Source organism: Coregonus lavaretus, assembly GCF_964263955.1.
Source record: "Coregonus lavaretus genome assembly, chromosome: 8".
Taxonomy (NCBI): Eukaryota; Metazoa; Chordata; class Actinopteri; order Salmoniformes; family Salmonidae; genus Coregonus; species Coregonus lavaretus.
Genome location: NC_139995.1, coordinates 37,249,937 through 37,322,025, shown reverse-complemented (window position 1 = coordinate 37,322,025; position 72,089 = coordinate 37,249,937). Strand labels below are relative to the sequence as shown.

Here is a 72,089-nt window from a genome sequence, read left to right as displayed (position 1 = left end):
GCAACTGGGTCCTAGACTTCCCTACGGGTCGCCCCCAGGTGGTGAAGGTAGGCAACAACACCTCCCCCAGGAGTGTGTGCTCAGTCCCCTCCTGTACTCGCTATTCACCCATGACTGCGTGGCTACGTACGACTCCAACTCTATCATCGTCAAGTTTGCTGACACAACAGTGGTAGGCCTGGTACTTTTCCCTGCAGCTTAGAGACTGCTGCCCCATGTACAGTGCCTTCGGAAAGTATTCAGACCCCTTGACTTTTTCAACATTTTGTTACGTTACAGCCTTATTCTAAAATGTATTAAATAAATAAAAATCCTCATCAATCTACACACAATACCCCATAATGACAAAGCGAAAACTGGTTTTTAGAAATACCTTATTTACATAAGTATTCAGACCCTTTGCTATGAGACTTGAAATTGAGTTCAGGTGCATCCTGTTTCCATTGATCATCATTGAGATGTTTCTACAACTTCATTGGAGTCCACCTGTGGTAAATTCAATTGATTGGACATGATTTGGAAAGGCACACAACAGTTGACAGTGCATGTCAGAGCAAAAACCAAGCCATGAAGTCGAAGGAATTGTCCGTTGAGCTCCGAGACAGGATTGTGTCGAGGCACAGATCTGGGAAATGGTACCAAAATATTTCTGCAGCATTGAAGGTCTCCAAGAACACAGTGGCCTCCATCAATCGGGGGATAAAGGTCTTGGTCAGGGAGGTGACCATGAACCCGATGGTCAATCTGAGAGAGCTCTAGAGTTCCTCTGTGGAGATGGGAGAACCTTCCAGAAGGACAACCATCTCTGCAGCACTCCACCAATCAGGCCTTTATGGTAGACTGGCCAGACGGAAGCCACTCCTCAGTAAAAGGCACATGACAGCCGGCTTGGAGTTTGCCAAAAGGCATCTAAAGACTCTCACACTATGAGAAACAAGATTCTCTGGTCTGATGAAACCAAGATTGAACTCTTTGGCCTGAATGCCAAGTGTCACGTCTGGAGGAAACCGGGCACCATCCCTACGGTGAAGCATGGTGGTGGCAGCATCATGCTGTGGGGATGATTTTCAGTGGCAGGGACTGGGAGACTAGTCAAGATCGAGGCAAAGATGAACGGAGCAAAGTACAGAGAGATCCTTAATGGAAACCTGCTCCAGAGCACTCAGGACCTCAGACTGGGGCAAAGTTTCACCTTCCAACAGGACAACGACCCTAAGCACACAGCCAAGACAACGCAGGAGTGGCTTCGGGACAAGTCTCTGAATGTCCTTGAGTGGCCCAGACAGAGCCCGGACTTGAACCCGATTGAACATTCCTGGAGAGACCTGAAAATAGCTGTGCAGCGACACTCCCCATCCAACCTGACAGAGCTTGAGAGGATCTGCAGAGAAGAATGGGAGAAACTCCCCAAATACAGGTGTGCCAAGCTTGTAGCGTCATACCCAAGAAGACTTAAGGCTGTAATCGCTGCCTAAGGTGCTTCAACAAAGTACTGAGTAAAGGGTCTGAACACTTACAAAAATGTGATATTTCTGTGTTCTATTTTGAATACATTTGCAAAAATTTCTAAAAACCTGTTTTTGCTTTGTCATTATGGGGTATTGTAAAATCAAGTCAAATCAAATCAAAATGTATTGGTCACATACACGTGTTTAGCAGATGTTATTGCGGGTGTATCGAAATGCTTGTGTTTCTAACTCCGACAGTGCAGTATATCTAACAAGTAATATCTAACAATTTCAAAACATATGCCCAATACACACAAATCTAAGTAAAGCAATGGAATTAAGAACATATAAATAAATAAATGGACGAGCAATGTCAGAGCGGCATAGACTAAGATACAGTAGAATAGTATAGAATACAGTATATACAGTTGAAGTCGTAAGTTTACATACACCTTAGCCAAATACATTTAAACTCAGTTTTTCACAATTCCTGACATTTAATCCTAGTAAAAATTCCCTGTCTTAGATCAGCTAGGATCACCACTTTATTTTAAGAATGTGAAATGTCAGAATAATAGTAGAGAGAATGATTTATTTCAGCTTTTATTTCTTTCATCACATTCCCAGTGGGTCAGAAGTTTACATACACTCAATTAGTATTTGGTAGCCTTCCACAAGCTTCCCACAATAAGTTGGGTGAATTTTGGCCCATTCCTTCTGACAGAGCTGGTGTAACTGAATCTGGTTTGTAGGCCTCCTTGCTCGCACACGCTTTTTCAGTTCTTCCCACAGATTTTCTATAGGATTGAGGTCAGGGCTTTGTGATGGCCACTCCAATACCTTGACTTTGTTGTCCTTAAGCCATTTTGCCACAACTTTGGAAGTATGCTTGGGGTCATTGTCCATTTGGAAGACCCATTTGCGACGAAGCTTTAATTTCCTGACTGATGTCTTGAGATGTTGCTTCAATATATCCACATAATTTCCTTCCTCATGATGCCATCTATTTTGTGAAGTGCACCAGTCCCTCCTGAAGCAAAGCACCCCCACAGCATGATGCTGCCACCCCCGTGCTTCATGGTTGTGATGGTGTTCTTCGGCTTGCAAGGTACCCCCTTTTTCCTCCAAACATAACGATGGTCATTATGGCCAAACTGTTCTATTTTTGTTTCATCACACCAGAGGACATTTCTCCAAAAAGTACGATCTTTGGCCCCATGTGCAGTTGCAAACCATAGTCTGGCTTTTTTATGGCGGTTTTGGAGCAGTGGCTTCTTCCTTGCTGAGCGGCCTTTCAGGTTATGTCGATATCGGACTCGTTTTACTGTGGATATAGATACTTTTGTACCTGTTTCCTCCAGCATCTTTACAAGGTCCTTTGCTGTTGTTCTGGGATTGATTTGCACTTTTCGCACCAAAGTACGTGCATCTCTAGGAGACAGAACGCGTCTCCTTCCTGAGGCTGCGTGGTCCCATGGTGTTTATACTTGCGTACTATTGTTTGTACAGATGAACGTGGTACCTTCAGGCGTTTGGAAATTGCTCCCAAGGATGAACTAGACTTGTGGAGGTCTACAAATTTTTTTCTGAGGTCTTGGCTGATTTCTTTTGATTTTCCCATGATGTCAAGCAAAGAGGCACTGAGTTTGAAGGTAGGCCTTGAAATACATCCACAGATAGACCTCCAATTGACTCAAAAAATGTCAATTAGCCTATCAGAAGCTTCTAAAGCCATTACATCATTTTCTGGAATTTTCCAAGCTGTTTAAAGGCACAGTCAACTTAGTGTATGTAAACTTCTGACCCACTGGAATTGTGATACAGTTAATTATAAGTGAAATATTCTGTCTGTAAACAATTGTTGGAAAAATTCCTTGTGTCATGCACAAAGTAGATGTCCTAACCGACTTGCCAAAACTATAGTTTGTTAACAAGACATTTGTGGAGTGGTTAAAAAACGAGTTTTAATGACTCCAACCTAAGTGTATGTAAACTTCCGACTTCAACTGTACATGTTAAATGAGTAATGCAAGATATGTAAACATTATTGACACTAAGTGACTAGTGTTCCATTTATTAAAATGGCAAGTGATTTCTAATCTATGTATATAAGTAGCAGCCTGTGCTGGAGAAGGCTATTTAACAGTCTGATGGCCTTGAGCAGAAGCTGTTTTTCAGTCTCTCGGTCCCAGCTTTGATGCACCTGAACTGACCTCGCCTTCTGGATGATAGTGGGGTGAACAGGCAGTGGCTCGGGTGGTTGTTGTCCTTGATGATCTTTTTGGCCTTCCTGTGACATCGGGTGCTGTAGGTGTCCTGGAGGGCTGGTAGTTTGCCCCCGGTGATGCGTTGGGCAGACCGCATCACCCTCTGGAGAGCCCTGTGGTTGCTGGCGGTGCAGTTGCCGTACCAGGCGGCGATATAGCCCGACAGGATGCTCTCAATTGTGCTTCTGTAAAGGTTTGTGAGGATTTTAGCTGCCAAGCCAAATTTCTTCAGCCTCCTGAGGTTGAAGAGGCTCTGTTGTGCCTTCTTCACCACACTGTATGTGTGGGTGGACCATTTCAGTTTGTCAGTGATGTGTACGCCGAGGAACTTTAAGCTTTCCAAACTTCTCCACAACTGTCTCGTCGATGTGTTAGGGGGGGTGCTCTCTCTGCTGTTTCCTAAGGTCCACGATCATCTCCTTTGTTTTGTTGACGTTGAGTGAGAGGTTATTTTCCTGGCACCACACTCCCAGAGCCCTCACCTCCTCCCTGTAGGCTGTCTCGTCACTGTTGGTAATCAAGCCTACTACTGTTGTGTCATCTGCAAACTTGATTATTGAGTTGGAGGTGTGCTTGGCCATGCAGTCATTGGTGAACAGGGAGTATAGGAGGGAGCTGAGCACGCTCCCTTGTGGGGCCCCAGTGTTGAGGATCAGCAAAGTGGAGGTGTTGTTTCCTACCTTCACCACCTGGGGGCGGCCCGTCAGGAAGTCCAGTACCCAGTTGCACAGGGCGGGGTTCAGACCCAGGATCTCAAGCTTAATGATGAGCTTGGAGGGTACTATGGTGTTGAATGCTGAGCTATAGTCAATGAACAGCATTCTTACGTAGGTATTCCTCCTGTCCAGATGGGATAGGGCAGCCTGCAGTGTGATGGCGATTGCATCGTCTGTGGATCTATTGGAGCGGAAAGCAAATTGAAGTGGGTTTAGGGTGGCAGGTAAGGTAGAGTTGATATGATCCTTTACTAGTCTCTCAAAGCACTTCATGATGACATAAGTGAGTGCTACGGGGCGATAGTCATATAGTTCAGTTACCTTTGCTTTCTTGGGTACAGGGACAATGGTGGCCATCTTGAAGCATGTGGGGACAGCAGACTGGGATAGGGAGAGATTCAAGATGTCCGTAAACACACCAGCCAGCATGTCTGTGCATGCTCTGAGGACGCGGCTAGGGAAGCCATCTGGGCCGGCAGCCTTGCGAGGGTTACCACACTTAAATGTCTTACTCACATCGGCCACGGAGAAGGAGAGCCCACAGTCTTTGGTAGCGGGCCGCGTCGGTGGCACTGTATTATCCTCAAAGCGGGCAAAGAAGGTGTTTAGCTAGTCCGGAAGCAAGATGTCGGTGTCCGCGACGTGGCTGGTTTTCCTTGTGTAGTCTGTGATTGTCTGTAGACCCTGCCACATACATCTTGTGTCTGAGCCGTTGAATTGCAACTCCACTTTGTCCCTATACTGACGTTTTGCCTGTTTGATTGCCTTGCGGAGGGAATAACTACACTGTTTGTATTCTGCCATATTCCCAGTCACCTTGCCATGGTTAAATGCGGTGGTTCGCACTTTCAGTTTTGCGCAAATGCTGCCATCTATCCATGGTTTCTGGTTAGGGTAGGTTTTAATAGTCACAGTGGGTACAACATCTCCTATACACTTCCTGATAAACTCAGTCACCGTATCAGTATATACATCGATATTATTCTATGAAGCTACCGGAACATATCCCAGTCCATGTGATCAAAACAAGCGTGAAGCGTGGATTCCGATTGGTCAGACCAGCGTTGAATAGTCCTTAGCACGGGTACTTCCTGTTTGAGTTTCTGCTTATAGGAAGGGAGGAGCAAAATGTTTTGATCACCATTAGGCTTGAGCTCATCATTAAGCTTGAGGCCCTGGATCTCAACCCCGCCCTGCGCAATTGGGTCCTGGGCTTCCTGACAGACCGCCCCCAGGTTGTGAAAGTAGAAAAAAACATCTCCACTTCGCTGATCCTCAACACTGGGGCCCCACAAGGGTGTGTGCTCAGCCCCCTCCTGAACTCTCTGTTCACCCATGACTGTGTAGCCATGCACGCCTCCAACTCAATCATCAAGTTTGCAGACGACACAACAGTAGTAGGCTTGATTACCAACAACGATGAGACAGCCTACAGGGAGGAGGTGAGGGCTCTCGGAGTGTGGTGTCAGGAAAATAACCTCTCACTCAACGTCAACAAAACAAAGGAGATGATCGTGGACTTCAAGAAACAGCAGAGGGAGTACCCCCCTATCCACATCGACGGGACAGCAGTGGAGAAGATGGAAAGTTTTAAGTTGGAGGTGTACATATCACTGGCAAACTGAAGTGGTCCGCCCACACAGACAGTGTGGTGAAGAAGGCGCAACAGTGCCTCTTCAACCTCAGGAGGCTGAAGAAATTTGGCCTGTCACCTAAAACCCTCACAAACTTTTACAGATGCACAATTGAGAGCATCCTGTCGGGCTGAATCACCGCCTGGTACGGCAACTGAACCACCCACAACCGCAGGGCTCTCCAGAGGGTGGTGTGGTCTGCACAACGCATCACCGGGGGCAAACTACCAGCCCTCCAGGACACCTACAGCACCCGATGTCACAGGAAGGCCAAAAAAATAATCAAGGACAACTACTGTCCGAGCCACTGCCTGTTCACCCCGCTATCATCCAGAAGGCGAGGTCAGTACAGGTGCATCAAAGCTGGGACCGAGAGACTGAAAAACAGCTTATATCTCAAGGCCATCAGACTATGAAACAGCCATTACTAGCACAGAGAGGCTGCTGCCTACATACAGACTTGAAAATCACTGGCCACTTTAATAAATGGAACACTAGTCACTTTAATAATACCACTTTAATAATGTTTACATATCTTGCATTACCCATCTCATATGTATATACTGTATTCTATACTATCTTAATAATGTTTACATATCTTGCATTACCCATCTCATATGTATATACTGTATTCTATACTATCTATTGCATCTTAGTCTATGCCGCTCTGACAATGACATTCCTCATCCATATATTTATATTATATTTATATTACATATTTACATTCTTATTCCATTCCTTTACTTAGATTTGTGTGTATTAGGTATTTGTTGTGGAACTGTTAGATATTACTTGCTAGATATTGCTGCACTGTCGGAACTAGAAGCACAAGCATTTTGCTACACTCGCAATAACATCTGCTAACCATGTGTATGTGACCAATACATTTTATTTTATTTTATTTTAAATGGAGTCGTGGTCAGATTTGCCGAAAGGAGGGCGGGGGAGGGCCTGGCATGCATCCCGGAAGTTGGAGTAGCAGTGGTTGAGTGTTTTAGCTGCCCGAGCACTACAGTCGATGTGTTGATAGAACTTCGGTAGCCTTTTCCTCAAATTTGCTTTGTTATAATCCCCAGTTACAACAAATGCAGCCTCAGAATATGTGGTTTCCAGTTTGCATAAAGTCCAGGGAAGTTCTTTGAGGGCCGTCGTGGTATTGGCTTGAGGGGGGATAAACACGGCCGTGACTATAACCAAATAAAATTATCTTGGGAGATAATACGGTCGGCATTTGATTGTGAGGTATTCTAGGTCGGGTGAACAAAAGGACTTGAGATCCTGTATGTTATCACAATTACACAATGAGTCGTTAATAATAAATGCACTGTTGGTTAAGGGCTGTAAGTAAGCATTTCACTGTAATGTCTGCACCTGTTGTATTCGGCGCATGTGACCAATAAGATTTGATTTGATTTGATTTGATTTAATCATGAAACATACACCTCCACCCTTCTGCTTCCCGGAGAGATATTTATTCCTGTCTGCGCGATGAACTGAGAACCCAACTGGCTGGACCGACTCCGACAGTATATCCCGAGAGAGCCATGTTTCCGTGAAACAGAGTATGTTACAATCCCTGATGTCTCTCTGGAAAGAAACCCTCGCCCTGAGCTCATCAACTTTATTATCCAGAGACTGAACATTAGCGAGTAGAATACTCGGAAGCGGTAGGTGGTGTGCACGCCTCCTAAGTCGGACTAGAAGACCGCTCCGAGTACCTCTCCTCCGGCGTTGTTTTGGGTCGGCCTCTGGAATCAGTTCAATTGCCCTGGTGGGTGCGAACAAAGGATCCGCATCGGGAAAGTCGTATTCCTGGTCATAATGATGGTAGTGCTGGTGAGTTACTGACCTTCTGATATCCAATAGTTCTTCCCGGCTGTATGTAATCACACAAACAAGTTTTGGGGCTAATAACGTAAGAAATAATACATAAAAAAATAAAATACTGCAACATTTCCTTAGAGCTAGATGCAAGGCAGCCCTCTCTTAATCAATTTTCGAATAAGGCTGTAACTTAACAAAATGTGGAAAAAGTCAAGGGGTCTGAATACTTTCCGAATGCACTGTATATATATACACTACATGACCAAAAGTATGTGGATACCTGCTCGTCGAACATCTCATTCCAAAATCATGGAGTTGTTCCCCCCTTTGCTGCTATAACATCCTCCACTCTTCTGGGAAAGCTTTCCACTAGATGTTGGAACATTGCTGCGGGGACTTGCTTCCATTCAGCCACAAGAGCATTAGTGAGGTTAGCATTAGCACTGATGTTGGCCGATTAGGCCTGGCTCGCAGTCGGCGTTCCAATTCATTCCAAAGGTATTTGATGGGATTGCAGTCAGGGCTCTGTGCAGGCCAGTCAAGTTCTTCCACACCGATCTCGACAAACCATTTCTGTATGGACCTCGCTTTGTGCATGGGGGCATTGTCATGCTGAAACAGGAAAGGACCTTCCCAAAACTATTGCCACAAAGTTGGAAGCACAGAATCGTCTAGAATACCATTGTATGCTGTAGCATTAAGATTTCCCTTCACTGGAACTAAGGAGCCTAGCCTGAACCATGAAAAACAGCCCCAGACCATTATTCCTCCTCCACCAAACGTAACAGTTGGCACTATGCATTTGGGCAAGCAGCGTTCTCCTGGCATCTGCCAAACCCAGATTCGTCCGTCGGACTGCCAGATGGTGAAGCTTGATTTATCACTCCAGAGAATGCATTCTCCACTGCTCCAGAGTCCAATGGCGGCGAGCTTTACACCACTCCAGCCGACACTTGGCATTGTGCATGGTGATCTTAGGCTTGTGTGCGGCTGCTCGGCCATGGAAACCCATTTCATGAAGCTCCCGACGAACAGTTCTTGTGCTGACATTGCTTCCAGAGGCAGTTTGGAACTCGGTAGTGAGTGTTGCAACCGGCCTACCACTTCGCGGCTGAGCCGTTGTTGCTCCTAGACGTTTCCACTTCACAATAACAGCACTTACAGTTGACCGGGGCAGCTCTAGCAGGGCAGAAATCTGATGAACTGTCTTGTTTGAAAGGTGGCATCCTATGACGGAGGCCATTCTTCTGCCAATATTTGTCTATGGAGATTGCATGGCTGTGTGCTCGATTTTATACACGTGTCAGTAACGGGTGTGGCTGATATAGCCGAATCCGCTAATTTGAAGGGGTGTCCACATACTTTTGAGAGAATGCCAAGAGCGTGCAAAGCTGTCATCAAGGCAAAGGGTGGCTATTTGAAGAATCTCAAATCTAAAATATATTTTGATTTGTTTAACACTTTTTTGATTACTACATGATTCCATATGTGTTATTTCATAGTTTTGATGTCTTCACTATTATTCTACAATGTAGAAAATAGTAAATATAAAGAAAAACCCTTGAATGAGTAGGTGTTCTAAAACTTTTGACTGGTAGTGTATATAAATACATATATATATGGATATATCTATGCTCGTTCTCATATTGCTCATTCTCATATTTATGATTGTAAAAAATATTTTTGGGATTTTTGTGTGTAATGTTTTGTATTGCTAGGTATTACGTCACTGTTGGAGCAGCCGCCACAACTTCTCTATCACAGTATCTCTCCACACAATCAGTTCCTCATTCTATTCTACAGAGTCGTTCAACACCGCAGCACTGTACAGATCTGTTCTCCACCGTTGCACATCCCTCTGTGCCAGCAGCAGTGAAGGTGAGGACGTTTTAAAGCTATAGTCCCAGGTCATACCAAATGGAGCTGGCCCACAGGGTGCTGGCGAACTCGCCCCACACACATCCTACAAGACAAGCAGCGCAATTAAGGCAGACAGGAGCGGGTGCCAAAGTGTTCCCCTTGAAATACCCCTCCACTCCATCAAGCAGGGTCTTTGGTATGTTAGTCCACAGAGTCAGGCCAGCTACTGTGTGATGACAGGTAATGAATTACAACAAGATCCCCCTTCAGAAAGGGGCCCTAACCCCACCACATGAGTGGCCATCTTGATCCATGAACTTGTTATGGAGGCACCTGTGGGCAAAGGGCTAAAATGGCCGCCTCAAGTTACATTGAGGGGAGTCGCTGAGTCTGAGTGGGTTTTATGGCACGTTACTACATTTCCGCAGTAACACAGCCACATTGGCCCACATTTGACAATCTGTCACGCCCTGGCCTTGAGAGCCCGGTTTTCTTTAGTTGGTTTGGTCAGGGTGTGAATTTCTACAGTGGGGAAAAAAAGTATTTAGTCAGCCACCAATTGTGCAATTTCTCCCACATAAAAAGATGAGAGAGGCCTGTAATTTTCATCATAGGTACACGTCAACTATGACAGACAAAATGAGGAAAAAAAATCCAGAAAATCACATTGAAGGATTTTTAATGAATTTATTTGCAAATTATGGTGGAAAATAAGTATTTGGTCAATAACAAAAGTTTCTCAATACTTTGTTATATACCCTTTGTTGGCAATGACACAGGTCAAACGTTTTCTTTAAGTCTTCACAAGGTTTTCACACACTGTTGCTGGTATTTTGGCCCATTCCTCCATGCAGATCTCCTCTAGAGCAGTGATGTTTTGGGGCTGTCGCTGGGCAACACAGACTTTCAACTCCCTCCAAAGATTTTCTATGGGGTTGAGATCTGGAGACTGGCTAGGCCACTCCAGGACCTTGAAATGCTTCTTACGAAGCCACTCCTTCGTTGCCCGGGCGGTGTGTTTGGGATCATTGTCATGCTGAAAGACCCAGCCACGTTTCATCTTCAATGCCCTTGCTGATGGAAGGAGGTTTTCACTCAAAATCTCACGATACATGGCCCCATTCATTCTTTCCTTTACACGGATCAGTCGTCCTGGTCCCTTTGCAGAAAAACAGCCCCAAAGCATGATGTTTCCACCCCCATGCTTCACATTAGGTATGGTGTTCTTTGGATGCAACTCAGCATTCTTTGTCCTCCAAACACGACGAGTTGAGTTTTTACCAAAAAGTTATATTTTGGTTTCATCTGACCATATGACATTCTCCCAATCCTCTTCTGGATCATCCAAATGCACTCTAGCAAACTTCAGACGGGCCTGGACATGTACTGGCTTAAGCAGGGGGACACGTCTGGCACTGCAGGATTTGAGTCCCTGGCGGCGTAGTGTGTTACTGATGGTAGGCTTTGTTACTTTGGTCCCAGCTCTCTGCAGGTCATTCACTAGGTCTCCCCGTGTGGTTCTGGGATTTTTGCTCACCGTTCTTGTGATCATTTTGACCCCACGGGGTGAGATCTTGCGTGGAGCCCCAGATCGAGGGAGATTATCAGTGGTCTTGTATGTCTTCCATTTCCTAATAATTGCTCCCACAGTTGATTTCTTCAAACCAAGCTGCTTACCTATTGCAGATTCAGTCTTCCCAGCCTGGTGCAGGTCTACAATTTTGTTTCTGGTGTCCTTTGACAGCTCTTTGGTCTTGGCCATAGTGGATCTTGGAGTGTGACTGTTTGAGGTTGTGGACAGGTGTCTTTAATACTGATAACAAGTTCAAACAGGTGCCATTAATACAGGTAACGAGTGGAGGACAGAGGAGCCTCTTAAAGAAGAAGTTACAGGTCTGTGAGAGCCAGAAATCTTGCTTTTTTGTAGGTGACCAAATACTTATTTTCCACCATAATTTGCAAATAAATTCATTAAAAATCCTACAATGTGATTTTCTGGAGAAAAAAATTCTCATTTTGTGTACCTATGATGAAAATGACCGGCCTGTCTCATCTTTTTAAGTGGGAGAACTTGCACAATTGGTGGCTGACTAAATACTTTTTTTCCCCACTGTATGTGTATGATCTTGTTCGTGTTTGGCTTGTTTGATGTTAGCCTTTAGATCTTCACGTTACTTTTGTTGTTTTGTTCGGTGTTTATTCAATAAACGAACATGTACGCATACCACACTGCACCTTGGTCCAATCCTGTACTCAACGAGCGTGACAGAAGTTCCCACCACCAATGAACCAAGCAGCGTGCCCAGTAGGACCAAACACCCTGGACACAGGTGGGGAAGATGTGGTCTTGGGAGGAGATATTTGCTGGTAAAGGACCCTGGGCGAAGGTAGAAGCCCAGGTAGGAGAGGATCAACTGCGACGCCAACGGTGCCGGCCGCTAAGGAAGCCTGAGAGGCAACCCCGAGAAAATGTTTTGGGGGGGGCACACGGGGTGGTTGGCTAAGCAGCAGGAGGCTCGGAGAGACCTGCAGATTAGCACTCTGATAGAAGAGGCAACCACATTGCGGGGGCTGTTAGCTCAGAGGGAGCAGGAGTTCTCCCTTCAGAGGGAGGCGCTACAGGAGGCTCACAGGGAGAAGGAGTCAATGGTTGCACGGAGAGAGGAGCTGGCCAGGCAACAAGAGAAGCTGAGAGAGGAATTAACCCTCCAGCAGCAGAGAGCTCAGTCGTTAGAGCAGAGGTTAGCAGAGCCAGCTACCCGCACTCGCTGTAAGGAGCGTGTGTTCATTGTGGAACCAAGTTATGCGGAGATATGCACTGTGTCGCCAGTGCGCATTCACAGCCCAGTGCGTCCTGTGCCAGCGCCCCGCACGTGCCTTGCGAAAGTGGGCATCCAGCCAGGACAGGTTGTGCCGGCTCAACGCTCCTGGTCTCCAGTACGCCTCCTCGGTCCAGTATATCCTGCGCCAGTCCTACGCACTGTGTCGCCAGTGCGCGTTCACAGCCCAGTGTGTCCTGTGCCAGCGCCCCGCACATGCCGTGCGAAAGTGGGCATCCAGCCATGATGGGTTGTGCCAGCTTTACGCTCCAGACCTCCAGTGCGCCTGGCGGTCCAGTATATCCTGCTGGATGTGTGTATAACCAGTGGTGCGTGTATCCAATCCAGTACGGCCCGTACCTGCTCCCCGCACCAAACCAGTGGTGCGTGTCGCCAGCCCGGTACGCCCCGTACCTGCTCCTCGTACCAAACCAGTGGTGCGTGTTCCCAGCCCGGCGCGGCCCGTGCCTGCTCATTGCACCAGACCAGTGGTGCGTGTTCCCAGCCCGGTGCGGCCCGTGCCTGTTCCTCGCACCAGACCAGTGGTGCGTGTCCCCAGCCCGGAACGGCTGGTGCCAGAGCAGTCCGCTCCACCGGTGCCGAGTCCAGCTCCGGTCAGCTGCCCCACTCCAGTGCCAGAGCAGTCCGCTCCACCGGTGCCCAGTCCAGCTCCGGTCAGCTGCTCCACTCCAGTGCCAGAGCAGTCCGCTCCACCGGTGCCCAGTCCAGCTCCGGTCAGCTGCTCCACTCCAGTGCCAGAGCAGTCCGCTCCACCGGTGCCCGGTCCAGCTCCGGTCAGCTGCTCCACTCCAGTGCTAGAGCAGTCCGCTCTACCGGTGCCTAGTCCAGCTCCAGTCAGCTGCTCCAGTCCAGAGCCAGAGCAGACCACTCCACCGAGGTCCAGTTCAGCTCCGGTCAGCGGCTCCACTCCTGTGCCAGAGCAGTCCGCTCCACCGGTGCCCAGTCCAGCTCTGGTCAGCTGCTCCAGTCTAGAGCCAGAGCAGTCCGCTCCACCGGGGTCCAGTTCAGCTCCGGTCAGCGGCTCCACTCCAGAACCAGACGTCAGCCCCTCTCCAGGGTCGGGGCCTCCCACACCAGGGTCCAGACAGGGCTTGGTGCATCACGGGAGGATTGCCGGTCCAGGCCCAGACGTCAGCCCCTCTCCAGGGTCGGGGCCTCCCACACCAGGGTCCAGACAGGGCTTGGTGCATCGTGGGAGGACAGAGAGGGGAAGCATCGCGCCGAGGTCCAGAGCGGACCAGGGGTGCAACGGGGAGGCAGAAAGGGAGAGGACGTCACGCCCGGACCTGGAGCCACCACCGAGGCTGAATGCCCACCCGGACCCTCCCCTAATGAGTCAGGTTGGTGTGGCCGGAGTACGCACCTTTGGGGAGGGTGGAGCGGGGGGGGGGTACTGTCACGCCCTGGCCTTGAGAGCCCGGTTTTCTTTAGTTGGTTTGGTCAGGGTGTGAATTTCTATGTGTATGATCTAGATATTGTAGATCTATGTTGGCCGGGTGTGGTTCCCAATCAGAGGCAGCTGTCGATCGTTGTCTCTGATTGGGGATCATACTTAGGCAGCCATGTTGCCTACCAATGTTGTGGGATCTTGATTCTGTGTGTTTGGCTTGTTTGATGTTAGCCTTTAGAACTTCACGTTACGTTGCTTTTGTTGTTTTGTTCAGTGTTTATTCAATAAACGAACATGTACGCATACCACGCTGCACCTTGGTCCAATCTTGTACTCAACGAGCGTGACACAATCGATCTACTGTTATCAATGGTCTTTTTAATGTTGTTTGTCAGTAAAAAAGAATTGTAAAAACAGATGAGCCCATCGACGAGAAATATAATCTGGGGCCTAAATGAGGATGAGAAACACAGGTAGACAGAGTCAAGTTAGAGCCCAAATCTATGCCAACATTAAGTCATTGCATTCATGCTGCATGACAATGCTGGATTCGGAGAAGATAAATTCAGATTTGCCAATTAGTTTTAATTAGTCCTGTTCAATCCTCTTTTTCAAACAGAAAGGCTATTCAATAATACATCCTGGAGGAAGATCCCCCTGAGAGAAAGAAATTGGGCATATTCTCCTCCTCTTCTCCTCCTCCTCCTCTTCTCCTCCTCCTCCTCCAGCCAGCCAGGCACTGAACTACTGGCTGAATTGAAGTGTGAATGACACTTAAGGTGGGGAGGAGACAATATTGGAAGGAAAGGGAAATTGGATCAATTCATGCGGTGATGAATTTGGTTGTGCTTGTGAGCTACTTAATGTGTGCCTCAAATCAGTAAATTAATTCATTTTCACAGTCATACATCAGTGTGTCAGGCACGAAACTAGCTCGCTGTAGCTGGATATTTATGCACTCACTCAACCCCCTCACTCTCTCTCTCCCCTGTAATCGTTATCACTGGGACTCACTGTGTGTGTGTGTGTGTGTGTGTGTGTGTGTGTGTGTGTGTGTGTGTGTGTGTGTGTGTGTGTGTGTGTGTGTGTGTGTGTGTGTGTGTGTGTGTGCGCGCGCGCGCGCGAGAGAGATAGACAGAGAGAGAGAGAAAGAGGGAACAGAATGAGAGGGAGAGAGGAAATATCAGAGGGTGAGAGCATAAAATGAACCAGTCACCCATGTTTCAAGTACAGTGAAATGCCTTTCTTGCAAACTCAAAACCCAACAATGCAATAGTCAATAACAATGCATTACTAGAAAAAACCCATGAGAAATAAGAAGAAATATGAAGAACACAATAAGTAAGTAAGTAAGCATACTTTTTACAGGGTCAGTTACAATACCATATTTATCTGATATTATTCACACTAGTGAATATGATTTCACCACTGCATTTAGAGTGAATAAAAAGAGAGGGAGAGGAGAGAGGAGAAAAGAGAGGGAAGTGTGTAGAGGGAGAGGCTGTCACATCCATACATCCCCTCTCATCGTTCTGCCAATTGCAACATCATCCGCTAAAGGTCAGAACATATACTTCAAACCAATAGGAGAGGAAGAGAGCATGTCTCAGAGATATTCAAACAAACATGTCATCACACTACACTACAGTAATCTGTCAACTCAAAACGTATTTACCGGTTTATATTTCTAATTATTTGTGATTTGATTAAACATTGCCATAATTATAAAGCTTAACAAATGATTAATGAACAAAATATTCACAGTTGACTATAAACCTTCATAGAGGTACCTCAAAGTGTGATATACTCATTATGACTGGTGTGTATGGAGAACATATTCCCTCTAAAACCCTGAGTAGGTTTATAATCACAGCATACAGTAGATCCAAGCACAGAAGGGAGATGGGAGGAAGAAAATGAGAGGAAAAAATGAAAGGAAGCCTGCAAACAGGGGTTTGACTCTATCTTATCAGACACCTGGGCTGGCTTCATCACAGACTGGAACTGATAGCAGCTAGATGGTGATTAAAGACAGGAAGTAATATTATACATGGCATGGCATAGTGAATCTCAGGGGCTATGTCACAAATGCCACCCTATTCCCTATATAGTGCACTTTGACCATGGGCCCAAAAGTCGTGCACTATGTAGGGAATAGGTTGCCATTTGGGATGGAAGGAGAGTATTCTAAGACCCTTAAACACTACAGTAAGCTGAATATAATCTCATTTTGGTAATAAAGGCTTTTGAAAATGTTTATACTTTGGCACTTTTTTTGGATGCAAATAGGAATATGAGTATACAATACACCCTACTGATAGGTATCTCTAGAATGTTAGCATCATAATAATGTTAGCATTACTTCATTTGAATAACTCAATAACTTGAAGACAATTTTTGATAGAAACTATGCAAAAAAGCTACAACGAAAAGCTAAAACTAACTAAGAAATGGATAATCAGAGCTGTATATACAATGGCTCTGTAACTAAAACTTGAAAACAAATATTGTTGAATAAAAGCCTAAACCCAATTCCCCATCGTGTGTGTGATATTTCATCATGCCATAATAATATTTGCTGACCCCCTGGTGGGGGGGGGTGGGGGGGGGGGGGGGTGAACCCTCATCAGTATTTACACAGGTCGGTCAAAGGTTAATGTGAAATGGCATGACTAATTAACTTCCAGCTTGACTCCCATCACCTTCTCCCTTTGTTCAAGCTTTAGGAGCTCTTCCATCCGCTATCACTATACCTCTCAGTTCAGTGCCATGGCAATTTCCTCCCCGCACCTCCAGTGAGCCCCCTAATAGGTTCTCTTATGTGGAACAGATTGCTCAGTTCTGGTAACGTTGGCACTGCATCTGCTGCCATAATGGACATGGATCTGGAGTGCTTTCCACCTCCTTTTTGATGGTTTTATAATTGCCGGACAGGGCCCAATGAGATGTATGACACCACAGAGTCTTGGAGGCATTGTTTAAGGTCACGCTGATTAATGGCTATGTCACCTACTGCTAGCACAGAGATGGCTTTGGCGTCCCGTGGTGTGTATAAATGACGTTCTATGCTATGTGTGTTTGTCCTATGTGTAGGTGAGGCTAATCCGTCATCTGCTGTGTTGGATAGGCTTTATCTGCTGCTATTGGAACACTGAAACAATGTACTGAATCTACTGATGAATGAGCCAGAATATAGCATTTTCTGTTTGGACTCCTGTATGGCTAGCTGCTGATCTAATCCTGGAGTATTTCTATTCAAATAACAGATTATAGCCACAGATATGAATGGATGGATGTATGAACTAACAAACAAATAGTGACCTAGAAGAGGACATGATTGTAACGTCGACGCAGGGAGTCAGGAAGCAGGTGCAGTTAGTGAGTTTAATAAAAAACGAACATAGAACGATACAAAACAAGAGAAACATCTGAGACGCAGGTGTGTGTAAAGATGGGTTGCCAGGACCGGTGGTTAGTAGACCGGCGACATCGAGCGCCAGAGAGGGGGAGCGGGAGTAGACGTGACAGTACCCCCCTGATTTACGGCTCCAGCTGCAGGATGACACCGGCCAGGAGGACGGCCCCGAGGGCAAGGAGCGGACCGGTCCGGACGGCAAAGGTGGAACTCTCGGATGATGTTGGGATCTAGAATGTCGTCCACCGGAACCCAGCACCGCTCCTCTGAACCGTACCCCTCCCAGTCCACCAGATACTGGAGCCGACCCCCACAACGTTGGGAGTCCAGGAGTGATCTGACGGCATAGGCGGGGTTCCCCTCGATGTCCATGGGAGGCGGAGGGGTGTCGTGGGGGACGGCAACAGCCAGGGGACCAGGAACCACCAGCCTGAGGAGGGAAACATGGAAAGATGGTGAGATCATGTAGTTAGGAGGGAGTTGTAATCTGTAAATTACCTCGTTGACCCTCCGGAGGACCTTGAACGGCCCCACAAACCGGGGACTCAGATTCTTACAGGGTAGGTGGAGCAGGAGGTTCATGGTGGAGAGCCATACACAATCACCAGAATGGAACACGGGAGACTCACTGTGATGGCGATCCGCCTGCTCTTTCTGACGGCGGACGGCGCGCTGGAGTCTCACATGGGCATCGTTCCATACCTCTTCTGTGCACCTGAACCACTCGTCCACCGCAGGAGCTTCGGTCTGGCTCGGAGTCCATAGAACCAGGGCCGGCTGATAACCCAGAACACACTGGAAGGTAGTCAGCTCGGTGGAGGAGTGTCGCAAAGTATTCTGGGTGTATTCAGCCCAAGGAAGGAACCAGTCCTGGCAGTGACTCCTCAGGAACCTCCCCTGCTCCTGGTTAATCCTCTCCACCTGCCCGTTAGATTGAGGCTGGTACCCGGAAGTGAGGCTGACTGTGACCGCCAGCTTCTCCATGAAAGCCTTCCATACACGTGATGTGAATTGGGGGCCACATTTGGAGACAATATCCTCCGGAAGGCCATAGTGCCGGAAGACCTGCTGGAACAGTGCCTCAGCAACCTGAAGAGCGGTAGGGAGACCAGAGAGAGGGATGAAACTCCATGATTTTGAGAATCTGTCCACAACCACCAAAATGGTGGTGAAACCATCAGAGGAGGGGAGATCAGTGACGAAATCAATGGACAGATGGGACCAGAGACATTGAGGCACGGGAAGGGGAAGGAGTTTTCCTGCAGGAGTGTGCCAGGGAGATTTAGATTGAACATGAGTTGACAGTGTGCAACGTCCTGCGCCAAAGTGGACCACCAGTATTTCTCAGAAAGGGATTGAGTGGTGCAGGTGATACCTGGGTGTCCAGCGTCGAGGGATGTGTGTGTCCAGGTCAGCAACCGATCTCTGACGCCCGTGGGGACGTAGATGCGCTCCGATTGGCAGGTGGCAGGAGCGGGTTCCCTCTCCAGAGCCTGCGTTTTTCTGGATTTTTTTGTTGTTATTCTGTCTCTCACTGTTCAAATAAACCTACCATTAAAATTATAGACTGATCATTTCTTTGTCAGTGGGCAAACGTACAAAATCAGCAGGGGATCAAATACTTTTTTCCCTCACTGTACGTCTGTCCCTCATTTTAAGGTTAACGTGTTACGTGAACTGAACTCTCATTTTAATACGATGAAACTATTCCTTTTAAAAAATTTATTTCATAAAATACATTGAATATCTAATAGTCAAATCATTCTTTTGGGACATTTTCTGGTATTTTGTGGTGGAAAACTGAGCGAATCGAACATAACTCGTCAACCCTGTTACCCATAGATACAGTTGAAGGCAGAAGTTTACATACACCTTAGCCAAATACATTTAAACTCAGTTTTTCACAATTCCTGACATTTAATCCTAGTAAGAATTCCCTGTCTTAGATCAGTTAGGATCACCACTTTATTTTAAGAATGTGAAATGTCAGAATAATAGTAGAGATAATTATTTATTTCAGTTTTTATTTCTTTCATCACATTCCCGGTGGGTCAGACGTTTACATACACTCAATTAGTATTTGGTAGCATTGCCTTTAAATTGTTTAACTTGGGTCAAACGTTTCGGGTAGCCTTCCACAAGCTTCCCACAATAAGTCGGGTGAATTTTGGCCCATTCCTTCTGACAGAGCTGGTGTAACTGAGTCAGGTTTGTAGGCCTCCTTGCTCGCACACACTTTTTCAGTTCTTCCCACACATTTTCTATAGGATTGAGGTCAGGGCTTTGTGATGGCCACTCCAATACCTTGACTTTGTTGTCCTTAAGCCATTTTGCCACAACTTTGGAAGTATGCTTGGGATCATTGTCCATTTGGAAGACCCATTTGCGACCAAGCTTTAACTTCCTGTCTTGAGATGTTGCTTCAATATATCCACATAATTTTCCTTCCTCATGATGCTATTTATTTTGTGAAGTGCACCAGTCCCTCCTGCATCAAAGCACCCCTATAGCATGATGCTGCCACCCCCGTGCTTCACGTTTGTGATGGTGTTCTTCGGCTAGGAAGGACCCCCCTTTTTCCTCCAAACATAACGATGGTCATTATGGCCAAACAGTTCTATTTTTGTTTCATCAGACCAGAGGACATTTCTCCAAAAAGTACGATCTTTGTCCCCATGTGCAGTTGCAAACTGTAGTCTGGCTTTTATATGGCAGTTTTGGAGCAGTGGCTTCTTCCTTGCTGAGCGGCCTTTCAGGTTATGTCGATATAGGCCTCGTTTTACTGTGGATATAGATACTTTTGTACCTGTTTCCTCCAGCATCTTCACAAGGTCCTTTGCTGTTGTTCTGGGATTGATTTGCACTTTTCACACCAAAGTATGTTAATCTCTAGGAGACAGAATGGGTCTCCTTCCTGAGCGGTATGACGGCTGCGTGGTCCCATGGTGTTTATACTTGCGTACTATTGTTTGTACAGATGAACGTGGTACCTTCAGGCGTTTGGAAATTGCTCCCAATGATGAAAATTACTTGTGTCATGCACAAAGTAGATGTCCTAACCGACTTGCCAAAACTATAGTTTGTTAACAAGAAATTTGTGTAGTGGTTGAAAAATGAATTTGAATTACTCCAACCTAAGTGTATGTAAACTTCCGACTTCAAATGTAGATAGGCTAGAAATGTCTTAACAATTACATTTTTTGGGTGAAGCTTGCATTAAATTCAAATCAAATCAATATAATTGTATTTGTCACATGCTTTGTAAACAACAGGTGTAGACTAACAGTGAAATGCTTACTTACGAGCCCTTCCCAACAATGCAAAGAGAAAAAAATTGAAATAATAGAAATAGTGTGTCTGGACCATGATAATTCCTTAGTGATGTGGACACTGAGGAACTTGAAGCTCTCGACCCGCTCCACTACAGCCCGTCGATTTGGATGAGGGCGTGCCCGGCCCTCCGTTTACTGTAGTCCAAAATCAGCTCCTTTGTCTTGTTTACAGTAAGGGAGAGGTTGTTGTCCTGGCACCACACTGCCAGGTCACTGACCTCCTCCCTACAGACTGTATCATCATCGTCAATGATCAGGCCTACCACCATTGTCTCATCAGCAAACTTAACGATGGTGTTGGAGTCGTGCACGGCCACGCAGTCGTGGGGGAACAGGGAGTACAAGAGGGACTAAGCACGCACCCCTGAGCGGCCCCCGTGTTGATGGTCAGCGTGGCGGATGTGTTGTTGCCTACCCTCACCACCTGGGGGGCGGCCAGTCAGTGCTATGGGGCGATATTCATTTAGACAGGTAACCTTTGCGATCTTGGGCACAGGGACTATGGTGGTCTGCTTCAAACATGTAGGTATTACAGACTGGGTCAGGGAGAGGTTGAAAATGTCAGTGAAGACACTTGCCAGCTGGTCAGCGCATGCTCTGAGTACGTGTCCTGGTAATCCGTCTGACCCTGCGGCCTTGTGAATAATAACCTGTTTAAAGGTCTTACTCACATTGGCTCTGGAGAGCCAGATCACAGAGTCGTCTGGAAAAGCTGGTGCTCTCATGATTGGTTCAGTGTTGCTTGCCTCGAAGCGAGCATAGAAGGAATTTAGCTCGTCTGGTAGGCTCGGGTCACTGGGCAGCTCACGGCTGGATTTCCCTTTATAATCCGTGATAGTTTGCAAGCCCTGACAAATCCGACAAGCTTCAGAGCTGATGTAGTATGATTTGATCTTAGTCTTGTATTGGCATTTTGACTTTGATGGCTCATCAGAGGTCATAGCGGGATTTCTTATAAGCGTCCAGATTAGTGTCCCACTCCTTGAAAGCGGCCGCTCTAGCTTTTAGCTCAGTGCGGATGTTGCCTGTAATCCATGGCTTCTGATTGGGATAGGTATGTACGTACGGTCACTGTGGGGACGACGACGTCGATGCACTTATTATTGAAGCCGGTGACTGATGTGGTAAACTCCTCAATGTTATCGGATGAATCCTGTAGCTTAGCATCCGCTTCATCGGACCACTTCCGTATTGAATGCATCACTGGTACTTCCTGTTTGAGTTTTTGCTTGTAAGCAGGAATCAGCAGGATAGACATATGGTCAGATTTGCCAAATGCAGGGTGAGGGAGAGCTTTGTATGCATCTCTGTGTGTGGAGTAAACGTGGTCTATAGTTTTTTCACCTCTAGTTGCACAGGTGACATGCTGGTAAAAATGAGGTAAGACGGATTTCCTTAAGTGCAGTCTTAGTGCCAGTATCGGTTTGTGGTGGTAAATAGACAGCTATGAAAAATATATAGTGCCTTCAGAAAGTATTCATACCCCTTGACTTATTCCAAATTTTGTTGTGTTACAGTCAAATGGATAAATTGATGTATTTTCTCACCCATCTACACACGATACCCCATAATCACAAAGTGAAAACATGTTTTTAAACATTTTAGCAAATGTATCGAAAATTAAATACAGATATATTTAATTTACATAAGAATTCATACCCCTGAGTCAATACTTTGTAGATGCACCTTTCGTGGCGATTACAGCTTTGAGTCATCTTGGGTATGTGTGTGTCAGCTTTGCTGATCTGGATTTGGGGATTTTCTCAAGCTCTGTTAAGTTAGATGGGGAGTGGCGGTGAACAGCAATCTTCAAGTCTTTTCACAGATTTTCAATGGGATTTAAGTCTGGGCTTTGGCTGGGCTAATCAAGGACTTTCACATGTTACCATTCCAGTGTTGGTTTGGCTGTATGCTTGGGGTCATTGTCCTTTTTGAACGTAAATCTTCACCCCAAGTCTAAGGTTGTTTGCACTCTGAAACAGGTTCTGATCAAGGATTTGCCTGTATTTGGCTCCATTCATTGTTCCCTCTATCCTTACCAGTCTTTTCAATACATTAGCAAACATTTCTAAAAACAAGTTTTCACTTCGTCATTATGGGATATTGTGTGTAGATGGGTGAGAAACAAAATCAATTTAATCGACAGTCTTAGAAAAATGGGTTCCAAAAGGGTTCTTCGGCTGTCCCCATAAGAGAGCCATTTTTGGTTCCAGGGTGAACCCTTTTTGGTTCCACGTAGAACCTTTTTGGGTTCCATATCGAACCCTCTGTGGAAAGCATCCTACATGGAACCCAAAAGGGTTCTACCTGGAACCAAAAAGGGTTCTTCAAAGGGTTCTCCTAAGGGGACAGCCGAAGAACCCTTCCAGGTTCTAGATAGCAACTTTTTTTCTAAGATGTGGAATAAGTCAAGGGGTATGAATACTTTCTGAAGGCACAGTAGATTAAAACTCTCTTGGTAAATACTATGGTCTGCAGCTTATCATGAGGTATTCTAACTCAGGCGAGCAAAATCTTGAGTTTTTTAAATCAAATGTTTTTTTTTACCAAGTTACACTTCTCAAAAGGCACCGAATTGGTGGAAGGACTATGGACCTCCTATGGGCCCTGGTCAAAAGTAGTGCACTATAAAGGGAATAAGATGCCATTTGGGACGCAGAAGAACGTAGTGCATTATAAAGGGAATACGGTGCCATTTGGGACACAGACTGAATCTTGAGACTGAACACCCCAATGAACTCCCTGCAGAATGGGGACAGGGTGACTCACCACTGACTGTATACACAGAGAAATAAACGCCTCACTGGGCCTCAGTCAGATGGCATAGTGATGGCTTCTGTCAGCTGGCATAGTGATGGCTTCTGTCAGTTGGCATAGTGATGGCTTCTTACAGATGGTACACTCCATATAGCCTGGGTTCCATTTTGTGTCTGCCAAACCTTTTTTTGAAACGTTGTAATTTATTATTTCGACGTTGGTTTAGGGTTCATTTGAACCAAGGTTCGACATTGGTTAAAGGTTCATTTGATGGCCAGCATACAGTACAATGTTGCTACACAGTTGCCTATGGGTTGAAAATGCAAACAATTACAGTTACAATTAGGCCTACTTCTAATGCTAATTAATAGCTTACACCAGCAACCACCACTAAAACACTGAATTATCATTAATAACTTCCACCAGCAACCACTACAAAACAAATGCCTCTGAGTTAATATATGTATGGATTCCTAACTAATGATTGCCGACATGGTTATGATAGGACTAATCCTGTGTGCTGTGTCGCTTTCCTCAGACGGTCAGTCCTGACCTGAAGCTGACAGCAGCGAGACGTCTGCTCTCCTCAGGGTCTTATCTTATGTCACCAGTGATCAGACGCACTCTACCGTCTCTCTCTCGTTTTCACTCCCCCCCCCCATCTCTCTCTCTCATCCCTCTCTCTCTGCGTCTCAGGGCTACGATCACGGCCTGATTCTCTTTGATTAGGCATTGACCTCGTTCTCCCCGAATGTGCAGGCTGACAGAAGTAATTGGTCAAGGTCACTAGGGGTTGCCATAACAACCAGACAAGCGAGCAGCGAGGCTTCCAGGCAAGGCTTCATGTTCCTGCCTGCATGGCCTTACCAGGCTTAGGCTGCAATCTGTGTGCATGACTGGCTGAGGATGGGTGGGTGGGTGGGGGGCAAGGTGAGGAGGAGGTAGTCTGAGAAGATGTGGAGGCAGGGATGGGGACATGTAATATTTATGGAGATGGTTGGCGAGGAAATTTGTAAATGTTTGTGCACGGAATAGCCTATTACAGTAATTTCTCTTTAAACGGATAATGATACAATATGAGAGTACTTTATAGGGATAAATATATATGGTTTGTGGTATTTGTGATAATAATGATTTGTCTTTGAATTATTATACATCCAAGTTTACATTCGGGGAGGTCCATTCTCCTGTTTCTACCTGCAATAGCCACCCCTGATCCAGATACTGTAGGCCTTGGCTTCCTACAGTACAAGATCACGTCCCTGACTTCCACTTGGCTTCCATAGTGTTTCCACTCTGGTGCCCATCTGTCTGTGGTGCTCCATCTTTACCCCCTAGCAGGACAACATCATGTCTCCTTGAAGCCTCTCCACTGTACATAACAACTATCTAACTACAGATACTACTACTCGCTGCTCTCTCTCTGTTGTTATTAAACAGGATGTGTCCCAAATGGCGCCCTATTCCCTATATAGTGCTCTACATTTGACCAGAGCTCTACTAACAAGCTGAACAAGAGGATCCCAGAGAAACCATGTCAACTGTGAGTCACCACAAAGTTACATGTTAGCTATCTTTGTTCATTCTCCTTCCTCCTGTCTTTGTTAGTACTTTTATTGTATTATTTTATGATGTGACTTTGTTACTTGTATTGAAAAGCACAATACAAATTTGTATTATTATTATTATTATTGTCTAGACTATTAATAGCAAAAAAGGACGACTTCACAGTCCACACACTGCAATTTACTCTACCAAGTGAGTTTATAATGGCATAGCTCCTGGCCTAGAACTTCTACTCCTTCTCTCTATAACTCACTCAGCTCAGTGTTGTTATGAGGGACTGTGTGCGCTTCTTGAGGGTGCGTGCACGCGTATGTGCACGTGTGTGTGAGGGTTTGTGTGTGTGTGTGTGTGTGTGTGTGTGTGTATGCTGTTATGTGGCCCCTGGTCAATTGGCAGCTCATCATTTAGCTCGAGGGCCCCTGTCGGCTCGAGGTAAAACTGACCAGTTATTTGGCGTGGAACGCTTAAGGAACGGTGGGGCATAATATCAGAGGTGATGACAGACATGGCAATAGAATTGTTGCAGTTCTATATTCCATGTGTGGGTTGGTTTGATCCAACACCTGTGTTGCACTGAGCAGTGTGGTGGTACATGTCAGCTAGTGTAAGAAAGGAAATAGGCCTTCTAGCTATAAATGATTGAGATACATTTTTGTCTGTGTGAGTTGCTCCTCCACCAACATCAAACCACAATGCTTTCTTTAGCCTTCATCAGAAATCACAGAACCATGTCAAAACAGCAGTGTTGTTAGTTGTAAGTTACTCTGTTATTACATAATTTCTAATGGGGTTGTAGCCTACAAAGAAACATTCTTGAGACCGAGATTAATAAAAACAACTCTAATATGTATGATTCTGGAATCTGGTGAACCTTTTTGTGGCGTGGAGGCTCATTTCAAGGCATTTGCTCCCAGAGAGCCTATGGGAGATGAGATGTGGAAGAGTCTGTTTGATTCCTCTGACACATTTTTGATACCCTGGTGGATATCCCCATTTCATTGAAGCTTTAATGAGCCAAGGAGCTGAGAAGCTTTCTTTGGATCTCCATGTGAAAAACATTCTACATTATTTAAAGGTATTACTTCACGTCTGAAGCACTCTCCTAAATGAGTACTGCTTGGGGTGTTGGCGAGAGCCTGGGACTGAACAAAATATGCTATTAAAAAGTGTGTGTGTGTGTATGCATGCTGCCAGGCATCCAACTCAAACACATCACTAATGAAGGACAGACCTTAATTGTACTAAGACCATTGTCGTGGTACTGTCATTATACTAGAAAAATTGCAACACACAGTATTATACATAACATAAATAGGCATCATAAATAGTCTAAATGTGTAACACACCACAATAACAATACGTGATGTGAATAAGAAGAGATCAGTCTTGTCTGGATTGTATCTCTATGGAGATGATTGAAAGGGTGTTTGAAGAGAGCTTGTCCGACCTTGTCCTGAAATCACCTTAGTCGACCACGATTAGCTTAACATGGGGAGAGTGTGGTACTGATTAATACTTTATCATGTAGAGCTTTAGAAATTCAGGTCGGTATTGCAAAGGAAATTGGTTCTCAGGTAAAATACATTTTAAATAAATATATATATTTTTTAATATATACATTTAATCTATAACACCACTGAATGGAGTGATTATGCAAACATATAATGAACACCACCACTGAGTAATCACAGACCTTGGATGCATCCCAAATGGCAGCCTATTCCCTTTAAAGTGCACTAGTTTTGACCAGGGTCCTCTGGAATAGGGTGCCATTTGGCAGGCAGATGTTGACTCAACTCAGTGTTGCAGTTGCTCAATGAGATCTCCTGTAAGTGTGAGTGGGGATGACATCACTATGGGGAATAGTGAGAAGGCCTTCCTGACAGACATGCTGGAAGGAAATCTGACACTGCAGCAGGAAGCTAGCGGCTTCTATTGACAATAATCATTATCCCACTCAACGAGAGAGAGAAAGCCTTGGGTTATGTGTCAATACAGGCCTTTTTAACACCACAGGAAGGAAGGTGAGAAACCACACCTAGCACAGTAAGTAGGCTGCATGCACATGAACAGGTTTTGTCATCAGACATAAAAAAGCTTTTGGTGGGAAAATATCTGAATGTGAAGAGACATTATTCACAGGCACACATTTTTTACTATGAGATTATGGAAAAAAATGTATCATTGCAGATACAACATTAACAATAAACCTATTAAGACAACCAAACTTAAAATTATGATGATTGGTCTTAAATAGCTACCGTCTACTATATGTGCCAAGTTATTTCTAGTGTGTTATATTGAGGAATGATTATGATGAATCAGAGCTCTCTAAAACGCATCTATTGTTTGTTTACATAATTGTTATAAATGGTCTGTGGAAAATAGGTACAGGACAGTGATACTCAACCAGGGGGTTGTAACCCCTAGGGGGCCTCAGTGAGCATAATAATTCACTTGCTGTAGTTGCATCATTTCACCACGGTGTGGCAGCATAGGTCAGTTTATTGGTCAGGATGCAGGAACTCTAGTCTAGTGACAGTGGTGAGGGAGATACGGTCCTGATTCAGTCCTGACCCTATCCTCACCACCAGTCCTACTCCTGCCAGACCTTTTCTAATCTCCACAGATAAATCAATGGCAGAATCTCAATCTCAATCCTAATCTACGCTGCCTTAATCTACTGCTGAGCTCTCCCCATGCCCAATACCAGGAAATATAAAAGGCAAATTCTTGTTATTATCCTTTTCTGTCCTAAAAATAACAGTTGGATGATAACTGATATAACATATGTTATATCAGTAGTACATAGACTGTATATACAAAAGTATGTGGACACGCCTTCAAATTAGGGGATTCGACTATTTCAGCCACACCCATTGCTGACAGGTGTATTACATTTACATTTACATTTACGTCATTTAGCAGACACTCTTATCCAGAGCGACTTACACATTGGTGCTTTCACCTTATAGCCAGTGGGATGACCACTTTACAATGTTGTTGTTGTTGTTTTTTTTTGTGGGGGGGGGGGGGGGGGGGGGGGGGTTGGGGTAAGGGGGGAGTAGAAGGATTACTTTATCCTATCCCAGGTATTCCTTAAAGCGGTGGGGTTTCAAATGTCTCCGGAAGGTGGTGAGTGACTCCGCTGTCCTGGCGTCGTGAGGGAGCTTGTTCCACCATTGGGGTGCCAGAGCAGCGAACAGTTTTGACTGGGCTGAGCGGGAACTATGCTTCCACAGAGGTAGGGGAGCCAGCAGGCCAGAGGTGGATGAACGCAATGCCCTCGTTTGGGTGTAGGGACTGATCAGAGCCTGAAGGTACGGAGGTGCCGTTCCCCTCACAGCTCCGTAGGCAAGCACCATGGTCTTGTAGCAGATGCGAGCTTCAACTGGAAGCCAGTGGAGTATGCGGAGGAGCGGGGTGACGTGAGAGAACTTGGGAAGGTTGAACACCAGACGGGCTGCAGCATTCTGGATGAGTTGTAGGGGTTTAATGGCACAGGCAGGGAGCCCAGCCAACAGCGAGTTGCAGTAATCCAGACGGGAGATGAAAAGTGCCTGGATTAGGACCTGTGCCGCTTCCTGTGTAAGGCAGGGTCGTACTCTCCGAATGTTGTAGAGCATGAACCTACAGGATCGGGTCACCACCTTGATGTTAGCGGAGAACGACAGGGTGTTGTCCAGGGTCACGCCAAGGCTCTTCGCACTCTGGGAGGAGGACACAACGGAGTTGTCAACCGTGATGGCGAGATCATGGAACAGGCAGTCCTTCCCCGGGAGGAAGAGCAGCTCCGTCTTGCCAAGGTTCAGCTTGAGGTGGTGATCCGTCATCCATACTGATATGTCTGCCAGACATGCAGAGATGCGATTCGCCACCTGGTTATCAGAAGGGGGAAAGGAGAAGATTAGTTGTGTGTCGTCTGCGTAGCAATGATAGGAGAGGCCATGTGAGGATATGACAGAGCCAAGTGACTTGGTGTATAGCGAGAATAGGAGAGGGCCTAGAACTGAGCCCTGGGGGACACCAGTGGTGAGAGCACGTGGTGCGGAGACAGCTTCTCACCACGCCACTTGGTAGGAGCGACCGGTCAGGTGGGACGCAATCCAAGAGTGAGCCGCGCCGGAGATGCCCAGCTCGGAGAGGGTGGAGAGGAGGATCTGATGGTTCACAGTATCAAAGGCAGCAGACAGGTCTAGAAGGACAAGAGCAGAGGAGAGAGAGTTAGCTTTAGCAGTGCGGAGAGCCTCCGTGACATAGAGAAGAGCAGTCTCAGTTGAATGACCAGTCTTGAAACCTCACTGGTTTGGATCAAGAAGGTCATTCTGAGAGAGATAGCAAGAGAGTTGGCTAAAGACGGCACGCTCAATAGTTTTGGAGAGAAAAGAAAGAAGGGATACTGGTCTGTAGTTGTTGACATCAGAGGGGTCGAGTGTTGGTTTTTTGAGAAGGGGTGCAACTCTCGCTCTCTTGAAGACGGAAGGGACATAGCCAGTGGTCAAGGATGAGTTGATCAGCGAGGTGAGGTAAGGGAGAAGGTTACCGGAGATGGTCTGGAGAAGAGAGGAGGGGATAGGGTCAAGCGGGCAGGTTGTTGGGCGGCCTGCCGTCACAAGTCGCAAGATTTGATCTGGAGAGAGAGGGGAGAAAGAAGTCAAAGCATAGGGTAGGGCAGTGTGAGCAGGACCAGCAGTGTCATTTGACTTAACAAACGAGGATCGGATGTCGTCAACCTTCTTTTCAAAATGGTTGACGAAGTCATCCACAGAGAGGGAGGGGGGGGGGATTCAGCAGGGAGGAGAATGTGGCAAAGAGCTTCCTAGGGTTAGAGGCAGATGCTTGGAATTTAGAGTGGTAGAAAGTGGCCTTAGCAGCAGAAACAGATGAAGAAAATGTAGAGAGGAGGGAGTGAAAAGATGCCAGGTCCGCAGGGAGTCTAGTTTTCTTCCATTTCCGCTCAGCTGCCCGGATCTCTGTTCTGTGAGCTCGCAATGAGTCATCAAGCCACGGAGCTGGAGGGGAGGACCGAGCCGGCCGGGAGGATAGGGGACATAGAGAGTCAAAGGATGCAAAAAGGGAGGAGAGGAGGGTTGAGGAGGCAGAATCAGGAGATTGGAGGGAGAAGGATTGAGCAGAGGGAAGAGATGATAGGATGGAAGAGGAGGAGAGAGTAAAGAGGAGAGAGTAGCGGGAGAGAGAGAGCGAAGGTTGCGACGGCGCATTACCATCTGTGTAGGGGCAGAGTGAGTAGTGTTGGAGGAGAGCGAGAGAGAAAAGGATACAAAGTAGTGGTCGGAAACATGGAGGGGAGTTGCAGTGAGATTAGTAGAACAACAGCATCTAGTAAAGAGGAGGTCAAGCGTATTGCCTGCCTTGTGAGTAGGGGGGGACGGTGAGAGGGTGAGGTCAAAAGAGGAGAGGAGTGGAAAGAAGGAGGCAGAGAGAAATGAGTCAAATGTAGACGTAGGGAGGTTGAAATCCCCCAGAACTGTGAGGGGTGAGCCATCCTCAGGAAAGGAACTTATCAAGGCGTCAAGCTCATTGATGAACTCTCCAAGGGAACCTGGAGGGCGATAGATGACAAGGATATTAAGCTTAAATGGGCTAGTGACTGTGACAGCATGGAATTCAAATGAGGAGATAGACAGATGGGTCCTTGGAAAAATTGAGAATGTCCACTTGGGAGAGATGAGGATTCCTGTGCCACCACCCCGCTGACCAGATGCTCTCGGGGTATGCGAGAACACATGGTCAGACGAGGAGAGAGCAGTAGGAGTAGCAGTGTTTTCAGTGGTAATCCATGTTTCCGTCAGCGCCAAGAAGTCGAGGGACTGGAGGGTAGCATAGGCTGAGATGAACTCTGCCTTGTTGGCAGCAGAACGGCAGTTCCAGAGGCTGCCTGAGACCTGGAACTCCACGTGGGTGGTGCGTGCAGGGACCACCAGGTTAGAGAGGCAGCAGCCACGCGGTGTGAGGCGTTTGTATAGCCTGTGCAGAGAGGAGAGAACAGGGATAGGCAGAGGCATAGTTGACAGGCTGCAGCAAATGGCTACAATAATGCAGAGGAGATCGGAATGAAATGAACTAAACATCTGGGAAAGGAGAGAGCGGGGCCTCCCTCACCACAACTCCCAAATATAACTCTCCCAACTTCCACCTCAGAAACTATAATTGTTGTAAACTACAGCGGTTCAATGTTTTCTAGGAATAGACTAACTTAGTTTATTCAGCTAGCTAACTAGGTACAGTATTATTCCGTGAAAATCGTCCGGGCACCTAGTCATAAGACGCCACAGCCAGCTAGCATGCCGGACTCCAACAACACGGTTTAGCGCCAATACTCGGCCACAACAAACCACCAGTGTATCAACACGCAAGCAGATCGTTCGTGTCCGTGTCTAACGTTGTGGGTTAGTCCCGACAGCTTGAGCGAGTCCGTCGTCAACTTATTATAAAATCGAGCACACAGCCATGCAATCTCCACAGACAAACATTGGCAGTAGAATGGCCTTACTGAAGAGCTTAGTGACTGTTAACATGGCACCGTCATAGGATGTGGCTGAAATAAGACAGTTCATCAGATGTCTGCCCTGCTAGAGCTGCGCCGGTCAACTGTAAGTGCTGTTATTGTGAAGTGGAAACATCTAGGAGCAACAACGACTCAGCCGCGAAGTGGTAGGCCACACAAGCTCACAGAATGGGACCACCGAGTGCTGAAGCACGTAGAGCGTAAAAATCGCCTCTCCTTGGTTGCAACACTCACTACCGAGTTCCAAACTGCCTCTGGAAGCAACGTCGGCACAAGAACTGTTCGTCAGCAGCTTCATAAAATGGGTTTCCATGGCCGAGCAGCCGCACACAGGCCTAAGATCACCATGCGCAATGCCAAGCATCAGCTGGAGTGGTGTAAAGCTAGCCGCCATTGGACTATGGAGCAGTAGAAACGAGTTCTCTGGAGTGATGAATCATTCTTCACCATCTGGCAGTCCGACAGACGAATCTGGGTTTGGCAGATGCCAGGAGACAAATACCTGCCCGAATGCATAGTGCCAACTGTAAAGTTTGGTGGAGGAGGAATAATGGTTTGGGATTGTTTTTCATGGCTCCTTAGTTTCAGTGAAGGAAAATCTTAACGCTACTGCATACAATGACATTCTAGACGATTCTGTGCTTCCAACTTTGTGGCAACAGTTTGGGGAAAGCCCTTTCCTGTTTCAGCATGACAATGCCCCCATGCACGAAGCGAGGTCCATATAGAAATGGTTTGTCGAGATCGGTGTGGAAAAAATGACTGGCCTGCACAGAGCCCTGACCTCAACCCCATCGAACACCCTTGGGATGAATTGGAACGCCGACTGTGATCCAGGCCTAATCGCCCAACGTCACTAATGTTCTTGTGGCTGAATGGAAGCATGTCCCAGCAGCTATGTTCCAACATCTAGTGGAAAGCCTTCCCAGAAGAGTGGAGGCTGTTATAGCAGCAAAGGGGGGACCAACTCCATATTAATGCCCATGATTTCGGAATGAGATGTTCGACGAGCAGGTGTCCACATACTTTTGGTCATGTTGTGTATATAATATATGTTATATCAGTTATAATCCACCAGTTAAAATGTGTTATTTTCTGTGTTTTTGATACTTGCACGGAACACAAAACACATAAAATGCCCTACAAACGTTATATTTCGGTACTGTAAAGGGAGGCAGATATAGAAAAACAATACAAGAGTAATCTACTGTATTACCTACATCTCTTAATCTCCATATGATACATTGCCGGGGCCGGATTACTGGTTTGGGCGGCCCCTGGAGTTCCCAGATAACATATGATAGCAAAATGTGTAGAATTGCAGGAAATTTGCTTTAAAACTACAACATTTTCTCTTAGCCTCATGACAAAATGTGTAGAATAGCATTATAAAACTGCAACATTTTCTCTCTGCACCATGGCAAAATGTGTTGAAATGCAATTCTGCAATGAGTCGGTGACAGATGAGATGAGTGTAGACTAGAGGAGGCCGAGCAGGAGGGCGGGTGCATTAGCATGGCTAGCAGGAAAAGGGAAATAAAGTGATGAATTGTCAGGTCAGTATTGAACTGAACTGTGAAAACCAATTATCCTGACAGACTTCCCGTGTGAATGCTAAACCCATATCCCCTAATCTCCTCCCCCCTTCCTCCCACCTCCTTTCCCCCTTCCTCCCCTTCCCTTCTCACATCCGCACTTCCTGGTTTGAAGAGCCCCTCTCAGGAAAATAAAGCATGCTAGTGATTCGAGGAAATCCATTGGATAAAGATAGCTCTGTCATGATCAGGGGAATTTGAATAGGGGATGAATTTGAGTTGAGTTACCAGTCTTGATTTACATGAAGTGGATACATTTTAGGAAGCATTTGATTTGTGTGGCTTCATCATGTCATGCTTATTGAAACAGAAGCGGCACATGCCTCCGGAATTTGATATTTTCTTTAAAAAATATAGCCTTCAACGCATACACAGAATTGATGCAAAGATATTGAATTAGGCCATCAGTGCCCAACAAAAAAAGTCAATGTTTTTAAGATAATAACATGATTTTAATATGCCATTTAGCAGATGCTTTTATCCAAAGCGACTTACAGTCATGCGTGCATACATTTTTTACGAACCCACTACCCAGGCGTTACAAGCGTCATGCTCTACCAATTGAGCTACAGAGGACCACAATGTGTACACAGAATTAATGAAGATATATTGAATTAGGCCATCAGCACCCACTCAAAGAAAGTGGGTGCATGATGCCATTGAGAGATTAAATTGCTGCCAGTCAGTCATCTGGTGTGAATTGTATGAATACAGTAGCTTTCATCAACTCAGAGGGAAAGTCACGAAGCGACTAACGATGATACACCAAATGTTTGCACTGTAGCAGATGGTCATGGGTTGAGTGGGTGGAAGCCAAAGACAATCTTGGTAATGCATTTGCAATGATGTACAAATATTTTCTCAGACATTAAGAGTACCTTATTCCCTGGGAGTGGTCATGAGCACACCGGTCATGTGAGATATGCCTTGGGCATAGGCACTATGCATTTAAATGAACACACTTGGGGACAAACACTGGAAAATAGCGCAAGATAAAGTGTGACAATGGTGCAATGAATCTGTTTAATGTTAATTCATTGTAGAAATCTGCTCTAAAACAGTATCCGCATCCATCGGATGTACTGTAGCAATCGTAATATAGTAGCCATATCTAGGAAAGCCAAGGTTCCAAAGGCTATAGTGTATAAGAGATCATACAAGAGGTTTTGTAATAATGATTCCTATGTTGAAGATGTAAAGAATATTTGCTGGTCTGTGGTGTGTAATGAGGAGCAACCAGACGCTGCACTTGACGCATTTATGAAATTGCTTATTCCAGTTACTAATAAGCATGCACCCATTAAGAAAATGATTGTAAAAACGATTAAATCCCCGTGGATTGATGAGGAATTGAAAAAAATTATGATTGAGAGGGATGAGGCAAAGGGAATGGCAAATAAGTCTGGCTGCACAGCCGATTGGCAAGCGTACTGTAAATTGAGAAATCATGTGACTAAACTAAGCAAAAAGAAAAAGAAACTGTACTATGAAGCAAAGATAAATAATGTAAAGGATAATATTAAAAAGCTTTGGAGCACTTTAAATGAAATTTAGGACAAAAAGGCAAACTCAACTCCATCATGAATCAGATGGCTCATTCATCACAAAACCCATTGACATTGCCAACTTCTTTAATTATTTTTTCATTTGCAAGATTAGCAAATTTATGCACGACATGCCAACAACAAATTCTAAACCTACACATCCATGCATAACTGACCAAATTATGAAAGAAAAGCATTGTAATTTTGAATTCCGTAAAGCGAGTGTGAACAAATTATTGTAGTCTTATGTCTATCTACAATGACAAGCCACCTGGGTCGGACAATTTGGATGGAAAATTACTGAGGATGATAGCAGACTATATTGTCACTCCTATTTCCCATCTCTTCAATCTAAGCCTACAGGAAAGTCTATTCCCTCAGGCCTGGAGGGAAGCAAAAGTCATTCCGCTACCCAAGAATAGCAAAGCACCCTTTAGTGGCTCAAACAACCGACCAATCAGCCTGTTATCAACCCTTAGTAAACTTTTGGAAAAAATACTTCAAACTTTCAGCACACTTATAGGGAAGGGCACTCAACAACACTTACACAAATGACTGATGATTGGCTGAAAGAAATTGGTAATAAGAAGATTATGGGAGCTGTTTTGTTAGACTTCAGTGTAGCTTTTGACATTATCGATCATAATCTGCTGCTGGAAAAACGTATGAGTTATGACTTTACATCCCCTGCTATCTTGTGGATCGAGAGTTACCTGTCTAACAGAACACAGAGGGTGTTTTTTTAACGTAAATCGCTCCAACATAATCCAGGTCGAATCAGGCATTCCCTAGGGCAGCTTTCTAGGCCCCTTACTTTTTTCAATCTTACTAATTACCTGCCACTGGGACTGAGTAAAACCTGTGTGTCTATGTATGCTGATGACTCAACACTATACACGTCAGCTACCACAGCAAGTGAAATCACTGCAACACTTAGCTGCAGTCTGTTTTAGAAAGGATGGCAAAAAAATATGCTAGTCATATAATATTTCTAAAACTAAAAGCATTGTATTTGGGACAAATCATTCACTAAACCCTAAACCTCAACTAAATCTTGTAATGAATAATGTGGAAATTGAGCAAGTTGAGGAGACTAAACTGCTTGGTGTAATCCTGGATTGTAAACTGTCATGGTCAAAACATATTGATAAAACGGTAGCTAAAATGGGGAGGGGTCTGCCGTAATAAAGCGCTGCTCTGCTTTCTTGACATCGCTATCAACAAAACAAGTCCTACAGGCCCTAGATTTATCGCACCTGGACTACTGCCCAGTCATATGGTCAATTGCCACAAAGAGGGACATAGGCAAATTACAGTTGGCCCAGAACAGAGCAGCACGGCTGGCCCTTAAATGTACACGGAGAGCTAACATCAAAAACATGCATGTCAATCTCTCCTGCCTCAAAGTAGAGGAGAGATTGACTGCATCACTACTTGTCTTTGTGAGAGGTATTGACATGCTGAAAGCACCAAGCTGTCTGTTTAAACGACTATTACAAAGCTCAGACACCCATGCATACCCCACAAGACATGCCACCAGAGGATTCTTCACAGTCCCCAAGTCCAGAACAGACTATGGGAATCGCACAGTACTACATAGAGCCATGACTAAATGGAACTCTATTCCACATCGATTAACTCATGCAAGCAGTAAAATCAGATTTAAAAAACTGATAAAACTACACCTTATGGAACAGCATGGACTGTGAAGAGACACACACACAGGCACACACACGCACGCACACACACGCTAACACACACACTCTACACACACGTACATTGTTATTTTGTTGTATAATGGATTCCCTATTGTATGTGTTGTGGTACGGTAGTGTGCAATAAAGTGTTGTGTGAGGTAGTTTTATTTTGTATATCAAATCAAATGCGCCGAATACAACGGGTGTAGACCTTACCGTGAAATGCTTACTTATAAGCCCTTAACCAACAATGCAGTTCAATAAAGAGTTAAGAAAATATTTACTAAATAAACTAAAGTAAAACAAAATGTTAAAAAATAAATAAAAAGTAACACAATAAAATAACAATAAAGAGGCTATATACAGGGGGTACCGGTCCCGAGTCAATGTGCGGGGGTACAGGTTAGTCGAGGTAATTTGTACATGTAGGTAGGGGTAAAGTGACTATGCATAGATTGCCTTAATCTTACTTGGACCCCAGAAAGAGTAACTGCTGCCTTGGTAGCAGCTTATGGGGATCCATAATAAAATACAAATACAAATGTGTCAAAGTTTTAATTACTTCTGTCCCTACTCAAATAAACAATTAAATTAATAAAAGGATATACAAAACTCTCACACACCCACACGTGAATAAACATTACAGTATGGATGCACTCCATCACTCAAATCCATACACACACATTTACCAGAATGCATACTCTGCAACACAGAATGTGGTCTCTCACACACACTAACCCCTACACTCTCATCACTATTACTTCATGCTGGCTCAGAGGATGTTGAGGAAGGCAGGAAAGGAGGGAATGAGTGGGCCGGAGGGGAAGAAGAGAGGAAAGGAAGGAGGGAGGCATTTGCACTGTCTGCAGGCTCCAAGACTGCACATCCTGTGTGTCGCTGCCTTTCGCTCTCTTTTCACATGACCCGGGAGAGAGGATGTTGAGCAACGGGCACAGGCCTAAGCGGCCGGTCAGACAGATATGAGTCCGGCTGCATCTCGATTCTCCATCTTTTTCCTGAAGTGTGCACTTCCTCACTTTCTCGCATTAATTTAACAATGGTACAAGTGCACAGCCTAAGACTAGAATTCAGTCAAGTATGAAAGAAATGAAAATAAGACCAGGTAGTACACTTGGTAAGCCAACCGTTCTAATCTTTCATTTCCATTTACTGAGAGTTCCATCTTGCTTCTAGTGCAGTTCTACCTTCAGAAGAATCTGGAGGCCTATGATATCACTCTGATCCTTCTCCATCTAGCTCTAGGTCTGCTAGTGTGTCAGTCTGTGACTGTGCAGGTTATCAAGGAACTTTGGCCTCTGAGAGACAATGGTCCATTAACAGCAGACCTGGCCCTCCTCCAGGCCCCGGTCATCCCATCCGGCCTTTCTCTCTCTGGGCAATAGGAGGAGGAGGAGGAGGAGGAGGAGGAGAAGGAGGAGGAGGAGGACCTGGAACAATCCCAAAGCCTCTTTAATGAAAGGAATCCAACACTGCTCTGCACAACACTGACCAACTACTGTAGTATCATACAGCAGCAGGATGAGGCCTCAGAGGATGCAGGAAATGCAGCCGAGCCATAAAGTGAATAGTGTTTTTTAGTGTAATCACTTGTTTTACTATAAAAAAGTGGGAGGGGTTGGATAATACGACAAATAACAAATTGGCAATAGCAATACATGGTAAATAACAATTGGCTCCAAACAGTCCATTCTCTCTGACAGGGAATATGGTTTGAATTCCCTGTCTACCAGGTCTGGCATGATGCCATAACATGATGAAGTTACTGTGTTTCTGTTTGTGAACTCAACCCAGACCAAAGGCAGAGTGTGTGTGTGTGTGTGTGTGTGTGTGTGTGTGTGTGTGTGTGTGTGTGTGTGTGTGTGCGTGTGTGTGTGTGTGCGTATGCAGCCGGAGAAGCACAATGCTAGTGCATGGCCCACACTGAGGTGTCAATTACAAAGAATGACATCATCCTTTGAGAATCTCTCTCTACTTCCAGTCTGACTAACGTAACCCAAGCTTCTGTTGTGCTTAGATGTGGAGATATAAAAATGTAGTCTTTCAAATAAAAAGCAGCAGGTCTACTTCGCCTGGGGAATATGAAACACTACTCTACTGTGGTTCCTTATTGTTTAGCTGTTGATCATGGGTAATTTCTATGTACAGTCAACACTGGATTAGTGCATGTTTGTCTTACTAACTGTAAGTTGCTCTGGATAAGCGCATCTGCTAAATGACCAAAAAATATAATCATAATTTTAAAAAATGTGAATTACTCTGGATACGTATGCTCTGGTTTACACTCAAAACAGTCCCAAGCCTACGCATTTATCATTAATGAGAAGTTGAATGTACACTATTTTATTTGTATGGAAGAGAGCAAAATGTACCAGTTGTCTTTCAATATCAGAACCTAAGTGACATCAATGCCTGGGGGCTATGCTAGTACCAGAATAAGGACAGAAACACAAACCTGTTCAAACTGGCTAGAGGCTATGTAATTCCACTGGGCACACACTGGTTGAATCAACGTTGTTTCCACGTCATTTCAATGAAATGACGTTGAACCAACATCGAATAGACGTTGAATTGACGTCTGTGTCCAGTGGGATGTAATTACCTGATTGCGGTCACGCCACCCTTGTCTTGTCTGAGCACACTACACTACTACCTCAGGGCTGGAACAGGGAAATGTGACACAATGTTTTTCAGACAGGCTCTTTTTTTTTGCCTCGCTTTTTTTTCTCGCTTTTTCAGGCTCTCTCTTTGTATGGCCCTAACTGTCGGGGATAAGACACAACTGGAAGGAAGATATCTTAGGCGAGCGCTAACCATTAGCATGTGACAAAGATGCTTTTGTGACAATAAAGCAGCCTCATTGTGTGTCATTGGGAGGATGTTGGAGGCTCTGTGGTGTGGCCCACAGGGAATGGGATTGTCCTCATGTTACAAAGCAGAAGGATAGAACCCCCCCCCCCCCCTCTCATCATGGACTATTCTCCTTTTTCTGAATGAAGGGGGAAATGAAACAACCAATGTCAATAACACCAAAACATTACATTAATGTAATGTAGCTCAATTGGTAGAGCATGGCGCTTGTAACGCCAGGGTAGTGGGTTCGTTCCCCGGGACCACCCATACGTAAAAATGTATGCGCACATGACTGTAAGTCGCTTTGGATAAAAGCGTCTGCTAAATGGCATATTATTATTATTTATATTACAGCAGAGTAGGCCACTCAGAACATCTCTGTTTTTTGTTGTTATGTAAGCTCAGGGATTGATGGTTACGGGATCACAAACCTAGCTAGAATAACATGTTGACCCCAGCTCATCCGGGAAGTCTTTGACATGCTCTGCTCTGGGAACGGCTTCACTTGGAAGTCAGATGTGTCAGGAGGTGAGAGGTCAACACACCGTAAAATGACACACACACTCTCTCACTAGAATGTGCGCAAAAACATGCGCACACACACAATAACAAACACACACACTACTGAGCCACAGCTCTCTCTTCCATGGGAAACACAAAGTCCCAGGCCAAGAATGTGTAAACACTGGCTTCCTCAGTACAGACGGGAGTAAAAATGAACGTCAATCCACATGTCACACTGTAGGGTTCAGTGAGATGGCCCACAGATGGCTATGAAATTAGAGGTATCAAACACTGTCTCTCAATCTGTAAGGCTAAGTCCCAAATGGCACCCTATTCCCTATATAGTGCATTACATTTAACCAGGTCCCATAGGGTCAAAAGTAGTGGAAGGGTGCCATTTGGGACACAGTCTATAAGGCTTTACACTGAGTATCACACTGATATATTATATTATATTATATTATAAGGGTCTTAGTAACACAGTCTCTGGATCTATATGAACACACAGGCCGTCAAACTGAGCACCTCTCTCAGAGTAGGCCTATAGGGTGTCATGCCAATTCACACTGCATGGCTATGGGGTATCACATTCAACAATGTCGCTCTCCCTCTCCCTCTCCCTCTCCCTCTCCCTCTCCCTCTCCCTCTCTCCCGCTCTGATTGAGAATCAGTGAGACCACTCTCAGTTGAGCATTCAGGAAGAACTGAATGGGTAATTGGATACATCACATGACTGTAGACCTCAGAAATTCGTTCCCATGAATGGGCTGAGAGATTAATTGTATTCAGAATCACATCTCTAGTAGCACATGTTTTATAAATAGGTAGCTATACATGCATGTACAGTAATACGTATTAATAAATCAACTATAGATTTGACTCATTTCCATCTCATATCTTCAATAAAAATATAGTCTCTTACCTTTGATTGTATATAAACGTTTTCACTCTGTGAAGAAAAGGATGGCACCACTTCTGTCTGGATGGATCTGAGTATTTGCTATATGCATGGAGAGAAATAGAAATAGAAAACAACACAAAAACCTCAGTTAAATGTGTCTCAAGTGCATCCACAGCTTCTCCAATAGGAACAGAAGGAAAGAGAGCAGCTAGAATATGTAAACATGCACACACACACACAATTTCTCTGCAACATTGGAGATCATTCCTCTGCAACATTGTTAGAAGCAACCCTATTGTGGGTGAATAATATTATCTAGTAAACTTGTGACTGGAGTTGTGACTAGAGTTTAACGTTGAGGGAATGGCTGTGTAAAATTCAACACAACCATTCCACTATGAAACCATGGGCCTCTACTGGCACACACGGCACACATGCACACAGCACTGTGAAACCATGGGCCTCTACTGGCAGCTTTACACCGTAGTCATGACTACAGCCAGGTCCCCCCATATGCTTTCTGTATGACTCACGCGTATCCTGTAAAATATGCACACACACACGCAAGCAAACACACACACACACATACGTGCACACACACACATGTAGACAGCCATCTTAAGATCAGGCCCACAGAAGAGCATAACTACTCGAACAAAGGCTTGGAGTCAAAACAAGAGCAACAAAAGTTACATGATGTTGTTGACATTGAAATACCTCTGGATGCAGATAGCAATTATAGTATATGATGACTTTATGCAAAGAGTAGATTGAAATGTCTCTAAAAGTACACCAATATCATGTATTCTGTCTACGTATTAATGAAACCGTTTTCTGTTAAAGGTCAGCAAAATACACAGAAATGTCCTTAAGAGGGACAAAAACTGGGTAATCTGTTCACCCAATATGACATTGTGTTTCTGGGAAAGAGTAGCTAATGCTTTCTGACCCGCTCTCAGACGTTCGTACACCCCCTTTCCCAGCTTGTCACTTTTTCCAGCAAGAGGAACTTGCAAAGAGATTTCCCTTCCACAATAAGCTCTGTCAGAGTATGTGTTTGTGCGTGCTTGCGTGTGCATGTGTGCATGTGTGTGTAGGGGAATACCGATGTTCTCAGACACAATCTTTACAGAAAGAGCAGAGAAACCCAGAATTGCCTCTCAGCACATCCTTTTCGTGGAAACCACAGAGTCACCAACGACACCAGAGAGGCTCTTCCCTTTCGCTTTGGGTGAAATTGTTTAGTAATTTGTTGTACTTTTTTTGTTGTTGTAGGCGTTACTCTTGGTTGGCACCCAATCAAACCTGTCCAACTTCAGAGTTTACATACTACATCTCCATGGTATCCTCCTGATGATGGAGACAAGAGTCTTGAGAGAATATAAAGTGAGTAGTTCAATACTTTCGAGTTGAAGGGAGAAATTGGTTTAATGACTCAATATAAGGATGACACAGATCTCAAAGCATTTCATTTTTTTGTAAGATTTTATTTTATCTTTTATAAAAACAGTACAAAACATACACATACAAACGACAACATCATACAAACATCAACTCCATCAATTGTGTAAATGATGGCAGATTGATTGATTTCCAAATTTTATGTATATGTTTTTTCAAGATGAGTGATGAAAAGAGAATCTTCCAACCCATCGGTTATCTCACTACACCCCCATATGCCATGTCTTGAAATATGCAGACAGACGGATTAAAAGTACGTTTACATTGTAATACTTCTGACAGCCAACTTTCTAGCTCCACCTACAACTTCCGGACTTTATAGCATTCCCAGAAAGCATGGTTATTGAGTTATTATTTACACTTAAGACATGACTTTGCCGATGTGCTGTAGAATTTGTGAATTCTGTCTCTTGTACAATACATTCTATACATTAGCTTATACTGGATTAAGCGTACATTTTCGTTAACTGTAATTTAGTTAGTTATGCTCCAACTTTCCCTCCATCTTGTGCCAACATTAGTTTTTTTAAAAGTTTTGTTCCAATAGTTTATATTTTTTTCCGAAGAGATTGTCAGTTGAATATGCTCTCTGCAAGGTTTTGTATATCTTCTCTATCATATGAGCATCATTTTCTGACTCAGATAAGATTCCCCTTAAGGATGCTCTGATGTCCAAAATATTTCAAATCAACATTTTGTGATATGTAACTTTTAAGTTGCATGTATTTGAAACTATACACATTGGTCAGTCCAAAATTACTTTTTAATTCTGTCATGGAAATAAATGTATTTCCTGTTACCAAGTCATTTCCGGTTTCTATGCCTTTAGTTTTCCATGTGGACCAATTTATTGGTGAATTCTGAAAAGCTATCCAAGGATTGTTCCATACGGTTGTGTTTTTAGGAAGTGATATTGGTTCTTGTAGAATACGTTTCATTTTCTTTCTCCATTTTGTTGTTATAGTGTTCTTAACTATGAAGTTGTTAATGTTCTTAGCTTTATCCTTTGAAAATAGACATGTTAAAACATTCTGGGGATGAGCATGCACATCTTCAATATGTACCCATTGTTCCTCTTTAGTGCATTTAACTATATGTCACAAGTAAAAGCCTTGGGTAGTGAGATGATACAATTCCAAGTCTGGAAGGTTAAAACCACCCTCAGACTTAAGAAGATATAAAACTTTCCTTTTTACTCTATGAATTGTATTTGCCCATATAAAGTCTGTTATGACAGAGTATACTTTTTTAAAGAATGACTTCGGTGAGGTAATTGGTATTACCGAAACTAAATACAAAAACTCTAAAGAAGTTTATTCTACCTGTAAGATTTATGGGAAGATCATTCCATTTCATATTTTTCAGTAATGGAATAAAGTTATCTTTATATATTTGATGTTTGTTGTCACTTATTAAGCATCCTAAGTATTTAATATTTTTTGTGGTCCACTTAAAGGATTGCTGTAGATCGTATTATTATTTTTATTTTTTTTGTCCTATTGCCATTCATTTGTTTGTTTTTCCCACATTAATTCATATATCCTGATATTCTTTGAGTATTCAGAAAATATTTTTAGCAAAGGGGGCATTGAGTTTTCAATAATGGTCAGGTAAATCAGGAGATCATCATATAAGTTCAGTTTATATTCATATTTACCAATACTGATACCTGTTACATTTGGGTCCTGTCTAATTCTCTCTGCAAGCGGTTCAATTGCCAGTGCAAACAGGAGGGGGGAGATGGGACATCCCTGTCTTGTGCCCCTTTCTAAAGCAATTTCATCAAATAATGTATTATCTGTGTATATTTTTACTTTAGGACATTTATACAACAGCTTTATTAAATGCATGATTTTAGCTGGAAAGTTGAAAGCTTCCAAAGTTTTGAATAGAAAAGGCCATTCAAGACGGTCGAAAGCCTTTTCGGCATTAATAGCCATTATTGATAAATCTATATCTTGATTTTTTGCGTATTGTATTATACTGAAACATGTTCTTGTATTTGTTTGTGTGTATTTTTAATAAACCCTGTTTGATTTATATGCATCAAGTTTGGTAAGACTCTACCTCTCTGTCTACCTTTCTCCCTCTCTCTGTCTACGTCTCTCCCCTATGTGAGCCTGCCTGCCACTGTACAGCAGGCGTTGGGTCTTGCGCAACCTCCCCTGTGCTGTGCTGCCTGTCTGTGTGTCTGCCTGTCTGTGTGTCTGCCTGTCTGTGTGTCTGCCTGTCTGTGCAGCCAGTGGGGCTGGAGCAGTATTTCCATGGCATTACCTCAGTCCCGCTCCTCTGACACGTATCACATTCCTAAAAGAGGGTTGACTTTCAGCCACACAGACAGACTCACTCGCTTGCACCTGAAAGTGAAGGGGGGCAGCTTACGCAACTGCCTGGGGGATTGCTCAACCTCTCCCTCACCGTCAACAGGAACTGTGTCGACACACCGGGAGCAAAAACAAAAGCCAGAGCAAATAAGTCACCATAGTAACTATCAACACATGCAACCAGCAATTCAATATTTAAATGGGGCCCTCCTCCCTCTCTTCCCAAAACTAATCGTTGAGAGGTTGCTGCACTACCAGACTAGCCCGAGGCATGTTACTGTAGTTAATAATATACAGGTTTCACTGTCTGTGCTGGCTTGTGGTGCATCTGTATGGACAATCTGAATGTGTCTGGTGTGATAAATACTCATCATCACCATCATCCTCTAGCCTCGTACAACCATCCTGATCTCACAGACATTTCAGGAAAGTCACACTGAGTTACAAGAACGCATCACATGACAGTGGTCTGAGCAGGTCCCTTGAGGACACCCAAACCCATCTGATCCTACTCTGTTGTTACTCGTCTGGAAGTGTTCTACACAAGGAGGCTGGAACAAAGAAGAAGGTAAGCCGGGAGATAAAGTGAATACCACGTCAGTGACATTAACACAGTTACACCCTGCCTCTTTGTTTAAACACAGAAGTTCAGTGAAATTATGTTGTGAGGTAACAGCAGGTTGGTGAGTTTTTCCTCATAACAGGATGTTTCCTCATAATAGGGATGGATGTTCCACATAATTGACCTCTACCTCCTATTGCTAAAACTTCTACTTCATTTATCAGGAAAAAGAAAGGTGCAAATTATCACAGGCTTCAACCCACCTTTCAGAATCCTACTTCTCCACAGTTCACAAAACACTCCTCTGTCGTTTCATTAAGTGTATGTGATTATGTTGGAGTTACATCATGTGGCGCTTTACTAACTCTCCCCAGTCGGAGTTTCCAACAAGAAAATAAAATACTTTTATTCAACTGTCAAAAGCGAACAAGGCCTGCAATTTGAATCAAACAGAGAGTGCCGATGGTAGAGGAAGATTATTTTTGACCCTGGTGTAGGACCCTCTATTGAATTGACATGCCGCATTACAGAGTGTTTCATCAGAGTTCCATTCCCAAGCCTTGTCACGGTTCAGACAGACGACCAGAGGACCACAATTGCGTCACACCAGAAAGTTTATTAAACTTAAGGGAAAAGGGAAGTAGGGAGTGAATGAAGGCTCCAGGGGTAACAGGGATCCCGTCCAATGCGCTGGGTCTGTGCCCCCCCCAGTGGCAGCGATGCGTCCTATGAAGCCGGTGGTGGGTGGTCCAGAAGTCCTGGGGGGGGGAGACACAGACACAACAGGGCGGAATGAAACCAGGCAGCAGTACAGTTCAAGGGAAATCCAAAATACGTAGTAGCAAGGCAGAAGGCTGGTCAGAGTTACCGGGATTGAAGAGTAGTCAGGAGTCGTGATGGCAGAAGCAGGTCTGGATCTCCTGAGGCAGAAGAGTATCCAAAAAACAGGCAGGTCCGGGGTCACAAAACCAGGGTGAGCCAGAAGCGCGAGCAAACAGGTTCCGGGTGTGAGCTTTGCAGACGATCTGACACCGGAGAGCTGAAAGACAGGGCCTTAAATACTGGGAGAGGTAGTGGGTAATGCAGCGCAGCTGGCAGAGTAATTAGAGCAGAGCAGAGCAGGGACAGGTGGAGCTAGTTAGGCTGAGTAGAGAGAGTGGTGAGCAGAGTGGAAGAAAATTAAGGTGGTAACCCGGTGGAGTGAGAGGCCCATGACAGAACCCCCCCCCCAAGGGACGGCCCCAGAAGTCCCAAGAGCAACACCACGCCGGGCGGGAGGAGGGGAGCCGGAGGAGGGCTAGAACTCCTCCGAACGGTCCGAGTGAACGTCCTCATCCTCGGAGGAAGCCGGAGGGCCGTGGTCGGGAGATGGGACAGGTCCCGAGACAGGATCAGGCACAGGACAGGAAGCCGAGCGGGCCGGACGGTTAGGGACCCCTCTGGGGCGGCCCCTACGGATTGCAGGTTGATCAGGATGCCGTTGGTGGAAAGCGGTGATGAGAGTCCTATCCACAATCCGACTAGCTGGCACCCAGGTCCTTTCCTCAGGTCCATAGCCCTCCCAGTCAATGAGGTACTGGAGACCCCTACCCCTCCGTCTGGACCGAAGCAGGCGGCGGACGGTGTAAACCAGACCACCATCGACGAGCCGTGGAGGAGGAGGACCAGGCGCAGCAGGGACCAGCGGACTCTCATGGATGGGCTTAATCTTAGACACATGGAAAGTGGGGTGCACCCTCAGGGAATTAGGCAGTTGGAGCCGGACAGCAGTTGGGCTAATCACTCTTATGATAGGGAATGGGCCAATGAACCGAGGTGCCAGCTTCTGCGACTCCACCCTGAGTGGCAGGTTCTTCGATGACAACCACACCCTTTGACCAACATGGTAGGTGGGAGCAGGAATTCTCCGACGGTTGGCCCCGGTAGTGTAGCTGGCAACGGATCTGAGGAGTGTGGCTCGGGCTTGTGACCAGGTGCGGCGACATCGACGGGCAAAAGCAAGTGCAGATGGGCAAGTAACCTCCTCTTCCTGGCTGGCAAATAGAGGAGGCTGGTATCCATAAACACATTGGAAAGGGGACATACCGATGGCAGAGCAGGTCAGAGAATTGTGTGCGTACTCCACCCATGTCAATTGCTGCGACCAGGAGTGGGGGTTGCGTGAAGTCATGCATCGCAGTGCCTTCTCGAGCTCCTGATTAGCCCGCTCTGACTGCCCATTGGATTGGGGATGGAATCCGGAAGTCAGACTGACTGTGGCTCCCAGCAGGTGACAGAACTCCTTCCAAAAAGCGGAGGAGAATTGTGGACCACGGTCAGAAACTACATCCTTTGGCAGTCCGTGGATCCGGAAGACGTGTTCCAGGACCACCTGGGCGGTCTCCTTGGCGGTTGGGAGCTTGGGGAGGGGAATGAAGTGTGCCATCTTGCTGAAACGGTCAACGATGGTGAGAATGACGGTCATGCCACTTGAAGGGGGCAGCCCCGTGACAAAGTCAAGGGCGATGTGAGACCAGGGACGTCTGGGCACAGGCAGGGGCTGCAGCAATCCGGCTGGGGGCTGGCAGGACGACTTGTGTTGGTTGCAGATGGGGCAGGCTTGGACGAATTCCCGTACATCCTTCCTCAGAGAGGGCCACCAGAACCTCTGGGCGAGCAGGTTGTAAGTGCGGGTGGAGCCAGGGTGACAAGCTAGGCGGGAGTCATGTCCCCACTGAACGACCTGGGACCTCAGGTCTTCGGGGACAAAAAGGCGGTCAGCTGGGCAAGTGCTGGGACCTGGCTGGTTACGGAGAGCCTCCAGCACCTGTTCCTCAACAGCCCAGGTCAGAGCTGCAACGATGCAGGGACTTGGCAGAATCGACACAGGGTCCTTGGAGGGGGTGTCATCCTTCTGGAATTGACGGGAGAGGGCGTCTGGCTTGGTGTTGCGTGATCCAGGCCGGTATGACAGAGTGAAATTAAACCTGGTGAAGAACAGGGCCCAGCGGGACTGCCTGGAGTTCAACCGTTTGGCCGTGCGGATGTACTCCAAGTTCTTATGATCGGTCCAAACGAGAAATGGAATGGTGGACCCCTCCAGCCAGTGACGCCACTCCTCCAAGGCAAGCTTCACAGCCAGCAGCTCACGGTTCCCTATGTCGTAATTGCACTCAGAGGGGGACAACCGACGTGAGAAAAAGGCACAGGGATGGAGCTTCCTATCCTCCGCAGCCCACTGAGAAATCACAGCACCAACTCCCACATCCGAGGCGTCCACCTCCACAATGAATTGCCGGTCCACATCAGGCATCTGGAGGATGGGAGCGGAGGTGAACCTCACCTTGAGGGTACTGAAGGCTTTGTCGGCTGCTGGGGTCCAGGTGAAGGGTTGCTTGGTGCTGGTTAGAGCAGTGAGAGGGGCAGCAACGGTACTGTAGTTCCGGATAAACTTCCTATAGAAGTTAGCAAACCCCAGAAACTGTTGCAGCTTCTTTCTGTTCTCCGGAACTGGCCATGAAGTGACTGCTGATACTTTGGCAGGATCCATTTGGATACTTCCCTCTGCCACTATGTACCCCAGGAAGGCCACTGTCTTGACGTGAAACTCACATTTCTCTGCCTTGGCGTAGAGGGAATTCTCCAGAAGACGATGAAGGACTTGCTGGACATGGCGGGTGTGTTCAGACAGGTTTCTGGAGTAGATTAAGATGTCATCCAGGTAAACGAAGACAAACTTGTTTAACATGTCCCGCAGTACATCATTCACTAGAGCCTGGAACACAGCAGGAGCATTGGTGAGGCCAAAAGGCATAACCAGATACTCGTAGTGGCCTGTTGGTGTATTGAATGCGGTTTTCCATTCATCTCCCTCCCGGATCCGCACTAGGTGGTAAGCGTTTCTGAGATCCAACTTGGTAAAAACAGTGGCTCCCTGGAGCAACTCAAAAGCAGAGGTGAGCAGAGGCAGAGGGTAACGGTTTTTCACTGTGATGTCGTTGAGTCCCCTGTAGTCGATGCAGGGGCGAAGAGATCCGTCCTTCTTCCCCACAAAGAAGAAGCCAGCACCAGCAGGAGATGAAGATGAACGGATTAATCCTGCGGACAGAGAGCCATTGATGTAGTCCTCCATGGACTTTCTTTCAGGAGCAGACAACGAATAAAGACGACCCTTTGGAGGAGCTGTTCCAGGGAGGAGGTCGATGGCACAGTCGTACGGTCGGTGAGGGGGCAGAGATGTGGCTCTTGCTTTGTTAAACACCTCTCTGAGACCATGGTAGCATTCTGGGACATTGGAGAGGTCAGGAGCGGAGTTAGTAGGTACTGGCCGAGGGGGTAGTGCGGCAGCAAGCAGGCAGGTTCGGTGGCAGTCCTCTCCCCACTCCCTGATCACCCCGGTCACCCAGTCGAGCTGAGGGTTGTGCCGGCGGAGCCATGGGTAACCCAGGATGAGGGGTTGGCCTGGAGAGGGGAGCAGGTGAAACTGGATAGTTTCTTGATGGTTTCCGGACAGACCCATCGAGACCGGGGCCGTGACATGAGTGACCGATCCGAGTAAGTGTCCGTCCAGTGCCCGGGCAGGAATAGGAGGTGTCAAACGGAGGTTCTCCAGTCCCAGTTGGCGTGCCAGCTTGATGTCCATTATGTTGGCTTCGGCGCCAGAATCCACCAGAGCAGCCAGGGTGTGAGTAGAGTCAGAGAGGCGGAGGTGAACTTGCAGCAGGGGTTTGCGGTCGGAGGACTGGATGGTCATTGAACTCAACCGGACTCCCCCTATGCCCGGTGAGCTTCGGCCCTTTAAAGGGCAGGTTACCACACGATGTCCATCACCTCCACAATAGAGGCAGAGGTTTGAGGTGAAGCGGCGCTGGCGCTCTGCAGGAGTGAGGGAGGCTCGCCCAATCTCCATAGGCTCAGACTGATCAAGCTGACCTGGGTGAGTGGCAGTAGATGACAGGAGCCCAGTCGGATCTCTCCGAATGCCGGTAGTAGGTGGACCTTGGCGCCCCCTCTCACGACGACGGGTCTGTATCCTTCTGTCGATCCTGACAGTCAGTGCGATGGCTTCATCAAGAGTGGAAGGCAGTTCATGGGAGACCAACTCGTCCTTGATATAGTCAGCCAAACTATGGAAGAACGCGTCCACCAACGATGGTGTGTTCCAAGAACTTCGTCTAGCCAGGGTTCGGAAGTCGATGGAATGGTCTGCGACTGTACGTCTGCCTTGTCGAATACTGAACAGTTCACGAGGCGCCTCTGCGGTGGGTGAATCCAGGTCAAACACCTTCAGCATCTCCTCAGCAAACAGGTCGAAGGTTGCACATGCGGGGGTTTGACGTTCGAACTCTGCTGTTCCCCAGAGTCGAGCTCGGCCCGTCAGGTGAGTGATGGCATACCCAACTTTAGCCCCCTCCGTGGCGAAGGTCCTTGGCTGCAAGGAGAACTGAAGTCGGCAGCTAGTCAGGAATGGCCGGACCTGGGTTGAATCGCCGTTGAACCGCTCGGGGTTTCCAATCTTGGGTTCCGGAGCAGCGGCTGCAATGACCGGGGCAGGTAACTCGGGGGCTGGGCTGGTGGGCAGACTGGCTGGGGTAAGGTTGGTGAGGAGTTGAATGATCATGGCGAGTTGTTGTTGCTGCTGCTGGAACTGCTGCTCATGCTCATCGGTTTCCATGTCGGGGAAAGTGTGCGCTGAGTCCATAATGGTCAGATCGTACTGTCACGGTTCAGACAGACGACCAGAGGACCACAATTGCGTCACACCAGAAAGTTTATTAAACTTAAGGGAAAAGGGAAGTAGGGAGTGAATGAAGGCTCCAGGGGTAACAGGGATCCCGTCCAATGCGCTGGGTCTGTGCCCCCCCCAGTGGCAGCGATGCGTCCTATGAAGCCGGTGGTGGGTGGTCCAGAAGTCCTGGGGGGGGGAGACACAGACACAACAGGGCGGAATGAAACCAGGCAGCAGTACAGTTCAAGGGAAATCCAAAATACGTAGTAGCAAGGCAGAAGGCTGGTCAGAGTTACCGGGATTGAAGAGTAGTCAGGAGTCGTGATGGCAGAAGCAGGTCTGGATCTCCTGAGGCAGAAGAGTATCCAAAAAACAGGCAGGTCCGGGGTCACAAAACCAGGGTGAGCCAGAAGCGCGAGCAAACAGGTTCCGGGTGTGAGCTTTGCAGACGATCTGACACCGGAGAGCTGAAAGACAGGGCCTTAAATACTGGGAGAGGTAGTGGGTAATGCAGCGCAGCTGGCAGAGTAATTAGAGCAGAGCAGAGCAGGGACAGGTGGAGCTAGTTAGGCTGAGTAGAGAGAGTGGTGAGCAGAGTGGAAGAAAATTAAGGTGGTAACCCGGTGGAGTGAGAGGCCCATGACAAGCCTGTGTGTACTGAAATGGCTGCCACTACCGTAGCAGTCATCTGGGCAAGGGGAGTTAATTATTGTATAAGGAATGACGGTGATATAAGCCTGAAGTAATACGAAGAATGGGGTTGGGGGGAGGAGAGGAGGCGGTATGCAAAAAGTGGACATGCACTTTCCCCTTTGTACTTCCTTTGTGAGACTTTATAAGTTAATTCTTGTATATGGGAACTACAGTAACAGTACGGCTATATTTTAGCAATTGTATTCTCTGAAGTATATCATAACCTATTCATATCAGTGCATTAATTGGCATCTAGTGGATATCAAATCCCTTCCATCAATCAATCTTTAATTCTCAACTGGGAATTAATACTGTACAACCAAGCTGACTAGTCTTTATTAAAGTTGTACACTGGATGAACTCCTTCAGTTCCAGGACATTTCTCATGTATCCGTCCTTACCCACTCAGCTATGTGGACAAAGTGTTTGCTTCCCTTTCCTTCCTGGTTTGCGACCCAGCTTCATGGGTGACAGGGAGTCCGATGCTGTGGCGACCGAGGGGAAGGAGCTAGGAGGAAGGAAGAGATGAGGAAATCAATCAAAGCTCAGATAAAGCACAGACAGTTCCATGGATTTCCTGCTCCTAGCAGGATGACGCTCCCAGCACTGTGACGAGATGACTGATATAGTTATTTTCTAATGAACAGCATTAATAGTGGGGCTTGCGAAGCAAGAGTCCCCACTTTACATTTTCGACATACTTCCGACTTCTCGTTATTCAGACCCCCATTGATTTTGTTATAATGTTTGACTCAGTTAGCATAAGAACACGGCATAGGCCATGGTCAAATGTGTCGGATTGTAGGATACTAGCTTTAAAACTGTAAAATGTTCTCTCCGCTCCATGGCAAAATGTGCAGGATGGTAACTTTGCCACCGCTGCTGAAAGAAATCCTAGGAGAAACCATATAAATAAAATTAATACAAAGGGCTTGGAACCTCTAACCCTGGCAATTTGACTGGTAAACGTATAGGTACACTCACAATACTCAGAGCCGATATTCACGTAATAAGGAATTCCCCTCGACCACGCCCACAAAAAGGGGAAAACAAACATTATTTCCAATTGACCCGCATTGTAAAAGAGCCAACTTCATCGTAGATTTTTTGTTATACAGAAATAACCAAATATGCAGAAAAGTTACTGTGTTGTTCACAGGTCAAAAATGTTCCCAATGCTCCCATTAGGGAAGAAGAGGCTGTGAGAAGAGTCCTGTGGCTTTAGGCTATTTGGTGTTGGAGAGTGGGAAATGTGGGGTCCTGGTAGCTATGTGTGTGGAAAACATTTCAGCACAGGTATAGTCTGTTTGTAACTCCATTCAATACTTTTAGCTGTATAGTCCGTTTGTTTGTGTTGTTGGTCTTGGCTAGCTTAATGTTCCGGTTGGTTGCTAGCTAGCACTCACTTAATCACGTGGCTGCTAGCACCATCATGAAAAGGGGCATGAGGGAAGCCCTACAATATTATGTTTTTCTAAGTAGTGAGAACGTTAGAGGCAATGTTGAAAAGTAATCTTTAAACATGTTGTACTTTTCTTAAATGTAGTTTTGTAATTGATTAAAACAAGCAGACAACAAGAAAATTGCATTTGAAAAAGTTTTTGCTGTGGGCCAATGGAGTAACCTTCAGTGCCTTCAGAAAGTATTCACCCCCTTGACTTTTTACGCATTTTGTTGTATTACAGCCTGAATTTAAAATGGATTAAATTGATATTTTTTTGTCACTGGCCTACACACAATACCCCATAATGTCAAAGTGGAATTATGTTTTTAAAAATATTTACTAATTAATAAAAATTAAAAGCTGAAATGTCTTGAGTCAATAAATATTCAACCCCTTTGTTATGGCAAGCCTAAATAGGTTCAGGACTAAATATTTGCTTAACAAGTCACATAAGTACATCGACTCACTCAAAAGTGTTTACCATGATTTTTTTAATGACTACCTCATCTCTGTACCCCACACGTACAATTATCTGTACGGTCACACAGTCGAGCAGTGAATTTCAAACAAAGAAGGGCACCTATCAATAAAATAAAAAAAAGCAGACACTGAATATCCCTTTGTGCATGGTGAAGTTATTAGTCACACTTTGGATGGTGTATCAATACACCCAGCCACTACAAAGATACAGGTGTCCTTACTAACTCAGTTGCCAGAGAGGAAGGAAACCGCTCAGAGATTTCACCATGAGGCCAATGGTGACTTTAAAACAGTTACAGAGTTTAATGGCTGTGATCGGAGAAAACTGAGGATGGATCAACAACATTGTAGCTACTCCACAATAATAACCTAAATGACAGAGTGAAAAGATGGAAGCCTGTACAGAATAAAAATATTCAAAAACATGCATCCTGTTTGCAACAAGGCACTAAAGTAATACTGAAAGAATTGTGGCAAAGCAATTCACTTTTTGTCCTGAATACATTACATTTTAGTCATTTAGCAGACGCTCTTATCCAGAGCGACTTACATGAGCAATTAGGGTTAAGTGCCTTGCTCAAGGGCACATCGACAGATTTTTCACCTAGTCAGCTCGGGGATTAGAACCAGCAACCTTTCGGTTACTGGCACAACACTCTTAACCACTAAGCTACCTGCCGCCCCAACGCAAACTGTTATGTTTGGGGCAAATCCAATACAACACATTACTGAGTACCACTTCCCATATTTTAAGCATAGTCGTGGCTGCATCATGTTATGGGTATGCTTGTAGTTTTTATTTTTATTTTTTTATTTTTTTTACATCAGTTTATTTTAGTAAATACTTCTTAAACCTTATTTTTCTTAAAACTGCATTGTTGGTTAAGGGCTTGTAAGTAAGCATTTCACTGTAAGGTCTACACCTGTTGAATTCGGCGCATGTGACAAATACAATTTGATTTGATTTGACTGGGGAGTTTTTCAGGATAAAAAAGAAACAAAATGGAGCTAAGCACAGGCAAAATCCTAGACAAAAACCTGGTTCAGTCTGCTTTCCAACAGACTCTGGGAGATCTCCGCGCCGGAGATGCCCAACTCAGAGAAGGTGGAGAGGAGGATCTGATGGTTCACAGTATCAAAGGCAGCAGACAGGTCTAGAAGGACAAGAGCAGAGGAGAGAGAGTTAGCTTTAGCAGTGCGGAGAGCCTCCGTGACACAGAGAAGAGCAGTCTCAGTTGAATGACCAGTCTTGAAACCTGACTGGTTTGGATCAAGAAAGTAATTCTGAGAGAGATAGCAAGAGAGTTGGCTAAAGACGATACGCTCAAGAGTTTTGGAGAGAAAAGAAAGAAGGGATACTGGTCTGTAGTTGTTGACATCGGAGGGATCGAGTGTAGGTTTTTTGAGAAGGGGTGCAACTCTCGCTCTCTTGAAGATGGAAGGGACATAGCCAGCGGTCAAGGATGAGTTGATGAGCGAGGTGAGGTAAGGGAGAAGGTCACCGGAGATGGTCTGGAGAAGAGAGGAGGGGATAGGGTCAAGCGGGCAGGTTGTTGGGCGGCCGGCCGTCACAAGTCACAAGTCACAAGCAGCAGAAGGGTGCATTTGCCGATGTACTATTAGCTGATAATGTTTACTTTGCAAGCTACTGGTAGAAACTTTGTACAGTTGGCTAAACATAGTGGTAAATTGACCTAATGTACTTTTTTTCTCCAACCAACGTAGGCCTAACTAGCGAAGTTAGCTAACATTATCCCCTTTTCAACATTGTTTATAAGAGTGTTTAATCACGGCTACATTGATTGATGGACCACATCAAATTGGCTAGCTAGCTAATAACAGATGACATCAATATGGCTAGTTAACAAGCTAACTTTCGGGGGATAAACTAGATGGCTATATTTGCTGCCATCTATAGTGGTGATGACAGTAGTCCGACTGACAACATTGCCAATGTTAAGCTCTTTCCAAAAGCCTAATCTCTGATGAAGCAAGCTAAATTACACGTTGTTTGCTTAGCTAGCTGGCTACATGCCACATGAATAGGCTACCCTCAACTATATGAAAATACATGATAAATTGATATTTACTGATCATGAAAAGCATGCAGTTACTTGCTGTATAACTCTGATAGAGCTAAATGTGGAAAAATCGGAAATGTGTAGTTCTGACTATGCTGTTCAAAAGGTGATGAAAATTTAAACTACAGTTGAAGTCGGAAGTTTACATACACCTTAGCCAAATACATATAAACTCAGTTTTTCACAATTCCTAACATTTAATCCTAGTAAAAAAGGTCCTGTTTTAGGTCAGTTAGGATCACCACTTTATTTTAAGAATGTGAAATGTCAGAATAATAGTAGAGAGACTTATTTATTTCAGCTTTTATTTCTTTCATCACATTCCCAGTGGGTCAGAAGTTTACATACACTCAATTAGTATTTGGTAGCATTGCCTTTAAATTGTTTAACTTTGGTCAAATGTTTCGGGTAGCCTTCCACAAGCTTCCCACAATAAGTTGGGTGAATTTTGGCCCATTCATCCTGACAGAGCTGGTGTAATTGAGTCAGGTTTGTAGGCCTCCTTGCTCGCACACGCTTTTTCAGTTCTGCCCACAAATGTTCTATAGGATTGAGGTCAGGGCTTTGTGATGGCCACTCCAATACCTTGACTTTGTTGTCCTTAAGCCATTTTGCCACAACTTTGGAAGTATGCTTGGGGTCATTGTCCATTTGGAAGACCCATTTGCGACCAAGCTTTAATTTCCTGACTGATGTCTTGAGATGTTGCTTCAATATATCCACATAATGTTTCTTCCTCATGATGCCATCTATTTTGTGAAGTGCACCAGTCCCTCCTGCAGCAAAGCACCCCCACAGCATGACGTTGCCACCCCCGTGCTTCACGGTTGTGATGGTGTTCTTCGGCTTGCAAGGTTCCCCCTTTTTCCTCCAAACATTACGATGGTCATTATGGCCAAACAGTTCTATTTTTGTTTCATCAGACCAGAGGACATTTCTCCAAAAAGTACGATCTTTGTCCCCATGTGCAGTTGCAAAATGTAGTCTGGCTTTTTTATGGCGGTTTTGGAGCAGTGGCTTCTTCCTTCCTGAGCGGCCTTTTAGGTTATGTCGATATAGGACTCGTTTTACTGTGGATATAGATACTTTTGTACCTGTTTCCTCCAGCATCTTCACAAGGTCCTTTGCTGTTGGGATTGATATGCACTTTTCGCACCAAAGTACGTTCATCTCTAGGAGACAGAACGCATCTCCTTCCTGAGCGGTATGACGCCTGCGTGGTCCCATGCTGTTTATACTTGTGTACTATTTTTTGTACAGATGAACATGGTACCTTCAGGCATTTGGAAATTGCTCCCAAGGATGAACCAGACTTGTGGAGGTCTACCATTTTTTTTCTGAGGTCTTGGTTGATTTCTTTTGATTTTCTCATGATGTCAAGCAAAGAGGCACTGGGTTTGAAGGTAGGCCTTGAAATACATCCACAGGTACACCTCCAATTGAGTCAAATGATGTCAATTAGCCTATCAGAAGCTTCTAAAGCCATGACATCATTTTCTGGAATTTTCTAAGCTGTTTAAAGGCACAGTCAACTTTGTGTATGTAAACTTCTGACCCACTGGAATTGTGATACAGTGAATTGTAAGTGAAATAATCTGTCTGTAAACAATTGTTGGAAAAATTACTTGTGTTATGCACAAAGTAGATGTCCTAACCGACTTGCCAAAACTATAGTTTGTTAACAAGAAATTTGTGGAGTTGTTGAAAAACAAGTTTTAATGACTCCAACCTAAGTGTATGTAAACTTCCGACTTCAACTGTAAATACACTGAATAACAATATAAAGGCAACATGTTAAGTGTTGGTCCTATTTTTTATGAGCTGAAATAAAAGATCCCAGAAATGTTCCATATGCACAAAAAGCTTATTATCCCTGTTAGTGACCATTTCTCCTTTGCCAAGATAATCCTTCCACCCTATCAGGTGTGGCATATCAAGAAGCTGATTAAATAGCATTATCATTACACAGGTAAATAATAAACAATAAAAGGGCACTCTACAATGTGTAGTTTTGTCACACAACACAGTGCCACAGATGTCTCATGTTTTGGGGGAGCGTGCAATTGGCATGCTGACTGCAGGAATGTCCACCAGTTGTTGCCAGAGAATGTAATGTTCATTTCTCTACCATAAGCCACCTCCAAAATCATTTTAGAGAATTTGGCAGTACATCCAACCGGCCTCACAACCACAGACCCTGTGTATGGCGTCGTGTGGGCGAGCGGTTTGCTGGTGTCAACGTTGTGAACAGAGTGCCCCATGGTGGCGGTGGGGTTATGGTATGGGCAAGCATAAGCTACGGACAACAAACACAATTGCATTTTATCGATGGCAATTTGAATGCATAGAGATTGACGAGATCCTGAGGTCCATTGTCGTGCCATTCATCCGCCGCCATCACCTCATGTTTCAGCACGATAACGCACAGCCCCATGTCGCAAGGATCTGAACACAATTCCTGGAAGCTGAAAATGTCCCGGTTCTTCCATGGTCTGCATACTCACCAAACATGTCACCCATTGAGCATGTTTGGGATGCTCTGGATCGACGTGTACGACAGCGTGTTCAGGTTCCCGCCAATATCCATCAACTTCGCACAGCCATTGAAGAGGAGTGGGACAATATTCCACAGGCCACAATCAACAGCCTGATCAACTCTATGCGAAGGAGATGTGTCGTGCTGCATGAGGCAAATGGTGGTCACACCAGATACTGTCTGGTTTTCTGATCCACGCACATTAACATCTGTATTCCCAGTCATGTGAAATCCATAGATTAGGGCTTAATTTATTTATTTCAATCGGCTGACTTCCTTATATGAACTGTAACTCAGTAAAGTCTTGCATGTTTGTTCAGTATTTGTCTGCCTGCTGCAAGATGAGGTCTGCCCGCTGCTCCTAATCTGCAGCTTTTTTGGTATATAAACCTGAAGGGAGTTCTTTGCCAACATCTACTTAGGCATAATAACACATTTACATTTTAGTCATTTAGCAGACGCGCTTATCCAGAGCAACTTACAGTTAGTGAGTGCATACATTTATTTTTTAATATATATATATTATTTTTTTTCATACTGGCCCCTCGTGGGAATTGAAACCACAACCCTGGCGTTGCAAACACCATGCTCTACATCCCTGCCGGCCATTCCCTCCCCTACCCTGGGCCAATTGTGCACAACACAGTGCCACAGATGTCTCATGTTTTGGGGGAGTGTGCAATTGGCATGCTGAATGCAGGAATGTCCACCAGAGTTGTTGCAAGAGAATGTAGTGTGGGTCTCCCGGTCAGCTACGACAGCGCCTGGATTCGAACCAGGATCTCTAGTGGTACAGCAATGCAGTGCTTAGACCACTGCGCCACTCTGGAGGTACATGAGTATCAACTGTCAGTTCACCTGCAACAACTGTAGTTTAGACATTTTAATTTGAATAAGAGTTGTGTAGCCTATTCAGTTCAGTCAGTCAGCATCAGTGATTCGTATTTTCTTGCAACTTTCTGAAATGGCACAGGAATGCCCGTCTGTCTGTGTCTGTGTCTGTGTCTGTGTCTGTGTGTGTGGGTGTGTCTAAACTTTGTGTAGCAGTTTGTAGCATGCTTATGATAACCTTTTTCTGGTAGAGATGGAAAGGTTTTCCCAAAAACCTTCTCAAGCCTATGCTTACCTGAAAGAATGATATCATGATTATTTGCATCAATCCAATGGCCATTTGTTTTCCAAACTCTGCAATCACATGAGCACAACAGAAACATGGCTAACCAAACAACAATGGTCTCTATGTATGTAGCTCAGTTGGTAGAGCATGGCGTTTGCAACGCCAGGGTTGTGGGTTCGATTCCCACGGGGGGCCAGTATGAAAAAAATAAAAAAAATAATGTATGCACTCACTAACTATAAGTCGCTCTGGATAAGAGCGTCTGCTAAATGACTAAAATGTAAATGTCTTGCTGATGCTCACTTGCATTAAAGGGTAACTACACCCAAAAATCTAAATGTATTCTATTTTTCCCATACCTCAAAAAAGGTCTCCTGATGTGGTTTAAGCATTGTTGTAGACTTAGAACATCACATTTTGTTCTTGTTTTTAATTTAAAAAGTGTGATTTTGAGAGCGAAAACCTAAAAAAACTTGAACAAACTGAAACATGGAAAAACTGAACAGAGAAAATGGAATCAGGTGTGTGAGTGAATGCACCAATTTGTAAGTCACTCTGGATAAGAGCGTCTGCTAAATGACGTAAATGTAATGTAAATGTGTGTATGTATGCTATGCTCAGTTAACTTGTGTGTGTCCCCTGGGGGCAGAGGTGCTCCGAGGGAAGGTTGTAACACCTTTCCCACTGATCCCCCTCCAGTCCAGAGAGGACTACATGAACATCCCCCTGTCGTCCTGAATACGTTGTAATATGTATTTTATTTATTTAAAACTTCAACAATGACTCATTGTCTTCTGTGCTCTATTATGACAGTTGGCATATACTGTGGTATTCTAGTAGGAGAGTGAATGAAAATGTAGTGGTCCAAGTGTAGCTATTTCTGATGAAATGTGTGATCTAACTGCCCCACAACCCAAAGTAATAAGGTTATTTTACTCAATTTAACTTTGACTATATGTAGCTGCTTTGCTTTAAATAGTAAAGTAAAACTTTTAAAACTTCTTCCACTACCACAAAACGACTTTTAAAGACCTAAAGCAAGCCCCACTACTTTACTTAATGTAAAGTTAACATCTAAGTTAGTTATTATACAACATTTGAATGACCTTGTCATGAGAGATATCAAATGGACTTTTGACTGATCTCAAAGTGCTAGACTCATATCAATCTGTCAAATGTGTCAAAGTGCTAGTCAAGTAAAGTGTCTCTGAATAGTCTTTTTTACCTTTGCTTTTGTTTTCGACATGGATTGTACAGCCCTCATTGCATAGTACTCGTACTCCGCATGCAGTTCTGGGGCCTGTTCTATTCGCCGCTGCTCGATCTCAGGGCCCTGGTTACTCACAGGCAATCATATGAGCAGGGAGTGGAAACGCTGGCTAAACCACAGACCTCAGCCCCACCACTCCACTCTAGTAGTCCCCCCTTTCCTGCAGGCAGGCAGGCAGGGCCTTATGGTTGCCAGTGAGGCTGTGGGACTGTGAGGGGGCTGAGAAGGGAAATCCTCACAGAGATTCAGATGGGAAGTGTCCCAGATAATTGCATCCTGATTCCTGACTATTGTCCCTGCCCTGTTTTCCTGATTATTGTCCCTGCCCTGTTTCCAGGCTCCTAAGTGACATCCCCTGACCACAGACAACCCTTTTAGACTCCAAAACCTCAAAATGCTGTGTGGGGGAGAATCAATCACGCTGAGCCACTTTACATCTACATCTAGCTACCCACTAATGTCAGCTTAGCTGAATCACAGAGGACAATTCAGTCAAAATAGTCATCCCTCTCCTAAATACAGCTTGGAAAGCATCCAATTAGCAACTAACTCGTATTAACTGTTAGCAATATGAGTATGACAGACAGAGGACAAGGTGCCAGGTGTAAAGTTATGTGTAAAACCATAGAACTGTTTACTTTAAAGCAGCATCCTCATTAGGGAATCCCACAGGCTGTGACACGCCAAGCCAGCAAGAGGACCCACACCTAATGCTGAGCTCATCTAAAACACATATATAGTCAATATGGAGTCAACAACAAATCCTACTACCCACACTAGAGACCTTTTCATCTGTACCACAGTTACAGAAAGACTTAGTCATTTACACACCCTGGTTCGCTCCGACAGACAGTGAGTCACATGGCTGTGGCTTGCTATATAAAGGAGGCAGACAGGCATCGAAGCATTCAGTAACTGTTCGATTGAACATTAGAATGGGCAAAACGAGTGACCTAAGCGACCTTGAGTGTGGTATGGTACCGGTTCCAGTATCTCAGAATCGACCGGCCTCTTGGGCTTCTCGCGCACAACAGGGACTAGGGTTTACCGAGAATGGAGCAACAAACAAAAAACATCCCGTCAGAGGCAGTCCTGTGGGCAAAAACAGCTAATTGATGAGAGGTTGAAGGAGAATGGCGAGAATCCTGCAAGCTAACAGGCGGGCCACAAACAGGCAAATAACGGCGCAGTACAACAGTGGTGTGCAGAACGGCATCTCAGAACGCATAACTCGTCGGTCCTTGTCACGGATGGGCTATTGCAGCAGACGACCACACCAGGTTTCACTCCTATCAGCTAAAAACAAGAAGAAGCGGCTACAGTGGGCAAGCGATCACCAACACTAGACAATTGAGGAGTGGAAAAACATTGCCTGGTCCGACGAATCCCGGTTCCTGTTGCGTCATGCTGATGGCAGAGTCAGGATTTGGTGTAAGCATCATGAGTCCAAGGCCCCATCCTGCCTGGTGTCAACGTGTACCTAATAAACTGACCACTGAGTGTATATCATTACATCATTCCACACACTGACACCTTTCTGTAGTCTTCAACAGCCACCGACCAACATCTGTGAAGTCAGAGTCGTTCAATACTAGCCAGTAAATGTAAACTCTTTCAAATTAAAGAAAAGGAAAACCCAGTTTTAAAGACTATTGGATCTGAGCATCTATTGAATACAATAGCTATATATTTGGGGAACTATACTGCTTTTAACCACAAGCCTAGGGATTCTGTCAGAAATAATGAGTGAGAGAGAGCCAGAAACCCCCAAATTCCTCTGTTTTGATGATCAGACCTTCATCTTGTATGGTAAAACAGAGTTTAACAACAAGCCAAAAGCACCTTGCTGTTTTGGTCCATGCTTTATGTATGAGTACTGAGTGTATCCAGATCAAGCTGTGCTCTGTCTCATGGTATAGCCTAGCATTAATGGCAGACCACTGTTGAGTCAGAACACTTGGCCTCTGATTTCATCACATTTTGTTATGAAAGGCATGTGATTCAGAGAAAACGCAGCTTCAATAAGGCCACCTTCGTGCCTGGGTGTGGAAATGCATTTGAAATGTCGCTCTTGATATAGAGAGCGCCATTGCACCAGCCAGCAGCGATGGAATGAAATGAAACAGTAGCTTGGGGGTCGTTAATAATGCACATCTATTGTGTCCCAAATGGCACTGTATTCTCTATATTATGCACTACTTTTGACCAGACCCCTATGGGCCCTGGTCAAAGGTACTGCACTATATAGGGAATAGGGTGCCATTTGGGACACAGCCCGAGTGGGTGACCTCTAGCTTGACCTAAAGGCTAGTGAGCCACGGCAACACTCAGCAACACATACAGCATTACCCTTTACAAATGTATATAAATACGTTCCCTCATTTATTTTATTTTTACATGGCAATTCTACATTGGACCCGAAATCCAGCATTTGGTTGACCCCAATCCTGCCTTGTACTACTGTACCAGTGAAAATGCCATGTTCATTTTGTGTTCTGTTGAAAATAGGAAAATGCTGATGTGTCATGTGTAAATCTCGTGTACTTGTTTGTGGTTTGCCGTAAGGGTAGAAACACAAATAGAGTAGACTAGAGGGAAATGAATGAGCTCAATGTATGTGGCCTTATCAGCCAGAACCAAAATACCTTTCTCAGTATTTCACTGGGCCTTAGTTAATTTTCCATTGACCTGGGCACCCACTGGCTCTCTTCTAGTACACCAAGCCTCCTTGGCTTCTATGCCAGGTTAGTATGATTTCATTTAGCCCGCATTATGATTTTATTACAGTCATAAGGCTCTCGGTGAGATTGTATCTGTTGCCCTCGACTACAGGCTCTGCTCGCTTGCGAAAGGTCATTTCAGTTTCAGAGGCCTCATGCTATGTTTACACAAGACTCGAAGACATGTATTTGACATGACTCACATAACCACGCAGGCAGGAGTTCTTTGTGGAGACAGGGTTTTATTGTTTTGATAGAAAAGAGCAAAAGACAGTACTATGGGATCAAATACAGATTGTCTGTACCTTTCCATTGGCTAAAGTTAGGCAATAGCCTACAGCAGAATTAAAAGGTTCAAGCAGTTGTTCAAAGTTCCTTGACTTTTCTTCTTTCTTTTGATGGTACCAAAAAAAAAGTTACATGAGAAAAAAAAGTCTGTGTTAATATATAAAATAAAATAAATGTGTATTTGTCACACGCTTCATAAACAACATGTGTAGACCAACAGTGAAATCCTTACTTACGGGCCCTTCCCAACAATGCAGAGAGAAAAAAAGAGAAATAAAAAGAGAAATAATAATAACATGAATAATAATAAATACACAATGAGTAACGATAACTTGGCTATATACACATGGTACCAGTACTGAGTCGATGTGCAGGGGTACGAGGTAATTGAGGTAGACATGTACAGTACCAGTCAAAAGTTTGGACATACATACTCATTCAAGGGTTTTTCTTAATTTTTACTATTTTCTACATTGTAGAATAATAGTGAAGACGTCAAAACTATGAAATAACACATATGGAATCATGTAGTCTCCAAAAAAGTGTTGAACAAATCAAAATATATCTTATATTTGAGATTCTTCAAAGTAGCCACCCTTTGCCTTGATGACAGCTTTGCACACTCTTGGCATTCTCTCAACCAGCTTCATGAGGTAGTCACCTGGAATGCATTTATATTAACAGGTGTGCCTTGTTAAAAGTTCATTTGTGGAATTTCTTTCCCTCTTAAAGCGTTTGAGCCAATCAGTTGTGTTGTGACAAGGTAGGGGTGGTATACAGAAGATAGCCCTATTTGGTAAAAGACCAAGTCCATATTATGGCAAGAACAGCTCAAATACGCAAAGAGAAACGACAGCCATCATTACTTTAAGACATGAAGGTCAGTCAATCCGGAAAATGTCAAGAACATTGAACGTTTCTTCAACTGCAGTCGCAAAAACCATCAAGCGCTATGATGAAACTGGCTCTCATGAGGACTGCCACAGGAAAGGAAGACCCAGAGTTACCTCTACTGCAGAGGATAAGTTCATTAGAGTTAACTGCACCTCAGATTGCATCCCAAATAAATACTTTACAGAATTCAAGTAACAGACACATCTCAACATCAACTGTTCAGAGGAGACTGCGTGAATCAGGCCTTCATGGTCGAATTGCTGCAAAGAAACCACTACTAAAGGACACCAATAAGAAGAAGAGACTTGCTTGGGCCAAGAAACACGAGCAATGGACATTAAACCGGTGGAAATCTGTCCTTTGGTCTGATGAGTCTAAATGTGTAGATTTTTGGTTCCAACCACAGTGTCTTTGTGAGACACAGAGTAGGTGAACGGATTATCTCTGCATGTGTGGTTCCCACCGTGAAGCATGGAGGAGGAGGTGTGATGGTGTGGGGGTGCTTTGCTGGTGACACTGTCTGTGATTTATTTAGAATTCAAGTCATACTTAACCAGCATGGCTACCACAGCACTCTGCAGCGATATGCCAGCCCATCTGGTTTGCGCTTAGTGGGACTATCATTTGTTTTTCAACAGGACAATGACCCAAAATACACCTCCAGGCTGTATAAGGGCTATTTGACCAAGGAGAGTGATGGAGGGATGCATCAGATGACCTTGCCTCCACAATCACCCGACCTCAACCCAATTGAGATGGTTTGGGATGAGTTGGACCACAGAGTGAAGGAAAAGCAGCCAACAAGTGCTCAGCATATGTGGGAACTCCTTCAAGACTGTTGGAAAAGCATTCCTCATGAAGCTGGTTGAGAAAATGCCAAAAGTGTGCAAAGCTGTCATCAAGGCAAAGGGTGGCTACTTTGAAGAATCTCAAATATAACATATATTTTGATTTGTTTAACACTTCTTTGGTTACTACATGATTCCATATGTGTTATTTCATAGTTTTGATGTCTTCACTATTATTCTACAATGTAGAAAATAGTAAAAATACAGAAAAACCCTTGAATGAGTGTGTCCAAACGTTTGACTGGTACTGTGCATATAGGTGGGAATAAAGTGACTAGGCAACAGGATACAGTGAGGGAAAAAAGTATTTGATCCCCTGCTGATTTTGTACGTTTGCCCACTGACAAAGACATGATCAGTCTATAATTTTAATGGTAGGTTTATTTGAACAGTGAGAGACAGAATAACAACAAAATAATCCAGAAAAACGCATGTCAAAAATGTTATAAATTGATGTTTTATTTTAATGAGGGAAATAAGTATTTGACCCCTCTCAATCAGAAAGATTTCTGGCTCCCAGGTGTCTTTTATACAGGTAACGAGCTGAGATTAGGAGCACACTCTTAAAGGGAGTGCTCCTAATCTCAGTGTGTTACCTGTATAAAAGACACCTGTCCACAGAAGCAATCAATCAATCAGATTCCAATCTCTCCACCATGGCCAAGACCAAAGAGCTCTCCAAGGATGTCAGGTACAAGATTGTATACCTACACAAGGCTGGAATGGGCTACAAGACCATCGCCAAGCAGCTTGGTGAGAAGGTGACAACAGTTGGTGCGATTATTCGCAAATGGAAGAAACACAAAAGAACTGTCAATCTCCCTCGGCCTGGGGCTCCATGCAAGATCTCACCTTGAGGAGTTGCAATGATCATGAGAACAGTGAGGAATCAGCCCAGAACTACATGGGAGGATCTTGTCAATGATCTCAAGGCAGCTGGGACCATAGTCACCAAGAAAACAATTGGTAACACACTACGCCGTGAAGGACTGAAATCCTGCAGCACCCGCAAGGTCCCCCTGCTCAAGAAAGCACATATACTGGCCCATCTGAAGTTTGCCAATGAACATCTGAATGATTCAGAGGAGAAATGGGTGAAAGTGTTGTGGTCAGATGAGACCAAAATCTAGCTTTTTGGCATCAACTCAACTCGCCGTGTTTGGAGGAGGAGGAATGCTGCCTATGACCCCAAGAACACCATCCCCACCGTCAAACATGGAGGTGGAAACATTATGCTTTGGGGGTGTTTTTCTGCTAAGGGGACAGGATAACTTCACCGCATCAAAGGGACGATGGACGGGGCCATGTACCGTCAAATCTTGGGTGAGAACCTCCTTCCCTCAGCCAGGGCATTGAAAATGGGTTGTGGATGGGTATTCCAGCATGACAATGACCCAAAACACACGGCCAATTCAACAAAGGAGTGGCTCAAGAAGAGGCACATTAAGGTCCTGGAGTGGCCTAGCCAGTCTCCAGACCTTAATCCCATAGAAAATCTGTGGAGGGAGCTGAAGGTTCGAGTTGCCAAACGTCAGCCTTGAAACCTTAATGACTTGGAGAAGATCTGCAAAGAGGAGTGGGACAAAATCCCTCCTGAGATGTGTGCAAACCTGGTGGCCAACTACAAGAAACGTCTGACCTCTGTGATTGCCAACAAGGGTTTTGCCACCAAGTACTAAGTCATGTTTTTCAGAGGGGTCAAATACTTATTTCCCTCATTAAAATGCTAATCAATTCATAACATTTTTGACATGTGTTTTTCTGGATTTTTTTGTTGTTATTCTGTCTCTCACTGTTGAAATAATCCTACCATTAAAATGATAGACTGATCATGTCTTTGTCAGTGGGCAAACGTACAAAATCAGCAGGGGATCAAATACTTTTTTCCCTCACTGTAGATATTGAACATAAACAGCAGCGTATGTGATGAGTCAAAATAGTTAGTGTAAAAAGGGTCAATGCAGATAGTCTGGGTAGCTATTGGTTAACTATTTAGCTAACTATTTAGCAGTCTTATGGCTTGGGGGTAGAAGCTGTTCAGGGTCCTGTTGGTTCCAGACTTGGTGCATCGGTACCGCTTGTCATGCAGTAGCAGAGAGAACAGTCTATGACTTGGGTGGCTGGAGACAATTTTTTAGGGCCTTCGTCTGACACCGCCTGGTATAGAGGTCCTGGATGGCAGGGAGCTCGGCCCCAGTGATATATTGGGCCGTACGCATTACCCTCTGTAGCGCCTTGTGGTCGGATGCCAAGGAGTTTCCATACCAAGCGGTGATGCAGCCAGTCAAGATGCTCTCAATGGTGCAGCTGTAAAACTTTTTGAGGATCTGAGGGCCCATGTCGAATCTTTTCAGCCTCCAGAGGGGGAAGAGGTGTTGTGCGTGCCATCTTCGCCACTGTGTTGGTGTGTGTGGACCATTATAATTCCTAAGTGATGTGGACAGCGAGGAGCTCTCGACCTGCTCCACTACAGCCCATCGATGTGGATGGGGGCGTGCTCGGCCCTCCGTTTCCTGTAGTCCACGATCAGCTCCTTTGTCTTGCTGACGTTGAGGGAGAGGTAGTTGTCCTGGCACCACACTGCCAGGTTTCAGACCTCCTCCCTGTAGGCGGTCTCATCGTCGTTGATGATCAGGCCTACCACAGTCGTGTAGTAGGCAAACTTAAAGGGGAATTTCACCCTCTGGGAATCTGGGCTTGTTTTCATCATGTCTGAGGCATCAACACGAATTCGACGATGGAGCATCTATTAGCTACATGGTGACATTCAACCATACATGTTTCAACCGGAATATAGCGAAGAGGATTCGAAACAAAGAGTTGGATTTAGCTTACGTTAGAAGCTCAGCTACAATCGATGCCAGCACCAAGAGGGCAGATGACAAATACGGTGCCTAGTTAAGTATGTTATATTTCCTGCAAGCCACCTAGCTTGCTAACTTTAGTTTATTTACTGAAACCATATTGTGTATTTCTGGCTAACATACTACTGTGTTACAGTGAGGGAAAATCAAAGTATTTTTCTATTTGCTAACTTAGCTAGCTATGTTAGCTGGCTAAACAACTACTGGTAGCCATATCTATGACTAGAAATAGAAGAGGTTTTACAATCGGAGATCTTTTATATCTCGATTGTAAAACCTCTTCTCTTTTTAGTCGTAGATATGGCTAGCTATTAAACAGCATGCTACAATGTTACAACCAGCCACCTAAAGCTAGGTTTACCAGCAAACGTTAGCACATGACTGGAGTTGGCTAGCTACTTAGCCTGGCACCTGCTAACTCGTTATGCGCCACGCCTCACATTTGTAACTTGTTAGCAAACGTGTAACATCAGCAACTGTAAATAATTTTACTAGCTAGCTATGTAACATAATTGACAAGGATTGACATTGGTTATGATTATGACCTTGGATGCATTTCAATCTCACAAAATTATATGCATGACGCAAGATAGGATTCCAAACAGATGTAAATAACAAGTATTGCATATCCAGCAAGCTAGCTAGCAAAGTTTACTACCAAACAGTGAGGAGAAACAATAATAAAACAATTTACTGTTGTAAATCTCTAAAACTGTAGCTGGTTTTACTATAAAAATATTTGCCTAAGCATGCCTGATAGACATGGCTGTAGGTAGATACTGTCTGGCTACTTATCTAGGCTCATTTGTACGGTCTGGTCACTGTGCAAAGGTTGAGGGTTATGCCATATTTCTTTCTATTAGGCTAGATATTGTTGTAAATGTAATCTCTGTTCCTGTGCACATGTATGCATGTTCAACTAGCCAACCCTAATGTTTTGATGTTATGCTGGCACGGTTCAACTGTTGTTCAAACTGTACAATAGAGTTCATGACAACACTCCTCCCACAGCTTTACAAGTATTCCCTGAACTTACTGTATGTTTGGAATGGCAATTTCATCATGACCACCTCTCCCATCATCTGCTGATCACCAGTTCTCTTAGCTACAGATTGTTACACCAGATAATGTGATTTAACCAAAGATTTGGTATCCATTACTGGGAGTTACAGGATAGATACTGTTTGGTGTAGCACAGAGAATTTTCAACCAACGTTAGTGATGCCGTCTATGTCCTCGATTCTGGGAAACAGGAGTCTCATTAAATGTCCATGTCCAGTTGCAGGGGTCAGTTTGAATTTAGAAAATGATCCGTTATTAAAATAAATACTTGTCTATAAAGTAATCCAACAATATGTGCGCTGCCATCGTGTCTATTTCAAGTCTTCTCACTCATTGATTGAGACAGGTCTCTGTCATCATGACATGCAGCACTTTGGGGTGGACACCCAACTGTCTCGATCAATGAGAGAAGACTTGAAATAGACAAGATGTCGGCAAAAGTCTTTGGGTAAATCACATTATTGTCACGCTCTGGCTCCGGGACTCTGTATAGTGAGCCAGGGTGTGTTCATTATTTGGGTGTATTTCTATGTTTGTATTTCTGTTGGGTGCATTTCTATGTTTGGTCAATGACTCCCAATCGGAGGTAATGAGTGTCAGCTGTCGGCTCGTTATCTCTGATTGGGAGCCATATTTATTCTGTATGTTTTCCTGTGGGTGTTGTGGGTTTTTGTTCATTTCGGTTTGTGTTAAACCGTAGATGTCACGTTATTCGTTTGTTGTTCTGATCGGTTGATCATCATCATTATTATTATTAAACATGTTCACCTTCAACGCTGCGCCTTGGTCCTCCTCTATGTGTGACGATCGTGACAGAAAAACCCACCAAGATGGGACCAAGCAGCGTGTCCAGGAGCCGTCGCCAGGGAGATCCCTCACAGATCTCCTTCGCCTCCTGGACTGGGTCAAGCCGAGTGAGGAGGAGAAGGGCTTGACGCTATGGCAGAAGGGCGAGAGGCTGGCGAGGTCTATGGAGACCTGGTCCACGGGTAGGAGAGACGCCCCGAAATTTTTTAGGGGGGGGCTCGAGACGTCGGACCAGCAGGAGGCCGCGATAGAGCGGCCCAGTGGGTTGCTGGAGAAGGCCGCCGGGTTACGGGGGCCACTGGTCAAAGAGGGGATGGAGGAAGTGGAGGCACGGCGAGAGGTACTGGCGTGTGTTGCCAGTCCGGTCCGGCCCGTTCCAGATCCCGGTGTGGGGCCAGTGGTGTGTGTCCCCAGTACAGTCCGGCCCATCCAAGCTTCCCGCACCAAGCCAGTGGTGTGCGTCGTCAGTCCAGTCCGGCCCGTTCCTGCTCCCCGCATCAAGTCTGTGGTGCGTCTCGTCAGCCCGGCTCTGCCCGTTCCTGCTCTCCGCACCAGGTCTGTGGTGCGCGTCGCCAGCCCAGTCCGGCCCATTCCTGCTCCCCGCATCAAGTCTGTGGTGCGTCTCGTCAGCCCGGCTCTGCCCGTTCCTGCTCTCCGCACCAGGTCTGTGGTGCGCGTCGCCAGCCCAGTCCGGCCCATTCCTGCTCCCCGCATCAAGTCTGTGGTGCGTCTCGTCAGCCCGGCTCTGCCCGTTCCTGCTCTCCGCACCAGGTCTGTGGTGCGCGTCGCCAGCCCGGCTCGTCCCGTTCCTGCTCCCCGCACCAAGTCAGGGGTGCGCTTCGACAGCCCGGCTCGGTCCGCTCCTGCTCCCCACACCAAGCCAGTGGGGTGCGGCGTCAGTCCGGCACGGCCCGTGCCTGTTCTCCGCACCAAGTCTGTGGTGCGTTTCGTCAGCCCTGTCCGGCCCGTTCCTGCTCTCCGCACCAAGTCTGTGGTGCGCGTCGCCAGCCCAGTTCGGCCCATCCAAGCTCCCCGCACCAGGTCAGTGGTGCGCGTCGTCAGCCCGGTCCGGCCCGTTCCTCCTCCACGCATCAGGCCAGGGGCGCGTGTCGTCGGTCCGGCTCCGGCCAGCGGGGCTGGACAGGACCAGGGGTACTTTGGGGGGTTGGAGAGGAGGTGGGGATCAAGGACGGAGCCAGAGCCACCGCCGAGGAGGTGTGCCCACCCAGCCCTCCCTTGTTTAGCCCGTATTGAGGCGCGGTCGCAGTCAGTGCCTTTAGGGGGGGGGTACTGTCACGCTCTGGCTCCGGGACTCTGTATAGTGAGCCAGGGTGTGTTCATTATTTGGGTGTATTTCTATGTTTGTATTTCTGTTGGGTGCATTTCTATGTTTGGTCAATGACTCCCAATCGGAGGTAACGAGTGTCAGCTGTCGGCTCGTTATCTCTGATTGGGAGCCATATTTATTCTGTATGTTTTCCTGTGGGTGTTGTGGGTTTTTGTTCATTTCGGTTTGTGTTAAACCGTAGACGTCACGTTATTCGTTTGTTGTTCTGATCGGTTGATCATTATCATTATTATTATTAAACATGTTCACCTTCAACGCTGCGCCTTGGTCCTCCTCTATGTGTGACGATCGTGACAATTATCTGGTGTAACAATCTGTAACTACAGTTCTCTGCACTTCTGTGTCTCTACACCTGAGACACACTCGGACACTGTTTGATGCTACAGAGCCCTGTACAGCTTATATAAATATCTCCTGTGAATTTGAAAATGTCGAAGATTGATAGAAAATATCCATATTTATTTATGGTGGTTCTACATCAGGGCTTTCCAACCCTGTTCCTGTAGAGCTACCGTCCTGTAGGTTTTCACTCCAACCCTAATCTAGCAGACCTGATTCTAATAATTATCTGCGTTTTCACAGGCAGGCCAATTCTGATATTTTTTCCACTAATTGCTTAATCACATCAGATATTTTTCAGAACTGATCTGATTGGTCAAAAGACCAATTTGTGAAAAAATATCAGAATTGGGCTGCCTGTGTAAACGCAGCCATAGTCCTTTATCTGGCTTCGGTACATTGGCATTGGTGGGCTGGGGAAGCTGAGACTCTTTGTGATTATGGCGCTGGGCTTGTCCTGTCTGCGGTGAACAGCCAGCAGGATAAGACTCTGCCGAAAGTGGTGTAGGGCTTCTTAACTACCAACCCTTTGGTCCTCTTGCAGAAGATCTGCT

At 45.3% G+C, this 72,089-nt stretch overlaps 1 long non-coding RNA gene across 1 annotated transcript; it reads right to left on the bottom strand.

Annotated features, from left to right (window-relative positions):
• Positions 1-40,710: 40,710 nt before the first annotated feature.
• LOC311133678 lies at positions 40,711-60,522 on the bottom strand. The gene is made up of 3 exons (XR_014613617.1): positions 60,321-60,522; positions 51,839-51,945; positions 40,711-40,789 (listed from the first exon to the last, which is right to left on the bottom strand). It is a non-coding gene; the product is annotated as an uncharacterized lncRNA (long non-coding RNA).
• Between the last annotated feature and the right edge of the window lie 11,567 nt (positions 60,523-72,089).